General features: G+C 36.7%; 3 protein-coding genes and 1 long non-coding RNA gene across 5 annotated transcripts; 3 read left to right on the top strand and 1 right to left on the bottom strand.

Annotated features, from left to right (window-relative positions):
- Nucleotides 1-630: 630 nt before the first annotated feature.
- On the top strand, nt 631-3,634 carry LOC126823655 (toll-like receptor 13). The gene is made up of 2 exons (XM_050552619.2): nt 631-688; nt 792-3,634. The coding sequence occupies exon 2, from the start codon at nt 798-800 to the stop codon at nt 2,988-2,990; it is 2,193 nt and encodes a 730-aa protein (XP_050408576.1). The 5' UTR covers nt 631-688; nt 792-797; the 3' UTR covers nt 2,991-3,634.
- A 16,640-nt stretch (nt 3,635-20,274) lies between these two features.
- On the top strand, nt 20,275-32,208 carry LOC126823661 (sodium-dependent glucose transporter 1A). Of its 2 annotated transcripts, none has more exons than XM_050552627.1 (4): nt 20,275-20,360; nt 21,847-22,042; nt 22,361-22,646; nt 30,369-32,208. In XM_050552627.1, the coding sequence occupies exons 2-4, from the start codon at nt 21,860-21,862 to the stop codon at nt 31,478-31,480; spliced, it is 1,581 nt and encodes a 526-aa protein (XP_050408584.1). In that variant the 5' UTR covers nt 20,275-20,360; nt 21,847-21,859; the 3' UTR covers nt 31,481-32,208. The 2 variants fall into 2 exon arrangements, with proteins under 2 accessions (XP_050408584.1, XP_050408583.1); XM_050552626.2 differs by lacking the exon at nt 20,275-20,360 and adding an exon at nt 20,614-20,850.
- An 8,422-nt stretch (nt 32,209-40,630) lies between these two features.
- LOC126823668 (uncharacterized) lies at nt 40,631-44,360 on the bottom strand. Its single transcript, XM_050552641.1, has 4 exons — nt 43,472-44,360; nt 42,997-43,140; nt 41,932-42,057; nt 40,631-40,707 (listed from the first exon to the last, which is right to left on the bottom strand). The coding sequence occupies exons 1-4, from the start codon at nt 44,331-44,333 to the stop codon at nt 40,658-40,660; spliced, it is 1,182 nt and encodes a 393-aa protein (XP_050408598.1). The 5' UTR covers nt 44,334-44,360; the 3' UTR covers nt 40,631-40,657.
- Nucleotides 44,361-61,190: 16,830 nt separating this feature from the next.
- LOC126823686 (uncharacterized) lies at nt 61,191-69,531 on the top strand. Its single transcript, XR_007681254.2, has 4 exons — nt 61,191-61,257; nt 63,908-63,976; nt 64,308-64,397; nt 68,885-69,531. It is a non-coding gene; the product is annotated as an uncharacterized LOC126823686 (long non-coding RNA).
- The last annotated feature ends 2,558 nt before the right edge of the window (nt 69,532-72,089 follow it).

Raw genomic sequence — 72,089 nt, 5'->3', positions numbered from 1 at the left:
AATATTTGAACGGAGTTTAAAATCGGATATAAACTTGTGACCTCTAGAGTGGCCACAAGCTAAAAATATGATTTTTTGTATAATCAGATAGTCCATGAGAAGTTACAATCCGATACATGCCCATATCGACACGAATCGAGATCTGTGGGAGATAAACCTATATTTCAAGTTTCGTCAAAATCGAATAGAAACTATGACCTGTAGATGGACAGGGGCGACGACAATATACGTCCACATGAAAATGCGGGCATATACAAAATCCCCTATCCTTAAGCTAGATAGACAATGTTAGAGTTCCATAGTGCTAGACATTAATGTTTTTTTAATCGATAAGTTATCATTTAGACTAATTTCGAACCACGTTTTGAACCCCCACACCACTATAAAATTACACGCCAATTTTCGGCATTGCATCATAAACGCAAAAGCGAAAAAGACGAATATTAATGTTTTACTAATGATCATCACTGATATCATCATAAACAAATATACCGCCAATCTTAAATCGAAAATAGTCACTTTGTTTTCCGTAGTATTTGTGTATGATTAATTTTATGTTTCCTGATCTTTATTAATCACTTTTCAACTAAATATCTGCTAATTAAATGTGGCCAGCTTGTTCAACGCTATTGTAGCCAGAAAGCTCAAGTATTCCCGTGTTCGTAAACAGATTGGCGATTTCTACTGGGTTAGAACTTTAGTATAGCCAGAAAGCTCAAGTATCCGCTTGTTCGTAAAACCATTCATAATATTTCTAGAATACTATTATATTTATATTTCTGTCTTTACAGATACTGATGGCAACTTTTAAGTGGATGTTTCTGTTACTGGTCGTATGTCCTGTTCATACCATCACATTAAACCATGATAAGGAAATGGATATCAACTTGAAGGAGACGTCAGAAGATGGATTGGGGGATTTTATTCTATCCCCGAAGAAACAGAATTGGACGAGATGTGGAGACAATATGTGCCAGTGTAAAGGATACCAAGCACGATGTGTAAATCATGGTCACCAACTGAATTATATTCCCAGATTTGAACAAAACATAACAAAGCTTAATTTTACTAGTAATTATCTACCATATATAGACAATGAAACTTTTACTAACGTTACCGAGTTTCAGTTGATATTTTTGGTTTTAAGGAATAGCTCAATACATAACTGCACACGAAATGCATTTAATGGTCTGAAATCTTTACGATCTTTATTTATAAGAAATAATACCATTTCAAGTATGGAATTAATGGATTGTTTGTCTGGCATAACAAAAGATTTAAAAGATCTGGATTTAGAATTTATAGACTTAGAGAAGTCTTGGGATCTAGATTTAGACAGGATTATGACACATTCAAAGATCACCAATTTACACTTACGGAATATTAAAATAACACATTATAATCAGAGTAAATTGTCAACTTTAAAACATCTGAAGGTAATCCAAATTTTCAAATCTTCTATGAATACGGCTACTTTTGATAATTCGTCAACATTAAAGACGTTAGAATTTCCTCATAACCAATTTTTCGAATTCCCAACATTTTGTGTAAATGGCTATGCGTATTTTCCACATCTTACTTATTTGGATTTAGGCCATAACAACATAAAGTCTATAAAGCCAGAACTGTTTACTTGTATGAAATTCCTTACACAGTTTTATATTGATAATAATCATATACATTTGATAGAGAGTAACACGTTTTCAAACTTACCAAAGCTTTATCTTGTATCAATTTCATACAATGGACCAGATATGGCTTTACAAGAATTTGCTTTTAATAGTTCATCCCTGAAAAAACTCTATCTATATGACAACGACATGTATTTTGTTAATAAACTAAAGTACGTCAGTAAGGATGCTTTCAAAAACTGCACACATTTGGAAGCTTTAATGTTATCATCGAACCACTTCGAGTTTACTACACATCAAATGTTCGAAGAAATGTTCAGTACTCTGGCCAATTTAAAAAATCTGTCACTAGCCCACGGCGGAGTTCAGTTACTTCCACGTTTTATTCCAAAATATCTTGATAAATTAGTGGAGTTATTGCTTGGCCATAATAACATTATATATATACCGGAGGGCTATTTCAATAATCTCAATTCTCTACAAAAAATAGAAATATATTCAAATAAAATCACCACAGTTAAACCAAATACATTTTCACTTCAATTTCTTAAACAAGTGAAAGGCATTGATCTTTCTAACAATCCGTTTTCTTGCTCCTGTGAATTACTTTGGTTCATCAATTTTCTAAAAACAAGCCCCATCAGAAAACGTTTTATTCGTTTTCCAAAAGAATACATCTGTGGTTCTCCCACAGTTTACAGTGGGAAGCAACTCTTACAGGTCAGGCTTTCTGAACGCACATGCGCAATAACGTATCAGGCCCGTTTAATTATTATATCTGTATCGGCAGGAATTCTTCTCTTACTTTTTACTATTTCTGTTGTTTACCGTTATCGATGGTATTTACGATATATATTATACATGGCACGATTTCAACACGTTCGCTACCAAAGACTTTTAAATGGTGGCGGGAATTATAATTATGATGTATATCTTAGTTCTTGTGATGCAGATTTTGATGACGTAATATATGATGTCCTTGTACCTAGATTACAAGAGGATATGGGTCTGCGACTTTATATCCCTCAAAGAGATGGGCAGGGAAATAAAATTGATCAAATAATATCCAATATGGATGCCAGTCGTAAAGTCATATTATTTATATCTGATAAATATGTTGAAGACGGTTATTGTGAATTTGAAGCTAGTTTTGCCTATGATAAGTATATCAATGAAAAGCGAGATTTAATGATTGTAGTAGTGTTTAAGGAGCTTGGTGCCTTGAATGTAACAAAAACCATACATAAAATACTGGCTGTTGATAATTATATTAAATGGGGCTGGGATGAAGAAAGTGTGGAATTATTCTGGTTAAAGATAACTACTGCTATTAATAATATGGATGATCTAATGCCTTAAAAGTAAAGCCTCTGATAGAAAACTTATCAGAATATGGTCAGATATAAAATTTAACTTAGTATGTCCTTTACAGTATACAGTATTCCATTGTGTGTGTGGTTTTTTTTTTTTTTTTGCTTTTTTGTTGGTTTTTTTTTTGTTTTTTTTTAAATAGGATTATTTTCTAGCTATGTTATATTTTGTATGCTAAAGGGATATTCACTGTGTATATAGTTTCCCGAGGCATCATAATTCATTTAATTATGAATGGGTTAAGATTGTCGCTTTCTTTGCTTGCCATTTACTATATTTTATAACATTATCTTAATAGACTATCGTTAGCTGTATAAATTTTGTTTATTCGTAAAACACTGAATGAATTAAATGGGGGATTAACATCCTATTGTTCTGCCCCAACCAGACTATCGAAGAAGGGCATACGCCATGCAGTATGCTCTAAAGGAAATTCTGCCTGGACAGTTATTGCAATCCAAGTGCCAAATTGTAATTAAGTGCAAATTGTATTTATGATCAAAGTATTAATAATTTGTTTTCGATATTTAATGATTTGGTTTGATATTTTTATTTAATATATACCTATTATTAAGATTTGGTTTAATTTTCATTTTTACGCTATATCTATTGTTATCTTAATTAATTTCTAAATAAAGCAATCTTAATTAATCAAAATGTATGTTTTTATTTCTTTAGGTAGTTTTAAGGCCATTAATTAATCAAAATATATGATCTTATTTCTTTAGTTAGTTTTACGGCCATGATACGATTAATAGTAGATTATAAATACATAAAAAAAAGATTACGACAGTCTTATTTATTATCCAGAAAAACCCACCCGCCAGCAAGATGTCCGATAAACGTTGTAAAACAATATTAACTGACAGATGTCTGTATGACGGCTGGATTACAATTATAAAAAATGATTCACCGAAACTGAAGCCGACGGAAACACCAAGTTAGATCATACTACCTCAATTAGAAATGACTGTCAGCTATAAGGGAAATCTTCCCGGACAGCAGCGCTACGGCCTACTCCTATTTCAAATTGCAACTCTCAGGGGATCGTGTACGTTCACGCCGACGTGTACACGAGTTTTCATTCCATCCAAACTTACAAGGGAGAATCGTTCTGGAAAATCCTGAGGTACTTTCTCGGCCAACACCGGTTGCAAACCGGAGATCTGGATAGTGAGCCAACGTCTTAATCGCTGAACCACCGCGGCTCACAACGCATTTGGAAGAAAAGTTAATTATTGTTTTTAAATCAAGTACATATAGTACATGGTTGGTCCCTGGGATCAATCTCAGATTCCATTGTACCAATTATGACGATATCTTGGCGATTCCCCCTAGTGCCGCCTCTCGTTATAAGCTGAGATAGGCAACATGCGGCGTTTCAGAAGTTAGGTTTGTGTTCATAGAAAGACATCATTCAGGGTTCTTAGATGCATGTTACATATCAACACAGGATCAAAAGGACATTTACTGCTTAGGTTAAGCAAAGATACAGGGTCGTCGTAACTGGGCATTTGCCTTTGGTATCACACGAACATATTAGCCTCTTGCTAATCTATACTGTACCATCTTTACCTGTATGGTTTACCGACTGCATATTACTTATTTGTTGAAATTTTTGTGTCATTCAAGGCTCATGTGATATTGACCAAACATTTGATTTTATTAATCTTTGCTTTACAGCATGATTTTCAATGTGTATACACGAATTTTGATGAAAGTACCAGTATAATAAATATAATGTTTAATCTTATCGACCATTTACATTTGTAGGCGCCCACATTTCTGTTGTCACCCTCTCCATCGGTTCGACCGTCAACAATTGTCAACGCGATAAAAACTACAGGTTTTGTCGGATTTTTTTTTCAAATTCAGAGTGAAGCATTGTGGTCATAAGAGGACGAATCAAAGCGATATTCAGCTTCCCACGACGTTTCATACTAGAGATTTAGCTATTTAAAACGTTGTGAATGCGATAGTTCTTAGCGGGATGTTTTTTTTAATTTGGTGAAGAGTATTCGGGATAACCCGCATTGATTTTCAGCGTTCCGTGACTATTTGCCCCAGATTTATCCCCCTTTTCTAATTGAGTGGGAAGTATCAGGGTCATGAGAATCTGAACCCTAATAATTTGCAACGTTCCGCGACTTTAATTTCTGGAGTTATCCCCCTTTGCTGAAAACCTCGTGAACTTGATAGGGGCTACAGCTTTAACTGATTATTTTCAAATTTGGTGGAAAGCCGTGGAGTTATGCGAAAACAAACCCTACCGATATTCAGTGTTCTTCGATTTTATGTTCAAGAGTTAAACCATTATTGGTGTACAGCATTGCCACCATAAGAGGAAAAATCCTATGGATATTCTGCTATCTGTGACTTTCCGTTCCAGAGTTTACCCTCATCCTAGCCGATATATCAAATTCACCCAACACCCAACTTTTCCTTTCTAATAAGCTGCTGTCGAGACATTGCTGCTGTGTGGGCATATTTACTGGGTTTTGTGTGGCTATCTTTATTCCTGTGAGTGGTTGTGTAGGTATAGGGCCCACTACCTCAAATCCGAAGCAGATGTTCACTAAAATATCAAATTACAGTAAGTTCGTAAATATAGCTATCTGATGGAGGGGTCGTGTTATTAGTTTGATGATAACACTTTTCATGTTTAAACCGATTTGTCATACAATGCGTTTTGTAATACGCCCAGATATTAATGTGAACGTATATTGTAATCACCCCTTTCCACCCGTCGATCCGTTTATATGTGTTTTCAACGTTAAATAGGCTACAGTTTACATATTTCACCGAACTCGCCATACTTCTTGTAATTGTAATAGTTTTTATTGGATTTTTATAAAACTTTAAGGAAACAAAAAATGGCCACACTACTGGTAATGATTGTCGGTACACGTGAGGTTAAAGTTGGCCCCGAATATGTCTGTCAGCACGATAGGGGCCGCAGTTTTCATCAAATTGTTATGACACGACAGGGATCTATATGTCTTTTCGGTGAAATCAGATTAGTATTTGTAGAGCTTTTGGCGAAAACTATCAAACCCACATTTTGTGTCTTGAATGTTTCTCCGAATTTTTTTAAACGTGTTTGAACACCTTGTGAACGCCATAGCGGCTACAGAGATTCTAACGTTGTGGAGCATTGTGGTGATGAGATGATGAACCCTATCTATATTCTGGAAGCACCGCTCCCTTTTTCCGAAAACGTTGTGACCGAGAGTCTAGTTGGTAAATGATTCTTTTCAAATTTTAGGACGAACTCTATCGATATTCATAGTTTAAGTTGATGACTTTCCGCGTTTCCTGCTATTTTAGCACCCGAAAGCGGAAAATGTATGTATTTATATCGTTTTTCAACCTTAATCCCAAGCAATGCTCATTTGAACTCAAATCAATCAGACAGAATGTTGCATTCACAAAATTTCACTTTCCCAAAACTAATGAGCCGAATAATAACGAATTCAGATAACAGATAAAAAAAATGTCTCGCTTAAAGCAGAGTGACTACGTTAAAGTGGCGCTAGACTCTTTATTACATTGATTTTTATCCTTTTATCAAATAAAAATAATTTCCGATTCACAAACAATGTGACCGGCCGCAGCTAAATGAGTCGGAATGCGCGTGAATCAATAATGAGATAAAGACAAAATAAGTGAAAATATTGATTTTGATCGAAATTGAGATTTTCACAAAAATGAGTCTATAAATATACTATCTATCGACACAAAAGATCAAAATAGCAATAAAACATTTTAAAACACCTGTATTTGAACGTTTTGTAAGAGTATTTTTAAAATTCTCGGCGAAATTTTTTATTTTTCTTCGCTCTGAGCGGGACGACCGGCCATTCCTCTTGCATAATGATTGGCATCGTTGTAAAGCGGAGCATCTCTAGTTTACAAATATGATCAAAATATTGTCGATGAATTGATTTTGATACAATCGAATTTTACCCCCACCCCCCAAAAAAATAATAAAATATAAATAAACTCTGCCTGTTGCCATGCTGTCTACACAACTCGTTTGCTGATTGGCCCAGACACCGCGTGCAAGACATTATCGATAAATATTTGGTTTTGACGATAACGTTTTTGGGTAACTTCATGTGATTCACTCTGATAAGTGGCAGAAAAAAAATTAATTCTGATCGTATATAGAGTGTTAATCGAAACCACGTGGCTGATGATGTAAATTAATCGACAAGCGGGGTGTGTCATTGAGTAATACTATTACTAATCAATTGTCACGGGTCAATGATAAAGCCGTCGACAACTCATTATTTACCATATTAAACGACAAAATAGCAACTCATTATTTCACATATTAAACGACAAAATAGCAAATAAATTGCGGAAATAGTTGGATCAAATTTTTACTACGATTTTCGTCTTCAGCACCCCTGAAAACCCATGGAAAGATATATTCAACGACAAAACAGCAGATAAATGGCCTGGTTGCTATGGGATTTTGTTTTGGAACATACCAAATCTTCGATTTGATTTTTCTCAATACTTACTTTTGTGAGTTGGGTAGCTTCTAATGGACACAGCTCAGTCAATTTTTGCCCAATTCAAGCAAACTATACATCAAATTGAAGGTAATGAGTTGGAGAATGTGAAAATAACAATAACTCAATTTTCAAAATTTCCTCATTGTGACTCAGTATGCTATGGGGGTCACAATTTATGACACAAATAATGATCGATGTCCGGAAACTGACGCACACTGCACGGTGGTTAAATCCCAAAATGTCATGTCATTTCGGGCACTTAATTTTATCGAAGACAAAGATTTATTTTTTATTTTCAATTGCAGCTTGTATTTGTAAGTCACTGTCCATTTGCCATAAAATATCGAAGTATGAGTATATTCTTGGATTATCCTTTGTCAACTTATTCCAACTAGTCTACCAAACGTTTATGCCTAAATGTCCTCGCAACCGTTTGCTATTGGACTTGCTTTTTACGTCACTCGATCCCGGAATTTTTCTCCTGTTAAATGTTTAAACTTTTCAAATATACTACAGAATATATCCAATATAATAATAATAACTTAATTTGGAAATAATTATCCAATAAATAATTTCGTGGCAATGTAACTTAATATAGTCTATTGTAAGATAGCCATACTACTAAGTTGTATATAAACTAGAGGAATCACGCTGGCTAAGTCGGTAAGACGCTGGCTCGCTAGCCTGGAGGTCGGGTGTTCGATCCCTGCAATGGCCGAAAAAGTTCACCCAGATTTTCCGGCGTAGTTCCCACTTGTCAGTGATGCAGGACTGAGGGCCTGCCAAGGACGGCTGTATAGTCGTTTGGATGGGACAAAAAACCGAGGTCCCGTGTACACATTGGCGTGCACGTAAAAGACCCCTTGACAGTTGGAATTCGATGTAAGAGTAGGCCGTAGTGCCGCTGTCCGGGCAAAATTTTCCTCATAGCACACTGTATAGAGTATGCCCGTCTTCATTAGCACAATATAGGAGCAGAACAATTTGATTTGATTTCATTTCACGTGGTTTATAATCCGTGGTTTATAATGCTCGAGAAATATAATGCAGAACCCCAACCGTATCTTTAAGGCGCAAAATTCTCAAGCTTCCTACTATGGGTCATAACAGTGATGATATTGTAAAATTATCCATGACAATGTCACATACCTAATTAAAGAGAAAAGATCATATAATTTGATTAATTAAGTTCCGTTATTTAGAACGTAAACAAGTTGCATATTATGAGATAAGCATATATAAACAAATATCCAGGTCGACAACCACCAAGCAACAGCATATCAAGATTGCCTATACAATGGTCACAGCTTCATACATGATAAAGGAAGTTGGCATAGACAGATGGTGTTATTAAAATAAACAATTGTAATATACATTTAATAATTATTCTATAAAAAAAAACAATACAAAAAATATAACGTCAAAGACTACCAAATAAAAAAAAATGAAATATTAATCTAAAAAAAATAATAAATATAATAATGCAATCAAATAAAGGAAACGAAATAAAACAAAAAGATAACAAAAAACGGGAGAGAGAGATAATCATATGATCATGAATTACAATATATTTGAAAAATATATACATTCTTACGGTTATTTACATATAGTTAGATTTAATATATCATATCATATTTTGATGGCTTTAATTCACAAGATCATCCATATTATTAATAGCAGTCGTTACTGTAAAGGACATGCTCAGTTAAATTTCATATTCTGATAATTTTTCTTACAGGTTTTTTTTTAAGGTATTAGATCATCCATATTATTAATAGTAGTCGTTATCGTTAACCAGAATAATTCCACACGTTCTTCATCCAAGCCCCATTTAATATAATTATCAACAGCCAGTATTTTATGTATGGTTTTTGTTACATTCAAGGCACCAAGCTCTTTAAATACTACTACAATCATTAAATCTCGCTTTTCATTGATAGTTTTATTATAGGCAAAACTAGCTTCAAATTCACAATAACCATCTTCAACATATTTATCAGATATAAATAATATGACTTTACGACTGGCATCCATATTGGATATTATTTGGTCAATTTTATTTCCCTGTCCATCTCTTTGAGGGATATAAAGTCGCAGACCCATATCCTCCTCTAATCTAGGTACAAGTCCATCACATATTATATCATCAAAATCTGCACCACAAGAACTCAGATATACATCAAAATTATAATTCCCACCACCATTTAAAAGTCTTTGGTAGCGAACGTGTTGAAATCGTACCATGTATAATATATATCGTAAATACCATCGATAACGGTAAACAACAGAAATAGTTAAAACTAAGAGAAGAATTCCTTTCGATACAGATATAATAATTACACGAACCTGTTTCGTTACTGCGCATGGGCGTTCAGAAAGTCTGACCTGTAAGAGTTGCTTTCCATTGAAAACTGTGGGAGAACCACAGATGTATTCTTTTGGAAAACGAATAAAACGTTTTCTGATGGGGCTTGTTTTTAGAAAATTGATGAACCAAAGTAATTCACAGGAGCAAGAAAACGGATTGTTAGAAAGATCAATGCCTTTCACTTGTTTCAGAAATTGAAGTGAAAATGTATTTGGTTTAACTGTGGTTATTTTATTTTAATTTAATTGTACTTTCTGTAAGGAATGGAGACTACTGAAATAGCCTTCCGGTATATATATAATGTTATTATGGCTAAGCCATAGTTTCTCCAATTTGTCAAGATATTTTGGAATAAAACTTGGAAGAATCTCAAGTTCGCCGTGAGCTATTGAAAACAATCTGAAATTAACCAGAGTACCGAAGGTTTCTTCGAACATTTGGTTTGTAGTAAACCCAAAATGATTCGTTGATACTCTTAAAACTTCCAATTGTGAGCAGTATTAAAAAGCATCCTTACTGACGTGATTTTGTCCATCTTCAAAATACATGTCGTTGTCATATAGAAAGAGTTTTTTCAGGGATGAACTGTTAAAAGCAAATTTTTGTAAAGCCATATCTGGTCCATTGTATGAAATTGATACAAGTGAAAGCTTTGGTAAGTTTGAAAACGTGTTACTCTCTATCAAATGAATAAGGTTATTATCAATCTCAAACTGTTTAAGTAATTTCATACAAGCGAGTCGTTCTGGCTTTATAGACTTTATGTAATTATGGTCTAAATGCAACGTAACAAGATGGGAAAAATACGCATTACCATTTGCACAAAATTTTGGGAATTCGGAAAGTTTGTTACAAGTAAAGTCTAACTCCTGTAATGTTGACGAATAATCAAAAGTAACCGTATTGATAGAAGATTTTAAAATTCTGATTACCTTCAGATGTTTTAAAGTTGACAATTTACTCTGATTATAATGTGTTACTTCAATATTCCCTAAGTATAAAAAGGCGATCTTTGAATCTGTCAAAAACCTTGTCTAAATCTAGATCCAAAGGTTTGTCTAAGTATATAAATTCTAAATCAAGATAATGTAAATCTTTTGTTACGCCGGACAAACATTCCATTAGTTCATTACTTGAAATGGTATTATTTTTTATAAATACAACTCGTAAAAATTGCAGACCATTAAATGTATTTCGTGTGCAGTTTTGTATTGAGCTATTCATCAAAATCAAATATTTCGTTTAAACTCGGTAACGTTAGTAAAAGTTTCATTATCTATAAATGGTAGATAATTACTAGTAAAATTAAGCTTTGTTATGTTTTGCTCAAATCTGGGAATATAATTCAGTTGGTGACCATGATTTAAACAGGGTTTTGTATTGAGGTATTCATCAAAATCAAATATTTCGTTTAAACTCGGTAACGTTAGTAAAAGTTTCATTATCTATAAATGGTAGATAATTACTAGTAAAACAAGCCAACAGTGAGGCTGATGTCCCCCGCCGAAATCCCCAAATAAATAGATGACACATATTAATTAATCGCACATCTATTTTTTTTCAAAAGTATCCAGCAATCAACTGATTATAAACTATACACTAAGTTTCATCACTCTCTATCAGATAGAATCAAAGTTATCTTGTTCCAAAGCATCGACCAAGGAAATTGCTTATCTCTTCTTAGCTTTAGCACGATATGTTAATCATTGAACTAAGTCAAGATGAACATCTACATCAAGTTTTAACATTCTACCTCAATTAGAAGAAGAGTTGTTATGTTCCAAAGTCTTAACCAATCAAAATGCTTATTGCTCCTTAGCCTAAGCTGAAAATTCTCATCATCGAACTTAGTCAGGGTATTGATGTAATGAAACTATACACCAAGTTTCATCACTCTCACTTAATTAGAACTAAAGTTATCGTGTCCCAAAGTATCAACCAATCAAATTGCTTATCTCTGCTTACCCTAAGCAGAAAATGCTCATCTTCACACCCCATCAAGGCATTGACCTAATAAACACCTACACCAAGTTTGAACATTCTAGCTCAAATAGAAGGAGAGTTATTGTGTTCCAAAGTCTCGTCCAATCAAATTGCTTATCGCTCTGCTTACTCTGAGCAGAAAATGCTCATTGTCGAACTTAGTCAAGGTATTGATGTAATGAAACTATACACCAAGTTTCATCACTCTCACGTAATTAGAACTAAAGTCATCGTGTCCCATAGCATCAACCAATCAAATTGCTTATCTCGGCTTACCCTAAGCCGAAAATGCTCATCTTCGAACTCCATCAAGGCATTGACCTAATAGACACCTACACCAAGTTTGAACATTCTAGGTCAATTAGAAGGAGAGTTATTGTGTCCCAAAAAGTGTGACGGACAGACAGGCGGACGGACGGACGGACAGACAGACAGACAGACGGACGAACCCATTTTAATAGTCCCCTGCTTTCTTCGAAAGGCGGGGGACATTATCAAACTTAGTCAAGGTATTACTGTAATGAAACTATATATCGTGTCCCAAAGCATCAACCAATCAAATTGCTTATCTCTGCTTACCCTAAGCGGAAAATGCTCATCTTCGAACTCCATCAAGGCATTGACCTAATCAACACATACACCAAGTTTGAACATTCTAGCTCAATTAGGAAGAGAGTTATCGTGCCCCAAAGTATCAACCAATCAAATTGCTTATCTCTACTTACCCTAAGCGGAAAATGCTCATCTTCGAACTCCATCAAGGCATTGACCTAATAAACACATACACCAAGTTTGAACATTCTAGCTCAATTAAAAGTTATCGTGTCCCAAAGCATCAACCAATCAAATTGCTTATCTCTGCTTACCCTAAGCGGAAAATGCTCATCTTCGAACTCCATCAAGGCATTGACCTAATCAACACATACACCAAGTTTGAACATTCTAGCCCAATTAGGAAGAGAGTTATCGTGTCCCAAAGCATCAACCAATCAAATTGCTTATCTCTGCTTACCCTAAGCGGAAAATGCTCATCTTCGAACTCCATCAAGGCAATGACCTAATAAACACATACACCAAGTTTGAACATTCTAGCTCAATTAGGAAGAGAGTTATTGTGTCCCAAAAAGTGTGACGGACAGACAGACGGACAGACAGACGGACAGACAGACAGACGGACGAACCCATTTTAATAGTCCCCTGCTTTCTTCGAAAGGCGGGGGACAATTAAGCTTTGTTATGTTTTGCTCAAATCTGGGAATATAATTCAGTTGGTGACCATGATTTAAACAGAGTGCTTGGTATACTTTACACTGGCACATATTGTCTCCACATCTAGTCCAATTCTGTTTCTTTGGGGATACAATAAAATCCCCCAATCCATCTTCTGACGTCTCGTTCAAATTGATATCCCTTTCCGTATCACAGTTGAATGTAATGGTATTAACAGGACATACGACCAGTAACAGAAACATCCACTTTAAAGTTGCCATCAGTATCTGTAAAGACATAAATACAAATATAATAGAATTCTGGAAATATCATCAATGGTTTTACGAACAAGCGGATACTTGAGCTTTCTGTCTTTACTAGAGTCCTAACTCAATAGAAAGTGTCAGCCCTTTTAAGCTACAAGCGGATACTTGAGCTTTCTGGCTACACTAGAGTTCTAATTCAATATATATTTGTATAAGATTTGAAGTAAACTTTAAGTAAGTAAATTATGTTGTTAGTTCAAATATATCATCAAATTTCGCAGTTTATACACGGGGAGGAATTTTATAATAAAAATATTATCACCCAAATAAGGAACCTTTATCACTCCCGTGTATAAGTCAATATATATTGCTACAGCGGTGTTGTTTGAACTGCTTGGAAACTAATATATAACTTTTACAAACAATTCGTAAATACTTCCTGTATGGCGTCAAGAATCACACATCACATTTCGCAGTTTCTACACGGAAGGGCCTTTTTTGATAATAAGCATAATACTCACCTAAGCAAGGAAGACTATATCACTCACATGTGTATATAAAGCAACATATTTTGCAACAGTGTTGGTTGAACTGCTTTGAAACTAATAAATAGAACGACGAATCATATAATACTATAAAAGAAAAATGATTGTGAATCTACCGTCATACAGGAAACTGTCTGTTAATATTATCTTACAACGTATCGCGGGCATCCTGTTGATGTTCCTCTTGATAAGAAATAAGACTATTGTGATCGTTTTAACATTTATCAACTACAATTATTCGTATCATAGTCGTAAAACTAGCGAGAGAAGGAGAGAGAGAGAGAAATGGGGTTTAACGTCCACTCGACACAAACTAGTTCATTTCGGGACTAACATATGGTTCAATTTTATTTCCATATTTCGGTTGCGCGTAGGGGTCTTTAGCAGTGGGAGGAAACCGGAGGACCCGGAGAAAACCCACGAGGTTGGACAGGCGACCCTACTCCTTGTCACGTACAACCGGGGAATCGAAACCACGCCAGTTGACTCAATGACAGACTTTATGATACAGCGCGCGCGTACTATCCATTCAGCCATCCACCCCACCCCCCAACCAGCTAAAGAAATAAGGTCATATATTTTGATTACATAAGTTGTTTTATTTAGAAATAATTAAGATAACAATAGATATACAGTAAAAATTACAATCAAACCAAATCTTAATAATAGGTATATATTGAATACAAATATATGACCAAATCATTAAATATCTAAAACAAATTAATAATACTTTAATCATAATCTAGTAATTATATAAAATACAGGAAATGACAAACAAAGAAAGCGATAAAAAGGGACAGATAATCTTAAACGAATCGAAATTAAATGGATTATAATGACATTTACACAGTGAATATCCCTTTAACATACAAAATATAACATAGCAAGTAAATAGTCATATTTAAAAAAAAACACAATAGAATACTGTAAAGGACACTCGACGAAAAATACCTTATAAAAAGACCTTACATACTAAGTTAAATTTTATATCTGACCATATTCTGATAATTTTTCTTACAGGTTTTTTTTTAAGGTATTAGATCATCCATATTATTAATGGCAGTCGTTATCTTTAACCAGAATAATTCCACACTTTCTTCATCCCAGCCTCATTTAATATAATTATCAACAGCCAGTATTTTATGTATGGTTTTTGTTACATTCGGGATACCAAGTTCATTTAATACTACTACAATCATTAAATCACGCTTTTCATTGATATACTTATTATAGGCAAAACTAGCTTCAGATTCACAATAACCATCTTCAACATATTTATCAGATATAAATAACATGACTTTACGACTGGCATCCATATTGGATATTATTTGGTCAATTTTATATCCCTGTCCATCTCTTTGAGGGATATAAAGTCGCAGACCCATATCCTCCTCTAATCTAGGTACAAGGTCATCATATATTACGTCATCAAAATCTGCATCACAAGAACTCAGATATACATCAAAATTATAATTCCCACCACCATTTAAAAGTCTTTGGTAGCGAACGTGTTGAAATCGTACCATGTATAATATATATCGTAAATACCATCGATAACGGTAAACAACAGAAATGGTTAAAACTAAGAGAAGAAATCCTGTCGATACAGATATAATAATTACACGAACCTGTTTCGTTACTGCGCATGTGCGTTCAGAAAGTCTGACCTGTAAGAGTTGCTTCCCATCGTAAACTGCGGGAAAACCGCAAATGTAATCTTTTGGAAAACGAATGAAACGTTTTCTGATGGGGCTTGTTTTTAGAAAATTGATGAACCAAAGTAATTCACAGGAGCAAGAAAACGGATTGTTAGAAAGATCAATGCCTTTCACCTGTTTAAGAAATTGAAGTGAAAATGTATTTGGTTTAACTGTGGTTATTTTATTTGAATTTATTTCTATATTGTTTAGAGATTTGAGATTATTGAAGTAGCCTTCCTTTATATGTATAATGTTATTACTGCCAAGAAAAAACGCCACTAATTTATCAAGATATTTTGGAATAAAACTTGGAAGAAACGAACTCCGCCGTGAGCTAATGACAGATTTTTTAAATTACGCAGAGTACTGAACATTTCTTCGAACATTTGATGTGTAGTAAACACGAAGTGGTTCGATGATAACATTAAAACTTCCAATTGTGTGCAGTATTTAAAAGCATCCTCATTGACGTGCTTTTGTCCATTGACAAAATATATGTCGTTGTCATATAGAAAGAGTTTTTTCAGGGATGAACTGTTAAAAGCAAATTCTTGTAAAGCCATATCTGGTCCATTGTATGAAATTGATACAAGATAAAGCTTTGGTAAGTTTGAAAACGTGTTACTCTCTATCAAATGTATACGGTTATTATCAATATAAAACTGTTCGAGGAATTTCATACAAGCGAGTAGTTCTGGCTTTATAGACTCTATGTAATTATGGTCTAAACGCAAATACTTAAGATGTGGAAAATACGCCTTATCATTTACACAAAATGTTGGCAATTCAAAAAGTTGGTTATAATTTAATTGTAATGACGTTAAAGTAGACGAACAGTCACATGTAACCATTCTTAAAGAGGCGCTGAAGATTTCGATATGGTTCAGATGTTTTAAAGTTGACAATTTACTCTGATTATAATGTGTTATTTCAATATTCCGTAAGTGTAAATAGGAGATCTTTGAATGTGTCATAATCTTGTCCAAATCTAGATCCCAAGACTTTTCTAAGTCTATAAATTCTAAATCCAGATTTTTTAAATCTTTTGTTATGCCAGACAAACAATCCATTAGTTCTATACTTGAAATGGTATTATTTCTTATTTTTAAAGATCGTAAAGATTTCAGACCATTAAATGCATTTCGTGTGCAGTTATGTATTGAGCTATTCCTTAAAACCAAAACTATCAACTGAAACTCGGTAACGTTAGTAAAAGTTTCATTGTCTATATATGGTAGATAATTACTAGTAAAATTAAGCTTTGTTATGTTTTGTTCAAATCTGGGAATATAATTCAGTTGGTGATCATGATTTACACATCGTGCTTGGTATCCTTTACACTGGCACATATTGTTATATTTTGTATGTTAAAGGGATATTCACTGTGTAAATGTCATTATAATCCATTTAATTTCGATTCGTTTAAGATTATCTGTCCCTTTTTATCGCTTTCTTTGTTTGTCATTTCCTGTATTTTATATAATTACTAGATTATGATTAAAGTATTATTAATTTGTTTTAGATATTTAATGATTTGGTCATATATTTGTATTCAATATATACCTATTATTAAGATTTGGTTTGATTGTAATTTTTACTGTATATCTATTGTTATCTTAATTATTTCTAAATAAAACAACTTATGTAATCAAAATATATGACCTTATTTCTTTAGCTGGTTGGGGGGTGGGGTGGATGGCTGAATGGATAGTACGCGCGCGCTGTATCATAAAGTCTGTCATTGAGTCAACTGGCGTGGTTTCGATTCCCCGGTTGTACGTGACAAGGAGTAGGGTCGCCTGTCCAACCTCGTGGGTTTTCTCCGGGTCCTCCGGTTTCCTCCCACTGCTAAAGACCCCTACGCGCAACCGAAATATGGAAATAAAATTGAACCATTGTTCGGGTGCTTTTTGATGAAACGTGGGCGTACCCCTTGTTTATTGTACCCACGAACCCCGCCTCGAATCCGGTGCTGGGAACTTTTCGGTTGTATAACTCGATACCCCAACATAGAAAGTTAATGAAATTTGGCATGTTCACACCTTATGCATATGTCGATTTAGTGAAATAAAGATCTTGGAGCCACCAGAGCTAGTTTAGAAGTCATTGCGTGCGCAGTGAGCCTACCCTAACCCGATTCCCCCACATATTCAGTACGTTTACGGTAATATATCTCGAAAAGCCAACATAGGAGGCTTCTGAAATTGTGCAATCTAGAGTTTATTCATCCCCTGAATCTGTGAAACAAAAAACATTTTGCCACTAAAGCTGGTTTGGGTGCTTTTTGATGCAGCGTGGGCGTACCCCTTGTTTATTGTACCCACGAAGCTCGCCTCGAATCCTGATGCTAGGAACTTTTCGGTGGTATAACTCGATGCGCCAACATAGAAATTTAATGAAATTTGGCATGTTCACACCTTATGCATCTGTCGATTTGGCGAAATAAAGATCTTAGAACCACCAAAGCTAATTTAGAAGTTATTGTGTGCGCAGTGAGCCTACCCTATCCCGATTCCCTCACATATTTAGTACGTTTACGGTAATATATCTCTAAAAGCCTTTTGCACCTGTCAATTGGGTGAAATAAAGATCCTGGAGCCACCAAAGCTAGTTTAGAAGTTAGTGCGTGCGCAGTGAGTCTACCCTAACACGATTCCCCCATATCTTTAGTATGTTTACGGTAATATATCTCCAAAAGCCAGCATGGGAGGCTTCTGGATTTTTGTATTCTAGTAGTTTATTCAACCCTTGACTCTGTGAAATACAAAACAGTTTGCCACCAAAGCTGGTTTGGGTGCTTTTTGATGCAGTGTGGACGTACCCCTCATTTATTGAACCCACGAACCCCGTCTCGAATCCGGGTGCTAGGTACTTTGCGGTGGTATATCTCGATACGCCAACATAGAAATTTAATGAAATTTGGCATGTTCACACCTTATGCATCTGTCGATTTGGCGAAATAAAGATCTTGGAACCACCAAAGCTAATTTAGAAGTTATTGTGTGCGCAGTGAGCCTACCCTATCCCGATTCCCTCACATATTTAGTACGTTTACGGTAATATATCTCTAAAAGCCAGCATAGGAGGCTTCTGGATTTTTGTATATATATATACATATATATATATATATAGTAGTTATTCATCCCTTGACTCTGTGAAATACCAGTTTGGAGTGCTTTTTGGTGCAGTGTGGACGTACCCCTTGTTTATTGCACCCGCGATATTTTTTTTTCATGAGGAGCGAGAGAGAGAGAAATGGGATTTAACGCCCACTCGACACAAACTAGGTCATTTCGGGACTAACATATGGTTATATTTTATTTCAATAATTCGCTTGCGCGTAGGGGTCTTTAGCAGTGGGAGGAAACCGGAGGACCCGGAGAAAACCCACGAGTTTTTCATGAGGGGAGGGGGGGGGCTATTACATATATACTTTGCATTAATATGTCGTTTTCTAATATAAAGGTAACAATTATTTTCGTGATAATTATATCTAGGTTTTTATTGGCGCTAGGAATATGTGTGCTAACTTCATTTCGTATCCAGGTGACCTTATGGCTTTATCGCGTAAATCATTAATTTCCGTCATAGTCCGGACTTTTTTCCGTATGCAAATGACGTTCGTCATTGGTATTGTTGAGCAATGGAAATTGCAAATTGTAAAACTAAAATACGTATTTTGAACTACTGACATTTGCAGTTTGCACCGTGAACAATGAAATAATATTGGCAACGTTATACTTCCATACTTATTTACTATAAAGCATTGAACCAATAATCGTTAGATTAATTGTCTGCTGTAAGTTATGTTGATAACTTGTTAACCAAAGAATAGAAAAATATTAATAGAAAAATATTAACAACCAACAAAAGACTTGTCTTCATTGATTCAACCACGAGAATTCTAGAAAGTACACAAGATTTTCCCTTGTAAAATTGTTTAAACGTTGTTTTAAATATTTTTAAATTTGGGAACATAACCATTTATTTCATTGGGTAGAACGTGACTTGTGGCAACCTATACATCAACCTTTTTCAATCACTATAGATATCGGGCCAACATGACATACTGTTAATGAGAGAACCTGTCGTTAACATTTTTGAATGCGCTTTACTATTAATGATGGAGAAATGAAGACATGAAATATTGAACACGTAAACAGGTCCCGGTTTCACAAGGCATTCTCAGACTTAAGAATTTACTCAACTTTCAGTCACTGTTTTTGATCCAGAAACACAAAAAAATTCATATAGTTTCTTATTGATGAATCCGATACATTAAAGTAACAAACGTTTTATAAAGGGTTATATTTTAGTTAAAATAAGGCCAAGAATTATGTGTAAATTCTTTACTCAAGTCTAAGAATGCTTTGTGAACCCGGGGCCAGGCCTTTGTTGTAATGTCTTCGGTATTCGCTACAGACACATGCAATCAAAATAAATCTGAAGGTGATATGCCTAGGGACACTTTCAGTTACGTAACACCACTTGTCTGGGATTTTTTTTTTTTAGAGATTCGTCTTTGCTAATTTTATATACACAAATAGTGCACTAAATGTCATTAACACAAATTTTAGACACGTTGTAAAATGGGATGTAAAACATGCGACAAGCTCTGTGATGTTGTAACATTTATTGTTGATTTAAGAAAGCAAAATACGTGATCGACTTAAATATAGACCATCGTTTGCCAAATAACACATATTTGGTTATCGGTTGTGTTGACCCGTTTTGTTATCTCAAAATTGAACAAAAATTGAAAAGGTAGGTGGATTATTTTGGTAACTGACACAAAGTGTGAAATGCAAAATATGGATTTTTAGTATATCGTCATGACAATAATATATTTATTACTTGGACCTAGTATATATTTATAATACTGCTTTATTACCTGCAGTATGGGGCATATGGATGCAAGGTTATCACTGTTCGAATAGAAACTGAGTGTGGAAATCCATAGCTCGCGTCACCGATGTGTACAGAACATCTCGGGCATTATAAATGAAACACGAGTCTACGAGGCACGATACACTGTAAATATTGCCAATATTACCCGTTTTGTATTCAAACGTATAAAGCTAAACCAGTCTATTTGCTCAACTGTGAATGAATGTGGGGCATGTCAAATATAAACCATACACTGTTACACGTTTCCTAGAGACGGCCATTTTACACAGCTATTTGAGAACCCATTGGACGACTGTTGGTGGCTAGAAACGCATCCAGTGAACTATATAGTTACCATACAATATAGGTAAGAACGTTGAAGACTTGATATATCGATCGATGTGTAAGCCGTTATTGACGAGTTGGTAATTACATTGTTTCAACAACGTGACTAAATAATCTGTTTTAAAGGACAGAAATCACACAATAGTGATTGGAGAACAGGCACCTGTTTGTCTGACGAACGATTAATACTACACTATTATGCACCATTCATTCTAAACGATGCCTCGATTAATAAATAGATGATAGCTAAAGCCAAATTGCCAAATAAGTAACAATACTATGAAATGGCTCGAGGAGAAAGGACACAGCTCACCAATTATTCCTACCTCCAAACAAGGGCGAAAGTTATTTTTAGACTTTCTCTCCCTCCCCCCTTTTCCTGCTATTGCATAGCGATCGTTGTTGACTTTTTGTTGTAGAATCGGAGAAAAGGTGTGAATATTGGTGAATCGGTGAATAGTCGTGATTTTGAGGTGGAAGATTACGAAAGTTAAGAGGTTGGTTAGGTTGAAATGTAGGGCGGAAAGTTGCTCGTTTTTGCCTCTGCTTCCAGTTTGTGTATCTTAAGTTTTCCATTATGAATATCATACGTGCTTTTGAGCAAGAGGTTGCCAGATGTTGCTCCGTTTGTGGTACAAAGCGCTCTACTCAACGACAATTTAAGTTAAGAGCCTGTTCTATCACATACGTGATAATGACTGACATCAATATTGTCCCTAAACATTAAAGTCAATGCAGAAATCAATAGTGATCTGGCCTTTTCTTCGATTCTACACCAAAAGGTCAACAAAAATCGCCATGCAAAAGGAGGAAAAAGGGAAAGGGAGAGAAAGAATAAAAATAACTTTTGCCCTACGGGTGACGGCGTAGAAATATTTGGTGACCTGTGTCCATCTGTGTGCAAACCATTAATATTTGTAAATTGGAGTTGTGTCCCTTTGACCACAGCTGAATTCAGATACACTGATTTGAATATATTTCTTAAATTTGTGTAAATGGTTGTTGTTAATCATTTAAGGTAATACGTTAAGATGGAAGACGGCAATGACCCCGTACAGAATGACACCTCGGGTAAAGATAATCCCATGGAACAGTTAAATGAGGAGTATGAAGAAGCTGAACAGTCTCAAAGTTTCCTTCAACGTATGGAGAATGGCCATTACAGAATCAAGTTCTTTCGAACAGTTGCCATACTGTTTGGCTTCGTTACTCATGTAAGGACACGCCGTACGTAATTTAAAGGAGAGGTGGTGGGGATAGATTATCTTCCAATCTACACACACTTCAGTTTTTTTAGTACCAACATTATTGTATACCTTTGTTGCAATGTTTGGCGTTTGCCCCTTTCCACACCCGTCAAATCAACTTGACATATTCGATGGGTGGGGTAGGTGTATCCGATATAGTTACAATGACATATGGTATCACTATCACACAGTTTTTGTCGAATGCACGTGTTCATAAACTGATAAGCTTTGTAGTCCATTTTGTTTAATTCTTCACCAAATTCCACAACTTTATATTATTTACAGGGTATTGTTTTTAGTCAAAGGGGACCATCATTTCTAGACTTACAACTTATCACCGATACAGATGTCGAGAAAGCCTCTACATATTTCACGGCTACTGCAGTTGGTTATATGTCTGGTTCCTTTGCTGGTGGAGTCCTTTTCGACAGATTCAACAGCGTGATTCTGCTTTTCTTACCAATGTTCGGGTTATCTTTGTCAGTAATCGTTATACCCCTTTGCTCATATTATGGTCTGATGTTGACGATGATGTTTGTCAGTGCAGTTTTTATGGGTTGGTATGATACGGGTGAGTTGTTTGTTTTATTTGGTTGTATGGAATCAGTCTGTGTTACATGAACGGATCCAGGAAGTGTGGAGAGGCCACATATATATTTTGGCTTTTTTGATGTTTTCATTTAGATCATGCATTATTTCTAACCTACATCTAATTTCATTGTGTTGGTGGAGGGGGTTTAGGTGCCTCAACACCCAGACACCACACGATCCCATTTATGCTGTATTCGTTACCGCTTGGAAATACGAGGGGTGATTGATAAGTAGTGAACCTCGATTGGAAAACCGTGCAACACAATGATACCACGTTTTGCACGTGCACTATTATGTTCCTCGGGCTCTGTCACAAACTTTCATCACATTCGGTTAAATTGTTTGGTTGTGACAGGTCATAACAATCAAGTAGGGTCTGTTGTTATCAGAAAATGGACCATATCATGGCGAGAGCTGTGATTAAATATCTGAATAAAAAAGGGCCTAACACCGAAAGCCATACATGATGATATGGTTGAGACATTAGGAGATGATGCTCCTTCATATGCCACAATTTAAAGGTGGTCAGCTGAATTCACGCGTGGTCGAGACAGCATTGAAGACGAACCACGCCCTGGTCGACCAAAAACTGTGTCAACACCTGAAATGGTACCAAAAATCCATGATCTGATAATGAATGACCGGCGAGTTACTGAACGATTCATAGCTGGGGTAGTTGGTATTAGCCAGGAGAGAGTTCATTCTATTATCACTGACACTTTGGAAATGACAAAGGTTTCAGCACGATGGGTGCCAAAGCTTTTAACGCCTGATCAAAAGCGTTCAAGACACATGTCAGAAGAGAATCTGGCCTTATTTGAAACCGATCCTGACCGCTTCCTAAAACAAATTGTTACTATGGATGAAACTTGGGTCCACCACTTTCAGCCAGAAACAAAAGAGCAGTCAAAACAGTGGAAACATTTGACGTCGCCGACTCCAAAGAAGGCAAATCCTGTTTCATCGGCAGGAAAGGTGATGGCCTCAGTATTCTGGGATTCTGATGGTGTTCTCATGGTGGATTACCTCCAAAAGGGTCAAACAATTAACGGTAGATACTATGCAGCACTTATAAGGCAGTTGAGGCAAGAAATTAAGACCACAAGACGAGGAAAGCTGACCAAAGGTGTGATTTTCCACCAGGACAATGCACCAGTGCACAAATCAGCTGTTGCCATGTCAGCAATTCATGACTGTGGTTTTCAACTTCTTCAGCATTCACCCTACTCTCCTAATTTAGCTCCCTCAGACCTCTATCTGTTTCCAGCTCTGAAGAAATGTCTTTCCGGTAGGTATTTCCCGTCTGACGATGACGCCATTACCGCTGTGGATGATTTTCTACACACCCAAGACAGAACTGGAATAAAGGCTCTGCAACACCGATGGCAGAAGTGTATTACATTGAAGGGGGAGTATGTTGAAAAATAAATGCATTTGATTTGAATTTCTTGTTTCTTTCTGTGTTAGAGTCACGATTTATCAATCACCCCTGGTATGGTGTTTCTCACTAGGAAATAGTAAATACCATACTTGTCTTGTTCTGGTACACAAGTTGGAAAATCAACATGACTGCCATTATCCCTTCAAGGATTATAAAGACCGTTAATTTGTGAAATTTAAATCGCTTAAGGAATATCAATCCAAGGATATGATGAATTGGAAATTTATCAACGTTCGACATCCAATGGAAACGATACAGACAAACCAGTGTAATCTTTAAGTATTGGTAAATCTTTTGATGAGCCTCTTTTAAATCCATTTCAATCCAGGAAAATGTCTACATATACCGGTGATGGCCTATATTGGTTTAGTATTCTTAATTAAATGTGTAATAATCAATCTGAGAACATTTGGTCGTACATTAAGCCGCGAATATTTAGATATATAGGGCCTAATGTCCCAAAAATGGAAATGTCGATGAGCGGCACGGTCAATTAGCTTAGCATAGGTCTACCGGTAATATCTAATTATTTGTATCGGTATGTAGACATTTTAAATTCAAAGAAATGTACGTTAGTCCCGAAAAGACCTAGTTTGTGCAGAGTTTTCTTTCACGTTACAGGAACATTTTTATTGATATTGACCGTACGCCCTAAAACCTGAACTGCCGTACAATAACATGTTAGAACAAAATAGAAAGCCGGGTATTTTTCTAGTTTACTGTTTAATGTGTTTCTTGTCATTGTTTAAAAAATGTATCCCAATATGTAAAATCCTATAAATCACGTATTCAGATCTATAAGCACGTCCACAACAAGCATTTTACTACAAAAATAGTATAACCGTTCAAAACGTTCAACTGTGTAACTGGGGCTGCCATCTTGTTATGTCATATGTCGTGAACTCGATACAAATTTAGCTACCCGAGTTCTTCAGTAGAAATCACGACTTACGAGCCGATTTTTGTAGTTACGAACGCTATACTTACCATTTCGTTAGTCGTTTTTCCCATAAAACTTAGGAGTAACGAATACAGCATAAGTCCGACTTTGGTCAGGTCGTTCAAAGATGTTTGGTTTTGGGAAGATTTATTTTTTAGTGATGAGAGGCATGTTGTTATTCTACACCACCCTCATTGAATCCCGTCCCTCTTTCCTTTATATACTATTCAAAAAAAGTAGGGGATATTTGATTTTTAAGTGTTATTAAAGTCACCTAATGAAACTGACGAAGAAACAAATGACAAAATGAAATGAAGTTCACATTCATCGATTTATTCCAAATGATCGTTAGACTAAGTAAGGCACAGACTGACCATTATAAGGGTAAAATGATACCCGGGGTCAAACAGCAAAGTTACCACAGCATCACAACCAAGTCAGTAACGGGTAAATCCTCCTCTGTTTGCCAAACAAGCATTGATCCGACGTGGCATACTCCTAATGAGACGTCTAAGGTCATTTTGGTCCAGATTGTCCCATTCCTGTTGCAACGCAGCAGCAAGTTCTTGGACATTGGCAGGACGTTGTTGACGTTGACGTAACCTCTGTCCAAGCATGTCCCAGACATGCTCGATGGGGGAGAGGTCGGGACTTAGTGCTGGCCAAGGTAATGTGGTGATGTTCTGTTGTTGGAGGTAACCTGTAACGATCCTGACCCTGTGACATCTTGCGTTGTCATCCTGGAAGATGAAACGGCGGCCATGACGTCGTGCGAACGGCACAACATGGACTGCCAAGATGTTGTCCCGGTAGTACTGGCCTGTAACACGCCCTGCAACAACATGTAAAGCCGTTCTTCCAGCAACAGTGATGCCTCCCCACACCATAACAGAACCACCCCCAAATCGATCATGTCTGATGACGTTAACGTCTTGGAAGCGCTCGTTTCGACGACGCCACACCCTCCTACGTCTGTCCAAAAAATCAACAGTGAACCTTGACTCATCTGAAAACATCACATTGCTCCAGCGTCGATTATCCCAGTGTTGACGATCCCTACACCAACGACGTCTTGCCTGAATGTGATGATCTCTCAAACCAGGGATCACGCGAGGACGTCGGGCGCGAAGGTGACCCCCTATGCAGTCGATTCCGAATCGTCTGGCCACCCACTCTCACACCAGTGTCTGTTTGAAGACGAGCGCTGATCTGATTTGCTGTGATGACACGATTTCTCAAGGCCAAGGTACGGATAAATCGATCCTGGGCTTGAGTTGTCGCCCTTGGTCGACCTGAGCGTGGTCTGTCCTGTACAGATTGTGTATCACGGTATCTGGACCATAGCCTGCTTATGACAGACTGAGAAACATTCATCGTCCGCGCCACAACCGCCTGTGTTGTGCCGATCTGTAGCATGCCAAGGGCACGTAACCTTTCATTTTGGTTAAGCCGACGCATATCAAAATTTGTTTTCTGGTCACTAAAACAATTAAACTGATGTTTCCACCCTGGAATTCAATGCCACAATGACTGTAACATTCAAAGTCAGAGTCGTGCAAATCTTGGGTTGGACCCCCATGATGATCCCAAGCATCAACTGCATTCCATGCGGTAGCTATTGGTGCGTTTGGGCGTCACATGTAACTGGAAATGTTTCTTCTGTTAGGTTCTATAGTGACTTTTTTCGTAGTCATTTGCATATTTTAGTATTATGCCCCCAAAATCAAATATCCCCTACTTTTTTTGAATAGTATATCTCACAATCAACAATCCACCAGTACATGTCTGATGGTGCATTCGTCTGGTGTTACTTGTGGAAATTTTATAATCTAACTGATATTCCTGATTCCCCAAATGAATTCTTGAGTCTGAAATGTCAATGAAATCAGACTGCTCAGTGAGTCACTCGGTATGACAACACGTACACTTTATCGTCTTCTGGTGGAAGATCGTCGATATAGCATCACGGATGGATACGAACAGTAGGGTGTTTCACTTTTCACTTTTTTGGAATTTCTAAGGTTTCTACCCGTCACCGAAGTCCACTCGGGGTCAAACTTACACCGTAATATTTTCAGAATTTTCTTGCCAAAAATGGCTGCCGACGGCCATTTTTTCCAAAATTGCGACTATTTTCTGGATTTTCGGACGTTTTGAGCTTGACAGATCACTTAGAAAGGTCAGGTATGGCTTGTAATGTGTCTATTTTAAGCTTTTCAGGTATGTAGAGTCCATTCCCGCTATCTTAAATGAGAGTGTCAGAATCCAAGATGGTGGAAATCCAAGATGGCGCCCCAAATCATCTATTTTCGTGACATGGAAAAGCATTTTTCAAAGACTATGTCATTCTGAACATCATTTTGTCCCTGATAATAAAATTTTCACTCATAAAATTCATTATCAGGGCCAAAATGATGTTCAGACTGACACTGATCTACCTTTGGTTGAAAATGGCGAAAGGTAATGACTGAAGGTGAAGTTCCGATGGAGTATATTCACCACACTATTAATCTGGCAGAACTATGACTGAACCTGGAAATTGTTTACAAAGTTGTTTTTTTATGATTGATTTTAGTAGCCTAAGGTGTCATCTTTCAGAATGTGACGGGTGAACCTCGGTAACCCTCGAGCGTTTTGAGAAATTCAAGATGACATCCAAGACAGCCGACATTTCACTAAATACACTGAGATCGTTCATTATGTTGTGGGGTGATTAGATGATAGTAAAATCCAAAATGCCAGATAATATGGCCCTTTAACTCGTTAGCGGCGGTTGGGAGCGATTATTTCAGCAAACCAAACTATATCTAGAGACAAATTATATATTTCTGGATATATGAGCATATGAGTGATACAATAACACTACATACATGCCTATCAGGAGCACCCTAGCACAAGCTGTTTTTTGAATATTTAAAAAAAACCCAACAAATTCTATCCGCAAAACACTAAAATAACTAGGTAATATTCCGTTTAATCCTCTAGTCGTGTTTCTGGCTGCAACCTGCGACAGCACAAGCGCAAAATACTGTATAATCTAAGCCATCCCTAGTGTAGCTACAAGAACGCGTACTACATGTCACTCTTGCATCCACATCTGATGAGTCACGTAACAGACTCCGGAGCACGTTGACCGGTTGTAATGTTCTCAATTTAGTGTCCTTAGCCCAGCAATATAGTTCCTGCGGATTACGATCTTCCAGTCAACGCCACACAATGGCTTGGTGATGACATCTTTTTACGTTCCCTACACATGCATCATTCTTTGGAGCAAGACTACATGGTTTAGGTGGGGATGATGACGACACATTTCCCGTTTTGGATGCCTATACCCTCCAACATCTTTCAGGCAGCGATTTAAAAGAGCTCTGTCTATAACAAGCTTCTTACAATTGAATCACCAATCGAGGAAAGAACAACCGTTGACATTGGTTCAACTTCTGAGAAACGTAATCCAGTACCATTGAAATCCTGCCAGCTCATGCTCTTACTGGATGTGACACGGTTACGTGCTGTTACGTCGTGGGGAAAGAAACAGCTTTGAAAGTGGTGAGAGCTTAATTGTATTCTCTCTTTAGACGCTCCAATAGAATCTATGCTTGCACAGGCCACTGTACATGTCTGCTGGTTATGGACAAAGTTCTAGCAAATCGATGTCTGAAACACGTTGGAGGGTATGGACAATTGGACATCCAAAACTGAAATGTATGGTCAGCATCCCCCCACCCAAACCAGGTAGTCTTGCTCAACGAATGATGCATTTGCAGGGAACTTGATCCGGAACTCTTGCTGGGTGAAGGTTACTAAATTGAGAACATTACAACCTGCCAACTTGCTCCAGAGTCTGTCGTGTGGCCCTGGAGCTCCTGATAGGTATGTATGTGGTGTTATCATATCACTCATATGCTCCTATGTCCAGAAATATACTTTGTCTCTAGATGTAATTTGGTTTGCTGAAATATTCGCTCCCAACCGCCGCTAACGAGTTAAAGGGCAATATTATCTGGCATTTTGGATTTTACTATCATCTAATCACCCCACAACATAATGAACGATTTTAGTGTATTTAGTGAAATGCCGGCCGTCTTGGATGCCATCTTGAATTTCTCAAAACGCCCAAGGGTTACCGAGATTCACCCGGCACATTCTGAAAGAGGACACCTTAGGCTACTAAAATCAATCATAAAAAAAACTTTGTAAACAATTTCCAGGTTCAGTCATAGTTCTACCAGATTAATAGTATGGTGAATATACTCCATCGGAACTTCACCTTCAGTCATTACCTTTCGCCATTTTCAACCAAAGGTAGATCAGTGTCATTCTGACATCATTTTGGCCCTGATAATGAATTTTATGAGTGCAAAATTTATTATCAGGGCCAAAATGATATTCAGAATGACATAGTCTTTAAAAAATGCTTTTCCATGTCACGAAAATAGATGATTTGGGGCGCCATCTTGGATTTCCACCATCTTGGATTCTGACAATCTCATTTAAGATAGTGGGAATGGACTCTACATACCTGAAAAGCATATAATAGACACATTACAAGCCATACCTGACCTTTCTAAGTGATCTGTCAAGCTCAAAATGTCCGAAAATCCAGAAAATAGTCGCAATTTTGGAAAAAAATGGCCGTCGGCAGACATTTTTGACAAGAAAATTCTGAAAATATTACGGTGTAAGTTTGACCCCGAGTGGACTTCGGTGACGGGTAGAAACCTTAGAAATTCCAAAAAAAGTGAAAAGTGAAACACCCTAACGAACAGTTATTAAGTAGTTTCCCCGCGTATTCCTTGCTACACAATACCCGATACATTCCATATGTGCTGATACTCCTTTAGGGAATGTGTGATTCATCTTAGAAAACGTATCCCTTTTCACCTGACTGTCAGTTGTCTTGCATTTGCGCTAGAGAAAAAGCACGGGTATAGATAATGTCTATGGGTCAATGGCGGGTTTCCGTTAATCTCGATCTTAGATGCCGTTAGGAGCAATGTCAAATTGTATGTGGACTGCTACGCCCATCCACCACCTTGCCGATCATAATATCACCACAAGGGTCTGTTACTTATTTTGTTTAACACGTATCCAAAACTCACTAATCTTTATGGTATTTACACCGTTCTATTGCTGATTACCTGTTGCAGAATTAATAGTCAATTATACAATTCTCATAATAGTATTGCTTTCCGAAAAGTACTTTTATTATTCTACAGTAAATTCAGGTGAACACCCCTTAGAGTAAATTTTAGTTGCAATAAACCTTTGGCAGAAATAATGTATTTTCTGTAATGTACTATTTTAAATATTTGTTTCAGCTGGGAATGCTGATGTGGTTGCGACGTGGGGCGCAGAAGGCCATTCCTACATACAAATTATGAATTTTATGTTTGCCGTTGGAGGTTTAATTGCACCATTAATAACAGAACCTTTTCTGTCATACCCGGCAGACGACTCCATGGATAGCTCATCGGTAATACCACCAACCGAATCATCCAACACCAGCTTCACATTCCCCGTATTGACAAACACGTCATCGTTTCCTGAAGGGTTCAATAACTATTCTGATGTTAAACACGTGGACTCATCTGGTGAAACACGTTTAATTTATGCTTATATCATATCAGGACTATTGACATTCCATGCTTCACTACCATTCTTCGTCTTGTTTTTAAATGACAAAATGCATAAGAAAATGAACAAAAAGCTTAAATCAAAGGACACAGAAAGGCCAAGGAAACGGGACCTGCCATTGACATACTTTATTCTGACCATAGTTTTCATTAATGCTATATATTTTTTTGACTGTGCTGTTGAGGATACTTTTTCTGGTTACTTGTTAACGTTTGTTGTTATGCAGCTAAAATGGAACAAATCGCAGGGCAGTCTAGTAACGTCTGTTTACTGGGGATCATTTGCAGTCTTGCGGTTTATTGGAATATTTCTGATTCGGTGCTTGACGCCAGTTAAATGGCTTTTCATTTTCACAAGTGCGTTAACCGTATCATTGTTCGGATTTTTCTTATGTGCCAAATACGAACTCCATATTGGTGTGTGGTTATTCACAGCTTTGGTTGGTGCGTCTATTTCCATTATTTTTGCCACAGGACTAAACTGGATTGAACAATCGGTTCTAAGATTAACTGGTAAAGTTCTATCATCAATTATCATTGCTGGAGCGTGTGGCTCCATGTTAAATCCGTTAATAATAGGGCACCTCATGCAAGAATTAACTCCGATGTGGTTTTGCTATTTATTTTTAATAGAAATAGTTCTCTACTTTTTATTTTTCGGAATTTTATTTTACTTTTCCCGTACAGTTTTGATAAAAGTGAGATATGTAACTCCGACCGAGCAAGAAATAGGCGAAGAAAGTTCATCCATTCAAAAAGCATTTCTTGAAAATGGAGGAAGAGAAGTCTCGGAATAATAATTGGGCCAGTTCCAAAATTAATGCATTAATCACTGTTTGGTTCGGTTCATTAAAATATATAGTTTGTGGAGAAATGAAAAATTGTGCCATAAACTAAAACGATGTGATAATTCTGAACAAGTAATCAAACTCTGCCGGACTAAGAATGTAGTGTGTGTATTTACAATGAAATGATACTTACGGACTAAAATTTATTGAAGGAGACTATGTTTGCTTTATATTTTCTACTGTATTTTGGTGAATATCCATGCTTTTAGGGCCATGAAGGATCAGAAAGCTAGTAAACAAATATCAATTAAAGAAATCACCTACTAAAATGACGTCAGACTAATAGATTCCTTTAACCAAGGGTATACATAATAGAAATTGTCAACCCCCTTCAACATTATTGAGACCACTGTGCTCTCTGTGGTTATAAACATAACGATGATGAAAATGTTTAAACCGGTGTTTCAGGCCCAACATGTCATGGATTTAAGGTTCAAGTCAATGGAGAGAGAATTACTAGTCTTAATCCTGATGTATTTTTTATTAAACGATACGCTTTTAGACGCTATGATTCAGTATGATGAAGTAAAAGAAATATTGGGGGGGGGGGGGGGGCAGAGATCCAATATTACTAAACAAACATGTATACGCGACTTCTTTGAATTCACAACTAGATAAAAAGTACATGTATTGTTATTGTTATACTACATGAATAAAAAAAATATATGCAATCTATATCTGTATTTTTTGTGATAGGGGTTGGGGCAATATTGGATACCTCTAGTCAAAGAGCACCTCCATTAAGCAAGCATTTTTAAATTTTCCTTGGGTGCTTGCTTAATACAAGTTCTACTGTAGTATCTGTTGTGACAGAGATTATTTTTCTCGACATCCCGTTTTTCGCGTTTGAAAATGATTGTCATCTGTTAAAACAATATTACAACCTAAATCATTTTTTCTTTATTTGAAAATTGAAGTCTCTTCTAAAATTGGATTTTATCTTTAGTTAAGATTTCGAGAAACAGGGCCCAGATCTCTACTTTAGGCTCTAAGTTAAAATCTGTGAAATTATATCACACCTGCTGTGACAAATTATAGGGAAATAAGAGGGCAGTAGTACAATGCGATATAAAGCCGATGTGATTTCTAATTTATTGCTTGGGGTGAACCAGCAGCGTAACTAGAGTCTGGCGCGGAGTCCGGGTGGTTCTGCCAATAAAGTCCACCAAGTTTGCCGTAACTCCCACCCCCCCACCATACATAACCCCAATAGTTATGCCACTGTTCAGATACCTACTGGCCCAGCTTCCATGGGATCGTCCTCTGTCATTCTGAACAGTAGACGCACTTCTCTTCTCTGATAAGTGAGAACTTGCCTGTTGCAATCCCAAACTCAATTTGGTTACGATAAGTGTTCCGATCCCACAATTGCATCAAAATGGCCTATTCTTAATCAAAGATCAAACAACTATGGAACAATGTTAAGCAATGCAAAATTTAGTGGGGTTTAAAGCTAGGTGGGGGTTGGATGGCTGAATGGTTAGCGTGCGCGCGCTGTATCATAAAGTCTGTCATTGAGTCGACTGGCGTGGTTTCGAATCCCCGGTTGTACGTGACAAGGAGTAGGGTCGCCTGTCCAACCTCGTGGGTTTTCTCCGGGTCCTCCGGTTTCCTCCCACTGCTAAAGACCCCTACGCGCAAGCGAATTATTGAAATAAAATAAAACCATGTTAGTCCCAAAATGACCTAGTTTGTGTCGGGTGGACGTTAAACCCCATTTCTCTCTCTCTCTCTCTCTCTCTCTCTCTTAAAGCTAGGTCGACACAAGTAACGCGCAGGACAATTTCGTAAACTGTAGATCATATTGTTCATTTGAGCCCGAGGAAAATCCCCGTAACTTTCCAATTTAGCGATCTCGTTAACCCGTTACTAGTCAGTATTCTCGATAGATGGGCTAATAAAGACGGGCATATGCCATACAGTGTGTTGTAAGTGAAATTCCAACTGCCAAGGGATCTTTTACGTGCATGCCAATGTATACATGGGACCTTGGTTTTTCGTATCATCCGAAGGAAAAGACAGCTGTCCTTCTTAGGCCCTCCCTTCTGCACCCCTGACAAGGGTAAACCACGTTGGAAAATCCCGATGAACTTTCTCGGCCAATGCAGGGATCGAACACCCGACCTCCAGGCTATCGAGCCAGCGTCTTACCCACCTAGCCACCGTGGTTCCCAATTCGCAATACAATATACAGTACGTGTAAAATGAAGAATTGATGAACAGTGGATATCACCATACACTGTGCAATAATTACACACATCCAGATGGCAATTGCTTAAAATTGCCTCTCTGTAATACCTAACTAAGAGAGAGAGAGAGCGTTGGGTTTAACGTCCACAAACTAGGACATTTCAGGACTTAATACCGGAGGACCCAGAGAAAACCCACGAGGTTGTCACGTACAATCCACTTGGCTCAACCTATTTTATTTGCTCTCATTCTGATCTATAATTCGTTTCTGTTTTTATATATTTTCGATGGCCTCTACTACAAGATCTGACCAGTTGTAGTGGGAGGTCGCGTCAGGAGTCATACATTTGATTAACCAATCCGTGTTGATGTTTTTATTAGGATACCCGCGGTTCCGTGCATCACACGCCAAGAACTCGCTGCAATAGAGCGTTACATTGGCCTATTCCTGATATCAAAACGCGGGTTATATAACAGATCTTCCAGATCCTAGTGTTGGGATGGCCTAGTGGTCTAAAGTGTCGCGCTTCGACCTCTAGCTGGCCGGTCACCTCTGGCTTACGGTTGTGGTTTCGATCCCTGGTGTGAACGTATGTGGCTTGAAGATAGGGGGCGCCTTGTCAACCTCGTGGGTTAACTCCGGGTACTCCGGTTTTCTTCCACAGGAAAGACCCTCGCGCGTGCGTTAAGATAATAAAAATAAAAATAAGACTTGTATGCGATATCACCTTCGGTGGAAGCAGACGTTAAACACTACGAAGAAGAACAACAACATCCTAATGTAGTAAACACAAGTAAAACGACTATAAAAAAACGAAACTAAATAGGATCTGTGTTTTAATCAGTTTGAGGTACTCTGCAACTCTCTGACAAATACTTAAGACAAAGCTGAGTTTTGTAGGCTTCGAAGAAAAATCTTTATGTATGTTTCTCCACCATCATAACTCACTTTGACTTATAAGCTAGATGTAATAAGTTATTGCGTGTCATGTCCTCATTTTCTAAATATAAAAACAGTTTAAACCTCTGTTAATTGTTTATTGTCAAAGACATTCCATGGACCTATTTAAAGGCAATGTGGGTAGTACCATCTTCCACGTGGTGTCCTAGATCGGTCTCGGAATTTCAATTTCATGGTAGCATCACAGAACGTTTCAGGACAACAGTCATATTGTTGTTCGTGGACTTCTGATGAATGTTCCACTATCTGCCATCTCCAACCACCTTGGTATTCAGACAGGTCAATCATATCATCAACTCGGGTAATATTCATATCATGGCAATTGTGTGCCCAAGATCCGAATTTTAGGGAACATACATACGTGTCAGCTGTAGGATCGGCGTTAGGACAGTAAACTTTCATATTTGTTATGGGTATGTATGTTACTTCGCCAGTATACGCAATAACGCAGTTGACATCCCCATCAACGATCATACCTGATTTGACACTGAAATAGACGGAATACGAAACTGCGGCATACAGACGTAAAATAAAATTGAATATTTAGTTACTCAAGTTTTATGTATTTTGAACTGAAGGCTTTTGGGAAAAGCAAGCAAGTACTTTTCGTTTTTTAAATTAGTTATATCCCAAAGAAATAAGAAGCAAAATTTGAATATGGTGTGGCCCTAGCCACGTGAACGCGTGTGTTACCTAGCTAAATAGAGCGATATTTGTTAGTGGATTTCAGATACCAAAGTATGCTACAGGGTTCAGGATACCTCTGAGTCAGAGACCATCAACATAGTCACTGGCCAGGTACTCACAATACAAAAGTACACAAAAGTGTTTTTAAACTATAAAATAAACTTTCCTGATAAGATGTTATGGTTTTCCAAAAGAATGAAAGAGTGCACTATATTGTACGAATAGGTTGTGCATTACATACTTGAATAAATGGAATATTGAATTCGAATCCATACTTCGCTTAACTATTACGTCTTTTAAGAGTGTACGTTTGAAATCATTTTAACCATTGCTCGATATGCCTCTTTATGCGACATCTGACCATGTAAATATTCGACAAAAACAAGAACTAAACAAGGAAAACGGCCCATCTGTTCAGATAAAAAATATAATCTATTAAATTTGATTTATACCACGGTCGGCACACTAACTTCAATTAATCCCCATGTCTCGATAGTTCAACAATATTTATCTGGAATTATAACTTACCTGTTGTAGAGTTTAATATCTGGTTTGGTAACACCGGAACAAGGAATACTTATTTTAGTTATATTACCATAATCAGATGGTTTCCATGCAAATCTACCATCAGTCCATTGTATCAGTAACCAGGCTGTGATTTCAAAAATTTGGCTCTTTGGATCCTTGATAAAATAGTAAACACAGTATAACAGGTAATCATTACAGGGCTGTGAAGTGTTTGTGGTCAATATTTAGCTACTATATGACCGAGTTTTGTGACGATATATTTAATAACTACATGTGTTTTCTGATAATATTCAGTGATTATACATGTTTTTGACGTTTATTGCAATGTTATGTCAATTTTGCATGTTATATGTCAACATTACATGTTTCGTAGCAGCTTTATATGTTATATGACAACATTATAATATGTTATATCACATCACGTTGTAATATATGGTTTATGACAACATACGATGGCAATAATTACTTGTTTGCAACGAAACGTTATGGTATATAGTGTCCAAGTACGTTTATTTCAGTACAATTATTGCCCAGTGTCTGGTTAAAATACCACAGAACAACAATGTTGCCAAATATAAGCGGTTTAGTATTTGTTTCATTGTAAAGGCTGAGAGAGAGAAATAAATGGGGTTTAACGTCCACTCGACACAAACTAGGTCATTTCGGGACTAAAACATGGTTCAATTTTATTTCAATAATTCGCTTGCGCGTAGGGGTCTTTAGCAGTGGGAGGAAACCGGAGGACCCGGAGAAAACCCACGAGGTTGGACAGGCGACCCTACTCCTTGTCACGTACAACCGGGGATTCGAAACCACGCCAGTTGACTCAATGACAGGCTTTATGATACAGCACGCACGTGCTAACCATTCGGCCACCCCCCCCCCCCCCCCGCCGCCCCATTGTAAAGGGTACTACTTACATAATCAATAATGTTTTGGAGCGTGAGCTCTATTTTAACGAAGGTCGTTTCATCTGGGTTATCTGGAATTACTCCTGTGGCTGCGCTAGCTATTGCCTTTATATCAACTTCCAGTTCACGTCTTTGAGAAGAGGCTGAAATCGTTAAACATTGAATTATCTTGAAACTACAGATGTCGATTACCACCTGTTATATTTTAGTGAAATACGAAATACGAAAACAGATTGAAGAAATAAGAATTAAGAACAATGAAAAAAGAGCTGTTTGGTCTTAAATAGTCTGGGCATGCTCCTAAACTTTCCGGCAATCAGGTTTTTCGGGCAGATTGTTAAAGTGAAAAGAAATAATATAGTATTTTGGGGTGAATTTACGAGATAACAAACTTGTTTCTTAAATTTGTCGGAAATCGAAATTTCTTTAAATTGACTATGGTTTTTGGGAAGTAAAATTTCTGATGCCCTTTGGATGGACCAAGTTCTAGTCGTTGTAGACCTCTTGCGCCTTTCCAATCGTCTAAATTTCAGAATTTGATGGGGGAGGCCCCGTATACCCCAAGGAGGCACACTTCGCACCTTCACAGTGTCGATCGATTGGGAATTTCAATTGCAAAACTATATTATTAAGGTTATATAGGACCAATCTCTAGTTGCAGTACTCACATGCGGGAAAATGCGTTTGCGGTCGTGTAGTTTTCAAAATTTACGGTGCTAGCTGGCGATCGACTAACGTGAACTTTTTCGAGCATTTCATTTCATCGGCCATTTACGCCTGTGAACGCAAATTACAAACATCATCTACTCACAGTTGTTAATTATTGCCTTATTGCATCGTTTTTGCCAACTGTTGTCATTTTATTTTCACTATAGTTTGTCGATAACATAAATCAAGTGGATCGCACTGGGATAAACATGATACTTGTGCAGCAGCGATATTAGGCTTCCAGAATGTAATCAGACGATAAGCTTATCATCCCGATGCGTGATTTGAATCAATTAGAATAACTTTCATACTACAATAGGAACACATTATCCAATAATGTTTCTGTTCCGTTCAGTGTTGTCCACGAAATTTTAATGAGAGGCCGGTTTTAAACTCGATAAAATCTTTAACCACTGTGCTTGTCCAATATAAGATATGCGAGTGGTGGACATATTCCAGTATCATGCCTCAAAGATTCTTACCTTGGGCTGCTAACATAAGCAGTACACAGAAAAGTATCTCCGTCTTCATTTTGTGATCAGCACTTCTCCTATTCTTCCGTTAATAACATTGAAATCCCTAGATCGCTACAATTTATACTTACTATTTACATACAGATTACCATATAATCGTTAATTTTTGTTTCACGGATAATTACAAAATTATCTACGCAAAAGGTCAATTTCACATTTGTTGGCCTTGACATTAAGTCATGTGTTACTTACAGAACACGTGTTTATGAATTGTGATTCGTCAACAATTTAATTTAGAATTCATTTTAAAAATCTCTTATGCTATCGGACAACCGTTTTGTTAATGTGTTCTATGTTAAAGGGGGTGAGGGTGGATGGCCGAATGGTGAGCACGTGCGCGCTGTATCATAAAGCCTGTCATTAAGTCAACTGGTGTGGTTTCGAATCCCCGGTTGTACGTGACAAGGAGTAGGGTCGCCTGTCCAACCTCGTGTGTTTTCTTCGGGTCCCCCGGTTTCCTCCCACTGCTAAAGACCCCTACGCGCAAGCGAATTATTGAAATAAAATTAAACCATATGTTAGTCCCGAAATGACCTATTTGTGTCGAGTGTACATTAAACCCCATTTCTCTCTCTCTCTTTGTTAAAGTTCCACGGTAGGAATATTAACACATAATTGATACAGAACTTCCAGATTAGCCCCCAATTTTTGATTTTAAAAATGTTACGAAATTTGAGAATTAGGCATTTAGCTTGATTTCTGTCTCGAATATTCCACAGTATTGTAACACAGTATTATTCGTCATTATAGATCTGTTTGAAACTTTGAAAGTCGCTGTGGCTTAATGAGTTAGACGCTGGGTCGCTAACCAGGAGGTCTCTGGTTCACTCCCGTTTTGGCCGAGACAGTTCCCCAGGGCTTTCGGGCGTGGTTCCCCATGGTCAGTGGTGCAGGACAGAGGGCCTGGCAAGCACAGTATAGTCGTTCGGATAGGACAAAAAACGATTTGTCGTGTGCACTATGGCGTACACGTAAAAGAATCGTTGATAGTTATAATTCTAAAAAGAGTAGGCCGTAGCGCCGCCGCCCGGGCAAAAGTTCCCTCATAGCACAGTCGGTGCAGACATGAAGGACATCCCCATTTTTATTTCCATTCGAACTTCAGACAGTTTAGCAGTTCATAGGGGCCCATTCCATAACCGTATTTTTGGGGGGAGGATTTCTATAGAATATTTGGTGACGGCCTTGTTTTTTTTTCGTCAGCCTTGAGCAAAAACAAAAATCCACTTCCAGTTCGTACCCAAATTACCAAATCGACCGGAAAGACAGAAATGGATATAGCGAATGCCCCACAATAAAACAGAAAAAAAGTATTTATGGATCCCCTTCAGTAAGGGGCGTGTCCCATGTGTCCAGTTATAAGATGCACGAGGCATGGCTCATGTGGTATCACACCAAATGCTCTTTAAAAATCCACTTCTATATCTTGAAGTTGTAAATGTTGTGTGGTGGCGATTATTCAGATGTATTTAATGGACGTTACTGTGACAAAACGAGGAGGACTTTCGAAAATTTGACAGGTATCTCATTGGATTGATGAATCTTGATCAAGTTAGTAGGCGTGTGTTAATAATTATTCAAAGGACGTAGCTTTCTCACTTGGGACAACATGAAGGGTAAATATGATATTCTGAACTATACTCGGTGAATTGCAAGCAAATCGAAAGCCAGGATTTTACTTGTTGGTTCGGTATACATTATTTCTTGCTCAATTCATAAAAATTACTTGCTTCTATATTGGAAGTGTTTGGACGTGGTTGTCCGAATCTTAAAAGAACAAGGGGATCACGTGGCTAAGTGGGTAAGACGCTGGCTCGCTAGTCCGAAGGTGGGGTGTTCGATCCTTGCATTGGCCGAGAAAGTTCATACAGATTTTCCGGCGTGGTTTCCCCTTGTCAGTGATGCAGGATGGATGGCCTGACAAGGACAGCTGTCTAGTCGTTCGGATGGGACGAAAAACCGAGGTCCCGTGTACACATTGGCGTACACGTAAAAGATCCCTTGGCAGTTGGAATTCGATATAAGAGTAGGCCGTAGCGCCGCTGCGCGGACAAAATTTCCCTCATAGCACACTGTATGGCGTATGCCCGTCTTCATTAGCCCAGGTTAGGAGCAGAACGGTAGGACGTTAAACCCCATTTCATTTCATATCTTAAAAGAACAAATTAATGTAGAAATGTTTCCTAATACACATGGATGCTTTCAACATTGGGGAAATTAAAAAAAACTGAAGGGGCATAACCTTTATTACTTTGATAAAAGCAACCTTTTGATTTCGGTCGACTTGGGATTTCCAGTGTCTTGTCGGGAAGGGTATGCGAATCTTGCTTTATATACTAATTATAGTATCGCATTTTCTCATTTGGTCTGTCGACTGTTGAACAAACAATTACTCAACGCACTGATGTCAAATGTTAAATGTACATATGGTCAGTTTCATTTTTGTTGACTATATGACCAATATTTAAGTGGACCGCAAATAATAACCCCAATCAAGATCATTAGGTCGAAACAAATATGCAGTTTTTCTAAATATTTAATATCACTGTTTAGATTTAAGAGAAACATATAATAATAATAAGTTCTGTCAGCAACCATTCATTATTTCTTATCTTCGTTTAAAGTTGAAGAGGTTGTTGAAGAATGAGCCTTTGTTACCTGAAAGTATAGCAACATATTACTGATGACTAAAAACGAAGTATTATATAGAATATGAGAGAGAGAGAGAGAGAGAGAGAGAGAGAGGGAGAGAGATTCGGGCTGGATTAAGGGATCTGTATTAAATACGCCTCTCAAACTCAATTACCGATCCTTCACACTAAGAATTTCTCTAGTTTATGCTCTTGAAATACCACATGGAAAGACGATTGTTTTGCTGGTTTTTGGGGGGGGGGGGGGTTTCGCGGGCGGGGGGGGGGGGGTCGTTAAATACCTCCAATGAACCCAACCAAAAAAACAGGAAAAGTGTTTAATGTTTCCGGCATTATACTTTGCTAACATGACATGACTCGGGGGAAACGTTCGTGGTGGGGCATGCGAAACTACTCCTTGTCAAACATACAGTGCAATTAAACGCTTGACCTTATACCCTTAAGCCACTAAACTAACCTAAATAGCAGGACTGTGTATCACTAAACAACAAAATATCGGATTCCTACTTAAACAGATGGTGCTAACTGGTTAAATCAAACCATTAATAACTTTAGGATTGGGTAATTACATTATATTAGTATAATAATTGTGCATCCATAATGTTTTGAACGAATAAAATCCAAAATTCAAGTCACCGATCTACAATCGGTCACATATGAAAGGTTCGTGATCAATTTATTAAGTGAGTGTAGCTCAGGACAATAACATACTTATCAAGTTCATTTAGAATTAAACAAAGTTTTTCCAGTCGGTAGAAAGGTCGAGAATTGTCTAACGTTTTCGAGGAGTTATTGACCTATCAGATGTTAGTGTGCAGTGATTATGTTTACTGCAGAGATATAGCTGGTCCGCGGGGTCATTACGGGGATGCTTTATAAAACAAGCTTTTGGTGGTGTCCTTCATTGTCAAGGGTTTAGACGACACATTATCGGGATTACCGATGGACGAATTGTCCGTGCGGAAACAGGTCTGACGCTCCTAGCACAGACTATGTTGAATTAACCTTACAGCCCATCTAGCCGAAGAAGTTGGCAAAGTGTAAAATAGTGGTTTGAACCAATCACAATTTCTTAACTCAAACTCCAAAAGGAATTTATGAAGAAGAAGGTGGGCCTAAAATATTTTAAGAGAAATCAAGCAAATATTAATTTTAATTCTACTGAATAATTGTCAATAACAGAATATATTTATATCGATCCGTCGGGCCATTTCCAGTGATAACTACTTACGCGTGTCGCTGGATGGTGATTTCCTACCGATGTTACTAGAAAACCCATGGAAACCATTGTTAAAATCATCAAAACCACCCATAAAGTTGTGGATATTTTTGGTAGCTTTGCTAGCCGAGTCTTGAACTGCAAAATAAAATGTCCAATTCAGTTAAACAGGGGCAAACATATAAGCAAAACCGTTTAAAATCTCTAAACCGATTGGTTATAGAAAGCCTGAAAAATTTGGTCGATGCACGCTACTACCCGAAGGTTTCTCTTTAAGCTAACTGTCTATTCGTTCGGATGGGACGATAAACCGAGGTCCCGTGTACACATTGGCGTGCACGTAAAAGATCCCTTGACAGTTGGAATTCGATATAAGAGTAGGCCGTAGTGCCACTGTCCGGGCAAAATTTCCCTCATAGCACACTGTATGGCGTATGCCCGTCTTCATTAGCCCAGTTCGCAGCAGAACAGTAGGAAGTTAAACCCCATTTCATTTCTTTAAGCTAGCATGCTCTTAGAAATAATAAAGTAATTGTCTGTCAACTACTTCTTCCGCCGTTTAATCACAGGGTCTATGGTTGTTTAATTCTTTCAGTGTTATCAAAATCGTTAACCATTAGTCAACACATAAGAACCGCCCCTTACATCACTCAGACAGACCGCTAAACCGAGAGTAGGGTCGCCTGTCCAACCTCGTGGGTGTTCTTCGGTTTCCTCCCACTGCTAAAGACCCCTACGCGCAAGCGAATTATTGAAATAAAATTGAACCATGTGTTATTCTCGAAATGACCTAGTTTGTGTCGAGTGGGCGTTAAACCTCCCTCTCTCTCTCTCTCTCTCTCTCTCTCTCTCGCTAAACCGAGGGCCTGACGTTTAGGGATACGAGCCTCGTGTTTTTTCCTGGAAATCCAGTATTTTTCTAGTACAATAAGATGTCTCTACTTTCCAAATATACTAAAACTGTCTTACTTTTATTGGAAATAAAAACCGATAAATACTCTTTTAGCATATATCTTTAAGCCAATGACTGGCTTTGAGTGTTATCTACATCTTACGAAACAATAAAACTAAAATTACCTGGCTTATTCATAAATCCGCTTGGTCCAAAATTATGGAGCGGTTGCATTGGAGGATGGAGGAAATTATTTTGTTGTGAGAACGTATCATGTGGATGACTGCCAAACGGTCCAAATGCTCTCATATGGTTCATTGGTTGCTGAGCTGTTAAAATAAACCATATAATGATTACTTCATAGACCAGGAATTGGCGTTATCGCAGCCATGTTGGGATTGTGAATCAACCCCTTGTAGTAAGACGTCATCATGTATTACGGAAAGATATGCATACTATAAATCCATGATTGTGAAATATCACACGTTACGTTTTCAATGCCGATTAGTTGCGAGACGTTCTGTCAAATATTCTGAAAGTGCATTTTATTTCGCCTTAGATTTCTTATGTTGCGATTGTCCCCTGACTTATAAAATCAAGAGACTACATTTGTTATCCTGTCTCAACAACTAACCGTGTTTCCCTTTTAAAACAACTTACCAAGAGGTCCACGATTATGGTTGATTTCAAACCCTGCATTGCGAGAATCTTGACTAGGAGCAGATGGGTTGGTAGGATTAGCAGCAAGGGAAGGATGATTTATTTGTGCAGTAGTAGCAGGAGGAGGGTGATCTGGCTGTGCAGTAGCAGCATGGGCTTGGTGATTTGGTTGTACTACAATAGCAGCAGGGGCAGGGTTGTTTGGCTGTACAGTAGCAGCGGGAGCAAGGTTGGTTTGATGTGAAACCGGTATTCCCGACGTGGCAAAGTCTTGTGTAAATGAAGGTACATTGGTAGGGTTTTGAAATGCAATACCAGCTGGCTTGTTGGGCATTGCAGAAGGGTTTGAAGTTGGGGGCTGTTGGACTATAGCCGGTGGCGATGGTGGAGAGGGCATGTAAGTCTTAGGAGATGGTTGAGGTGGTGGACTTTCCCGAAATCCTGTGCTTAAACGAGGATTCACATCCTGATTAAAACCCGGCAAACCACCGAACACGTGATGATGAGGTTGTGGGGGCGTATTAAACTGACTTCCCGGAAATCCTACAAAATGGTTTGGCTGAACACCGAAACTATTTTCATTTTGCACAAATGACGGGTTGGCACCAGGATATCTATTATGAGGACCAGCAAATGCATCATGTGGTGCTCTGAAGTGGTTGGTTGGTGGATTCTGGAATTGTACAGGATTGAAATGATTCTGTGTGGGTTGCGGATGCATGGGAGAGTGTCCAGCGGGCATCTGATGCTGAACAGGGTGGAAGAGGTTCCCCATACTATTGAAGAGGTTGAGCTCTTGTGGACCACCGTGTGAACTGTCCTTGTTGTTGAATCCTAGTCCTGACAACAAGCCATTTGGCATGCCTGTAATATCAGCATCTAGAAGACCTTTACCAACATCTTCAACCTGTACACCACAAGATGCTTTACAAGTATAGCTTGAACCATCTCGAGGACACTGGAAGAAATAACCTTTAGGGTATCTTTTACATAATCTGTCAACTGAAAAATCAAAAGAATTCGCCATAAATATCTACATTTATCTAAAACATCGTTTATAGAGTGTCTACTTGTTCGATGATCAGAGGCACAGAAAACTTGTGGGTCATTAATATTAGTCCTACTGTTTGGGTGGAAGACTCTTTGCTCAGCTGCATCATTGTTATGGAATACGCTTTGGAAAATATAAAATCTTGGTTATTTGGACGATATACCAATTGACAACATTGAGAACAATGTGTGAAGAATGTGGCATATAATTATCAACGTCATTATTGTTATTATCATAATCATTCCATCAAAAATAAATGGACATTGGACAGCCAACTAATTAAGTTTGACCTAATAATGACACGATATGGTTAACAGTCCAATTGGACGATATTTTTTTAAAAAATTAATGCTTACCTTGAGATTTGTCGGCGTTGATTGCATTGCACATGTCTGCAGAAACTTCAAAAGATTTACTCAGCAAAAATGGATCAATGCATTTATGATGATCACTTTCAAATGGACAGGCGGTACAGTGGTGGTATTTGTCCTCTGTAAAAAATATTTTTATTAGAAAGAATGATAATGTCGTCTAGTAAAGATATATAATCGTTCGCTGTGCAGATAAACGCCTTAAACGAGAAGCGGTGTCAAGTGTTCCAGGAAATGGAAGTGTAAGCATCCAGCTTCGCGCCCGAAACATGTCACTAGCTATTGAGCAATGGTTTAGAATTTACTCGTATTAGACGATGTAGCTATTGGCGTTTTAGGAAAAATATTTGTAACAGTAGCTATGTTACCCGGTTTGCACAGTATAGTTCCATTTTTGTAACTTATAAAGTAACGAATTATTCATTAATTGTCAATTTCATCATTAAATAATGCACTAAATCACGGAAACCGTGTCGTGTCAGTTAGATACTACGACAAATACAAAATAAATAGCGCCATTACATTTCTACTAAAATGCTGGTTTCCTGTCTTGGTCAATTCTAGTTTTAATTTTACTATTATATATATGAGTACATATACTGGAATTTCTAGTGTATGTATATCATTTCGTGGATATGAACCGTGTTTTGAAACATGCGTTTCCTAAAAGTAAACCATCTGGTACTGCACCAGGTTAGAGACATACAGAGAACCTCGTATGAGTTTTTTTCGATAAAAAGAGATATCAAAAAATATCAACACAAGTTGATAAAGTAACAAATAACGAGGCTCGCCCAATCCCTTCTTACATGCACAAATAGATAAATATAATTCTTTGCTGCAGATTTCACGTTTACTGAACATTACGGCGTAGTGATACATAATTTTTTGACAGCAATTCAACCAATTGATAAGTTCTTTCTATTGGCCCTGTGTTTCCATCAAGGTCAATTGAATAACACTAGTTCATTTTTAATTTTAAAAAAAATTACTTTTAATAAGAAATGAACTGTTCTTTGAAAATAAAAAAGTAGTTCCTTTTCAACTGATCAATCAAATTCATGTAAAGCGATATCTCCTAAGAAGATATCGCAGTAGATTATAAAATATATCACACAAGCGATATCTACTGTAGAATGTATTATTGGGTGATAACAAATCCATAATATAAAAACGAGTGAGGCTTTGCCGAGGTTTTTTTTTTTTTGTTTTTTTTACTTTATCGACGATATAAAACAGAGGGGTTTTAATTTCAAACTGAATCAAATTCTACAGAAACACAAAGCTGTCTTTCTCTCGACCTACTCTTTGCCAGGTTTATTGACAAGAAGCAATTCCGAAATATGAACTCCAACAACCTGCTATTGTTATTCGCATAAATCTACTACTGTCTTCCGCATACGCATAAACATCTAGCAGCTGTATTCGGTAGCTGTCTTCGGTATACGCATTATTCAACCGGCTGAATTTGTAACACGCGTAAATCTACTAGCTGTATTCAGCATAGCATAAATCTGTCAAGCGGCTTCCTTTTACGAATACACAAGACAATTAGCATTTGGATTATAATATTTAAGAAAACCCACCTTTGGCCATGGTTTCCACTGGTTTACCACTAACATCGATAGGAAGCGTTACACCTGTTGGTAAGATAGTATTGGTAGAAGATGTTGGAACTTGTATAGTTGGTGTTGTTATATCTGATGATGTTGGTGTCACTGTTTGACATGTCGTGTATACAATTATACCTATCAGTATAACAAGCGTCTTCATCCTGCTGATAAAATAAAATCAAATGGAATAGTCATTTAACAGGTCCTTATTTTCTACACGAAAACGTGGTCATCCCCCGTGTTATGTAATTTGCTGTATGAAATTGACATGTGCTTCTAGAATCAATGGAGGGCCAATTTATTCCAACCAAAATATCCCACACTACGGAGAATAACGTAACAGTGGAAGTATGGTAGTCATTCGAATGTTGCTTTAATTTTAATCTGTTTTAAAATGCACACTTATGTTTTTTAGGCTGGACCAACAAATGACCTTTAATACGTATCATTTGCGCTGGTAGCTTTAATGCGCGTTTTGGTTTTAAGTTCGCCCAACTTAATGACCTTTAATAAGTGTCATATGTCATAAAATGAAATTACTTATGGCTTTCTCTATAAAAATATATCAATAAATGTATATCAAAAGTTTTACAAGCAAATTGTGAATATTTTATGATCAAATAAAATGCTGCAGAAAGCATATTTCGTTCTTGCCTTTAAAGAACCATTATTGTTCATTTTATTTAAAGCCGCTAATTTTAAATCCCTTGCAAACTAAACTGTTTTGAAAGTCGATTCTCTAAAAAGGAATATTGGTCCGAAAATGTTTAATTCTGTTCAGTTTTTTCACAGATATGATGAATTGAAATTTCCACTACAATCGGCACTCCCTCTGTAGACGATAGAAAGAAGCCAGCGCCGCCTATATGTGTGGAGTACAAAATTTGATGGGCCTCTATATTCCGATTAAATCCTATTTTTTACAGTTTTGTAACCATTGATACTTGGTTATTCCATTAAATGTTAAATAATAAATTTGTGTACATTTACGATGAACTGAACCCTACAAAATTAGATACTGTCAGAACAAATGTCCGATTGGGATCGGTGGGTGTAAATGTTTCGGTATTGTTGATTCCAAAGATTATTTTTGGACATACCGGCAAAAATGTACTGAAATTAAACTTAGTTGTCTCCACTGTCACTATCTTCAGGAAAATAGTACGCATTATATTATTACACTATGAATTATATTGTCCAATCGATGGTTTCTCATTGGCCGTTCAGAACGCAGGGTTCACCCTCAACATCGTCACAAAGCTAATCAACTACGCATTACTCTACCACCCAACCCCGTCAACCACCCCTTAACAATTACATTTTGTTTTCATTCCAAAAATGTAAAGACTTGTTTTTGAAATCTTTAAAGATTTAAAAGATTAATATGTACAAACATTAAAATAACAAATCACTTCTGTGAAAATTGCGATACATTTGACAATAACTGAGGTTATTTAAAATTGAATTCACTCTGCACAACGGCAATGTCCATTAAGATGTAATAATTCTACTTGTGAGAACACCTTTATGTCAAACCCAGATAGGTATCCTTACTGTTTACTAATGACTATTTAATTAGCACTTAATGTAGCGACTCGTCAATTTAATTTTATTTAACTTTTTACTAAGATTAATTTTTTCTTTGTTTTATTACTGAGTAACTTCTCTCTATGAGTAATTATTAGGAACTATTATTGCTATGTACTAAACTGTTTTAGCATTCACTATTTTTTGTTATTATTATAATCAAAAACATATAACTGCTGTAGTTACTTTGAAAGTGCGTGATTAGTAATATTGCTCGCGTGATATACTCTTTTAAGACCAAATATTATGTATATTTCGGATATGTTAACTCCTCAAATTTACCGTAGTCACACTAAACAGTTTGCGTACAGTTTTATCTTTCTTTATTTAATTTCTGAAATGAGGAGTGGTACTAGGTGTTCTAGAAATATTAAGGGTGTGTATTGTTAATGAATGAAGTTAATAAATAAACGAACATTGTAAGTAATACACTAACACTATTTATCGAATAACAATTATTGGTTTATTAACATGCAACGTTTCGACGATGGTACTCTCGTCGTTATCAAGCAATTCAATGATAAACTAGTAATTGTTATTCCATAAATAGCGTCAGTGTGTTACTGTTCAATTACTAAATGCCACTTAAAGAAGAAGGTATTGTAAGTAATAAATAATAAAAGTAATATCGAATCAAAGAAGAAGGTATTGTAAGTAATAAATAATAAAAGTAATATCGAATCAAAGAAGAAGGTATTGTTAGTAATAAATAATAAAAGTAATATCGAATCAAATGAATGGATCCAGGGTCGACAGTAAGCCTCTACTGCAAGCGAAATTAAATCGAAATTAAAAAAAAAACGGTCACAATGCAATCCAAGGACTCGATAAGGCTGAATATTTTACAAGAAATCTCGGATTTTCGTTCCATCGAAACGTCTAGACGCCCTTCTATGGGCCCGTCCTGAACCACTGTCCAGGGAAAACAAGCTGAAAAATACCGAGGTATTTCCCCAACCAACACTGAGTAAGCCAGGATCATACTCACCGTGCCACCATCGCGCCAATAAAAAAACAACAGGTTAAAACAATCCAACGGTTTCTATTTGAGCCCTTACTATTAAATGACAATAGGTGTATTTATTTATTGCCAGTGGAGAAAAGATTATCTGGTTTAACAACATCTTGATCAGGTTCATTTAGTGCACCATTTAACACTGTTAAAATTAGTCAACCGATTAATAGTCCATTTAGATAAGGTAGAACTCAGGGTGATAGAAATGAATGGGTTGGGTTTAGCGTACTACCTTTCTACAGTCTGATTAAAATACATATCTATGTTTCGTTTCGTTTTTTTTTATACTTTCGATGGCGCATACCTACTGTAGTGAAGACAAGTAAAAAAATGGAACTATAAAAAACGAAACGAAATAAGATCTGACTTTTCTACACCAACCGGGATAATGAAGATTATTTCGATTTTTATCTGTCAGAAAGAAATGGGGCTTATCGTCCTTCTTTTCGGCTCCAACCGGGCTAATATGAACGGACACACGACGTGTATTATTCTGCTATAAGAGGAATTTCGTCCTGTCAGCTGCGCTACAGTTTACTCTTATTTTGAATTCCAACTGTCACCGGTTCTTTTACTGAACATTTACTGTCAGAAAGGCTATGAGCGAAGTTGTACCCAGACAGGAACTGTCGGGGGTTATTTTACGTGTACGCCAAGGTGCACATTAGACCTGAGTTTTTACCGTATCCGAACGACTAGAACTTGCTGGAAACTCCCGGCTAACTTTTTCGGCCAAACACCGGGATCGATTCCCATGTGGCTCCCGTGTGAAAGTAAGAAAATTAACATAAAATGTGCATATATTTTACGAGGCAATTTTCATAAATAAAAAAATAAATAAATAAATAAATAAATAAATAAATAAATAAATAAAAAAATAAATAGATAAATAAATAAATAAATAAATAAAAGTTCAGGAAAAACAAGTAGTAGATGAAGAGCAAAATTTATCTACCTGACCTGGTGTTGTCCTTTCCAATTTGTCTATTCAACTAAAAATATTAACTTTTGTTGCAGTATTTTAGGAGAAAACTTTGAGACATGATTGGTTTCTTTCGCTCCATGAATACAGTTCGACCAATCATAATCCAGAAAATCAGTTTCTAGTAATACTCTTGAAATTTAACCTTATGATTGACCTCTCGGTAGTATGCTTGTTACGGTGCATCGTAAATCTCAATAACATTGAAAAGATTAATGCGTGCAGCTCTCACCTGCCTGTAAGTCCTCTTCATCGCATTTCCATTAATTAAAGGAAGTAAACGCACGTAGTTAATGGTGTCAGTTTTATTCATTGAAAGATCCAAGTCATAACAATTAAAGGGACATAATTCTAGGGATAATGGCCGAGTTCCCCTATCCTTTAATCTTTATATGTTGATTTAAATGTTCAACTTAAACTTTAATTGTATCGATTCAAACTGAACAATAGATTAAACTGCTGATTTTATGAGATAAGGAAATTGTCGTAACACCTCTTTTCGATTCTACAATCGATTTAGTTGCAATAAACCGGTTGATGTCAACAAATTTATCTATATTTTTGTTACATTTCGGTGAGATTTAATTAGATTTAGCATGTAAGGAATGCTTGAAATGACATATTGCTTTTCTTAATGCACAGGGTGTTACTAGGCTTTTTCACACCCTAACATGGACGTGTTTGCAATACATGCTGGGCACATAGAACTATTTTGTAATATTTTGGCCCGTTCGTCAATTTAAACATGTTTATTGATTTTCTTTTTCAAAACTACTACAAATATAATTAGTACCCCAGATATCAGCATTATTTTCCGAGAGCGAAGAATAATTGAAAGTTGTGGAGATGTACAAAGGAGGGGGGTAGGGGCTTTAGAAACATTTTGTAATATTTTGGCCCGATCGGCAATTTAAACATATTTGGTGTGTTTATTAATTTTCTTTTTCAAAACTACCGCAAAGAAAAGCAATATAATTAGTACTACAGATATCTGCATTATTTTCCGAGAGCGGCGAATAATTGAAAGTAGTGTATATGTACAAAGGCGAGGTGGAGCTTTAGAACTGGAAGGAGCCCAGAATAACAACTGTCAAGAAGTACTAATAATCACCCTCCCCACCCCACCCCAAATATGATACTTGGAACGGCCAAGAAAAGTACAATAACAGATCTAGCACGTGCTATAAACCCACGGTAAATCCAGTAACAAAACGTTTTTTTGTTTTTTTTGTATTTTAATAATCTGAGTAGGACGTTAAACTCCATTTCATTTCATTTCTATTAATACTCTGACAGTCATTTAACTACAGTAGCGACATCAGTGACATCAGTGCAAATATAAAAAAAAACTGTATGAACCAACGTGTGACGTGGTGACTGCACACTACACGAATTAATTTAAAACGATGTTTTGAAATTGATGACAAAGATTTGTTTCATCGTAGTTTATATATTATTGAACACACTTTTATAGTTTCGATTCTCAAAGGAATATACATGTAATATTTAAATACATAGCGACCACTTAACAGGAATTTACGCTAATATCTAAAAAATCCGACGGTCTTTTTCACCTTAGTCATCATATATCGACAATAAAAACATCTACAAAATAAAACAGTGCTTTTATTGATATTTACATATGTAAACATAAGTAAAACGACAATAAAATGTCCCTTGTCAAATAATTTTATTGGAAATGTGACAACATAATACATCACTGATCCCTGCATGTATCCAAGTTGACAATAAATGTATGATTAAAAGCAATTAACTGAATATTTATTCTGGAATCTTAAAATCTACCTTTTCATGTTCAAACAATGGAAACAATTTCAATGCATCGACCATTGGTGTTTTATTATTTTATACCACAAAAGCGTCAAAGAAAATGTATATTCTATATTAAAGAAATGACATTGGGTTTAACGGCCTGCTTCTGAACTGGGCTTATGAAGACAGGAATGAAATGGAATGGGGTTTAACGTCCTACTCCGACTGGGCTAATGAAGACAGGCATACGCCATACAGTGTGCTATGAGGACAATTTGACCGGACAGTGGCGCTACGGCCTACTCTTATATCGAATTCCAACTCAGGGGATTTTTTACGTGCACGCGAGATCTCGGTTTTTCCTCCCATCCGAACGACTGCACCACTGACTAGGGGAAACTACGCCGGAAAATCCCGAGGAACTTTCTCGGCCAACACCGGGAGCGATCCCGCGAACTCCAGGCTAGCGAGCCAGCGTCTTGCCCACTGAGCTACCGTGGCTCACTTTTGAAGACGGACAAAGGGAAACAAATACAGAGGAACCTTTCATCCGACACCGTGATCGAACCCGCTCGGCTGGTTAATGAGCCGTTATGACTTTCCAATACAGTACAATTGACTTTATACACAGGGATTCCCACACAGAAGAAAGAGTGCAAAGGGAGAATTTCTCAATATATTAGGCAGATAGTTCACAACTGTCGATATCAATCATTTTTCCATCAGATATATTTCCCATTTTTTAATTAAAAACTACTTTAGATTAATTTTACGATTCGAATTTGGGACGAGTTTTAATGACACGGCAAATATTTTGGAGAATTTATTTCAATTATTTGAAAGCAAAGATATCAAATAGTAATATGAGAGGAATGCAAACACAATACGCGACACCTTAGAACATCAATCAAAGAACATCAATTACTAAACACAGCGACAGTGTATAAGCTTTATTACCTGTTAAACCGTCAGTATCAAGTTATTATACATATTAGTCAATATTAAAGGAGCTAAGTCGCGAATATTTGGGACCTAGAAATTGACACAAATGGGTCGCAACGCATGCAATAATGTAATATGAATGTCTATAAATTGATTTACATTCAATCGTTTCTGTTTTACTGTAATTTCTAATCAGTTAGGTTCGGCGACATACGCCAGTATTCTCAATCGAATTTCAATCTCTAGCTTCTGGTTATTCCAGTCTACGCCGATAGTAATTATTGGGCATGTTCTCCAGATAAGAATATAACGTTACCGTTTGACATGACTTGTGGAATATGCCTAGCCTCGTTTTCCGAGTCCCTTATTACACACAGCGCTTAAAAAGGCATTATGGTACACGATTCGTGTACCAATTGTAAAATGTTGTCTTAAATATTGGATATCAGAAGGGCACCTTTTCCCGGTAAGAACACAACATCAGTATTGATTTAAATTGACAAATAATTCATGTTTTCAATGTTGAAGATTTTGGGTGATATTGAGTTAGAGACTTAGCTACTTTAAATAATGTTTTGTTGATTCTGGTATAATATGTACAATGAAACATTACTAGACAGTTTTTAGTTAATTAGACTACATGTCGCCGTGTGTGGGCACTGCTATAGATTAAAAATGTAGGCAGTTTATTAACGAAAACACTCCCACTGCTACCGAACAAAATGGCATAGCAACCATGGTGTTGAATGTGAATCAATAAATATATCTACACCAAACATTTAAGAGCCTTTGCTGAAGCGGGGAGGGTGGTGCAGAAACCACCAACAAAACCTCTGTCCTTTACGAGTTTGAGAAGTCAACATGAAGATGGCGCATTCAAAAGAGCCCAATTAAGATCAAGTGTATAGCACACTGCATGACCTATGCTCAGGCGGTGCAGAACAGTCGAGCGTGAAACCCCATTTCACTTTATTGTTTTATTTAGGTAAAAGTAAGATCATACTGATTTTTTACTATAACATTTCAGTTCATGTTAGACGCCGGTTCGCTAGCCTAGAGGTCGCGGTAAGCGGGTTCGCTCCGGGTGTTGTCCGAGAAAGTTCATCCAGATTTTCCGGCGTGGTTCTCCCTTGTCAGTGATGCAGGGCGGAGGGCTTGACAAGGACAGCTGTCTAGTTATTCGGATGAGACGAAAAACCGAGGTTAAGGGTACATATTGGCGTGCACGTAAAAGATCCGTTTACAGTTAGAATTCGATATAAGAGTAGGCCGTAGCGCCGCTGTCCGAGCAAAATTTCCCCCGTAGAACATTGTATGGCGTATACCCGTCTTCATTATCCAAGTTGGAGCAGAACAGTAGGACGTTAAATCCCCATTTGATTTATGTTGTTTTACAAATCGATAGTATTGTACATCAAGCTGTTATAGGAATATCGGTGTTTTAATTTATAAAAGTGCATATGGTAGGTAGCTTGATCCCCACAATAGAGTACGCGTGCTGTATTTCATTGATTTTATCTGACTTGTGAATAAGTAGGTATATTTACATAGACATGTTTAATTGGTTCTATTCATTTTTAACATAAAGCGATATTATGACCAAATTTTGTATTAAAGAATTGATCATTGTCTAATAGCTTTTAATATGGAATGAAGGGATTTGTGGATAACAGGCTGTTTCCGAAAATGAAGCTTGAAAGTGAAACAGATATCTGGCAGAAAGGCACATCAAAAACATATCAATCTATTAAACCATTTCTACATTTCATGGAAATATTTGGCCTATATGGTGTCTGTAAAGAAACTCGTTGTTACACCTTTTTACAGATATGTGTGATGGTTCTTCAAATGTCTGTTTGTCTTTGCTTCACTGCTAAAGCGCTTTGGTGTTTTATCGGTGCTGATGTTGCATTTGAGAAGTCGTTAATCGTGTTATATATTTCCGTTATGATGTCGATTGGCGGGTCCATTTTTCCGTTAATATTAGGACTGACATTCATACCAGTTAGGATCAACCAGTTCCTGAAAATGCGTGACAGACTTACGCTAAATCCTTTATTTGAAGTATCTATTGGACATTACAGAAAAAAGGCAATGGTTTTCAGCATTCTAGCCATGAGTTCTATTCTGGCCATCAGTATAATCTTTATATTTTTAAGCCCTCCATTTATATCTGATTATGTGTGCCTGCAGTCGCCTGTTAGAGAAAACAGATCTACCATTTTCTCGCTAAATACAATAATGTCATCGTTTTTATTGACGTTTTGTCTTGGTAATAAAATTTCAGTTCATGGATGTTTGGTTATCCTCATCGCTATCATTAAACTTGAGTTTTCGAGATGTACTGATGAATTTAAAAAACTACTGGATTCCACTGCAACTGAAAAGAAAGTGCAAGAAATCAGAAAGCGATATTTTCTAGTTTGCCAACTTTGTGAGCAACTGGACTCATTATTCTGTCCAATGATTACATTGATTATCGCCTTGGATTTTTCGTTAATTTGTGCACATATATATACCCTAGTCAACAGTCCATTATCATTTACTGTGCTGTTTTCAAGTTGTACTTCCTTAACAGTTGGTCTGATGGAAGTATCGTTGTTGATTGGACAAGGAAGTTCAATGAACGAGAAGGTAAGTATATTAATAGAGACTTTTGGCAAGTGGAAATTTTCCTATCCGTATCACGTATCCGTATCGTCACGTGACACGTTGTGTCAATGTAGTTTTAGAGTTTTGGCAGATTTTCGCGCCGCGTACGTACATGTATGTAGGCTATGGGTAGCTTGAGATGAACTTAGTTCTATTACAGCATATGATGGCAGTTATCTACCAATATCAACATCAGTACTAGTCAAGCGCCTAGCCTACAAATTCCTGAAGGGAGTAAAGTCGCTCGACAATCGCTGAGCTATTTAAAAAAAAAAAACAATAGTGTCGAATCTTATTAAAAAATCTTCGACTTGGACGTGACAGCCTTTTTTGGTTTCACTAATGTATCATTTCAGAAAGTATATACCTCTTTTACAGATTTGCATGGTCCCACCTCCCTAAATGTAGCACGTAGATCAGCCAGCATGCAGACGGACAGGAAAAAATGATCATAAAAAAATGATTAAATTCCAGTCTTTATCATGGTTAAAATCACATGAAATATACACCTTCGTGTTCTAGGATACACATAGATTCATAAAAACGCTATGGCACAACATTTCAACGTCTAAAAGTAGCAAACAATACGGTAAAAAGACAACGATGTCATACGGATCCTTTCCGTATGAAAGCTGTTCGATACGTGCTGCCGTATCCGTGTGCCGTATCACGTATGAGAAATACACACGCATTGATGACGTCACGCGCAAAATCGATACGGATACGCGATACGGACCAGGAATTTACGCTTGGCAAAAGTCTCTAATGTTTATAAGCGTGCCAATTCGTACATTCACATAATCTAGAGTATTTCATAGATTATTTCAAAAACCGCAGGCATTTGCTTTGTTGTCATGTTATTATTGCTTAGGTTCAACATTATGGCACCTTCTGAATGCTAGTCCCGGGTCAGCTGTATTCGAAAAAACGCCATCGAACTTTAAATGAAAGCTTGTTAACGCGATACGTAAATGATAAATGATATTATTGAACAATCCCTACCAATTTGATAAAATGATCAGACAAGAACTTTATCTTGTATAGCCTTTGCGAGAAGAATATCTGATTCTGCTTGATTAGTTTGTAAATGAGTATCAGTGGATTACTAATCTCATGACTTGAAACAGCTGAATCATTACCGGCCTCACGAAAAACATTGCAAGGTGAACTTGTATTGACTAACGACTAGATTCTGTCTATGCGCAATCGGCAATTAGACACGTATTTAGAAATATCGACCGATTTGATTACCGGAAAATATATCTTCCTTTCTTTCAATTAAATGAATTAACGTTTTATTAGTTGTGTGTTTAAATTAATATGTGGGGTAATTTTCAATTATCTTAAAAAGCATTCTATCACCATGGTTTAAACATAACTTATTAATCATGTATCATCGTCATTCACCAGGTAATTTTTGTAACCGAACAATGAACTGATATTTAACGGACTACTTAACTCCACCAATCGAGCTGGTAAAGACGGGCATACGTCATACAGCGTGCTTTAAGTAAAATTTTGACCGGGCAGCGGCACGGCTGACACTGGTTCGTTTACGTGCACGCCTACGAGTACACTACTGGGGCCCAATGACCAGACACCTTTCCATAGCCAAACCCGCCGTCCAACATTTTTGACAGGGAAACCAGTTTGGTAAATCCCGAGAAACTTTCTCGGCCAAAATCCCATGTAACCAAGCGTTTTGAATCTGTCAGGTGACTTGTCAAAGTTAGTCGGAGCTTACCTTCCACCGAGTAGCACCAACTTTGAAATCTGATGCGGCATTACATTCGTCGTTTACGGTACTTATACGCCATATCATTTTCTTCCTTTACACGCAAGTTCTGTCTGTCATTGAAGCAAGTAGCGATGGTTAATTTGGATAAATATGTGACTCCTATTATTCCCTTTCCGATTATTACAGTTTATACACCATACAGTGTAATCTATCATGGTGAAGTGCATATCAAACAGTGGTATTCTAACTGTTTGCAACCCCAAAAACCACTCCGAATCATTCCCATGCTCACTTTCCCAGAATTCCCCACATAATACGCAGCCCAGTAAAGCAAGACAGACAATTTGATTCGTCAAGAACTTCGAACGATCTGAACTACAAAACACATCAGATTTTAAAACCAAACATAATTAATACCTGAAGTTCTGGTTTCGCATGCAAATCATTTGAAATATCGGTATCACTACGATGCAGAGGAGGTATATTGCTTTCAGTCAATTTCTGGTTAAGAGATGATGTTCTAGGTAAACAATTCAGTATTTATCATCTTTGTTTATTATCGAATACTTGTTAACAACAAATAAATATACATTGATGAAAATCAACAGGGCAATTATATTCAACACGTGCCATAAGAAAGCAGTTATAAGCATTTATACACGACCAAATGAAGGAAAAATCTCTCTCACACACAAATGTGTTTAATTACAACCAAAATAGATAATTTAATAATTACAAGTGTCATAATCCTTTTAAGTTTGAAAAACAATTGTTCAGGGGGTCATTGATTTATATCTCTTATTTATAATTCCCATGTAATTGGTCATGGAAAGAAAACAATGAAAACACATCATTAGAACGTATGTGGGCATGATTTATACATAATGTAAAACTAGTTACTCGTTTCAAGAATTTTCATTTCGATTCAGCAAAGCTATTGACAAACATCGGTTACCAAAATGAAGCCTAAATGGGAAACAGATATCTGGCAGAAGAACACATCGAAAACATACCAATCTATTAAACCATTGCTATATTTCATGAAAGTATTTGGCTTATATGGTGTCCATAGAGGTAGCCGTTGTTCCACTGTTTTACAGACAGCTTTGATCATTCTACAGGTGATATTTTTGCTTTGGTGCATAGCTAAAGTCATATGGTGTTTTAATGGCGCGGATGTTGCACACGATTGGTCACTGACTGTGGCAGCTATTACAATTCTGACTCAGATTTTAATGTCGTTTTTTACGTTAATATTGGGTCTTCGATTTCTGCCAATAAGAATCAACAAGTTCCTGAAGATGTGTGACAATCTGATGTCAAATCCTCATATTCATAAGCCCACCTTTCGTATCTGATTATGAGTGTGTACAATCACCTGTTACACAGAACAGTACTACCATTTTCTGGGTAAACACGACAACTCTACCGCTTTTTGTGTTCTTTATTTTCGGGAATAAAATTTCAATGCATGGATGTCTGTTTATCCTCATCGCTATCGTAAAGAAAGAGTTTTCTAGATGTAATGATGAATTTAAAAAACTACTGGATTCCATTCCAACCGAAAAGAAAGTGCAAGAAATCAAGGAACGATATTTTCTTGTATGTCAACTTTGTGAAGATCTCGATGCTACATTTAAGCCTTTCGATGCCTGCACAATGTTTCTAAATATCTTGTGGATTTGCACACAAATCTATACCTTGGCCACCAATCCTTTGTCATTTGCTGTAATAGTGTCAAATAGTTTATATATAATCACAGAACTTGTAGAATTATCAGTTTTTATTTTGCAAGGATCTTCATTAAATGAGGAAGTAAGTATGCCAATTTTTATACCAACAAAAATTAATGATCGTGGATTGTCCAGATATTAGCTGCTTGTAATTCTGACAAATCTAGTGAAAGCCGCGATGGCTCATTGAGTAAGATGTTGGCTCGCTAACCTGGGGATCCCTGTGTTGGTCGAGAAAGTTCATCAGGACTTCCATATGTTAGTTGTGCATGACAGAAGGCCTTGCACGTAAAAGAACCCGAGCTCGGGTGTTCATCTAACTTGACCCCGAGGGTCGAAGGTCGATAACTCACTTACACACTGGATTCTTTGTTTTTGTAAGAAGATGAATGAGTGAATGAAAATGGACGGATACGAGAGAGATGAAAATCAGAGGCCCTTTATCACACAAAATAATTTTACCAATTCGTCTATAACAGGTATCAATATATTATTTTGACTGTCACGTATTGTCGTTTATTCAGCAGATTGAGGGGGGGGGGCATAACCTGAATATAGCCAGTGTATACCTGTTTATTTACGATGCATACAAATCAGATCATTCAAATGTCAGGTTTTTTAAATACAACTTTAAGGAATTTGGATTGGTATATGGATAAATGTATTTTAAGTCTATTTGCTGATTTCAGGTTTTCGGCACTTTTGATACGTCAACATGTCGTATATTTATGTCGCTCCCGTCCGGTGTCCACGCCCTGGAGGCTGAACAATTATAGTCATGAGACGAAGAATCCTATTGATTTTCAATGATTTCCGATAATGACTTCCAGACTTGTGGCCCTTGATATTTAATGTTTTGAGTACTCAACGTCAGTATAGGGCAGAATTAGAAGCCAAACAAGTATGACAATTACTTAATGGGTTTTAATTCGTACTTATATTTTAATGTGTTGTAAATGTTTTCCTTACCGACAAGGGGGGTTCGATGGCCGAATGGTTAGCGCGTGCGCGTTGTATCATAACGTCTGTCATTGAGTCAACTGGCGTGGTTTCGATTCCCCGGTAGTACGTGACAAGGCGTAGGGTAGCCTGTCCAACCTCGTGGGTTTTCTCGGGGTCCTCCGGTTTCCTCCCACTGCTAAAGACCCCTACGCCCAAACGAATTATTGAAATAAAATTGAACCATTTTAGTCCCGAAATTACCTCTTTTGTTTCGAGTGGACGTTAAACCCCATTTCTCTCTCCTTCCCCACAAAAGAAAAAATATGTGACACCCTTATTGACTGCTCGGACGACTTAGCTGCTGTGGGCGTATGTTTCGTTGTCTGGCAACCTATCTTTAAAATCCACAACAGGCCAATGAATAATATAATAATTATTTGGTGTGAATGGGGTATGCTGCATTGACTGGAATACGTTTTACATTCGCGATTTGTCAGCCACAGAAATAAATAACCATTTCCAAAAAAATATAGCATGTGCGATGATGTAGGAAAGGTATTTTACAAGATTACAAATTATCTAAAATATGGCCAAACAGAAATTTATCCCAGTTCGCTAGGTTTTGTGTATTTGTTCCTTATACTATTGGATGCGTTTTCTAGCTAATGATACTATTTCACAATCTACATTGAAAAAATATTTATTTATTGTTTTAACTGCATGTATTTATAATTTGTAACTAACACGGTGTTTCTTGTTATTTATAATACAGTGCACGCACGAAAATGCATGGTCTGTTTTGACAATCACCGGGTTAGTATGTTGGGGTGTTCAGTTTAGGATTAAGCACGAGACTGAGGTTATGCTGTGGAAAGAAAGACTGAAGAAAACAACCCGAGAAAAAGAAAACCCGAGGCCGATAGGCCGAGGTTTTTCTTTTGAGGGTTTTTTCTGAAGTCTTTCTTCCCCAGCATAACCGAAGTCGAGGACTTTATCTTGCTTATAAACCGTTTATGATTACATGTAAAATGAAAATATAAGTAAAATACGAGTATAATCTGGAAAATTAAATTACGTATGTTCGGGTATACTTCAACGCCAATATTATATTGGGTGTAAATATGTTGGCGGAATAAATATTTATTTTTGATTTTTTAATAAAATGTAATAAATATTTTGTTAGAAGGGCAATAATAACACTAAATCTAAATAGAATATTCCCTGTGTCATGTCGTCTGCAGTAATGTTAAATATACATCAAATTGTTGATTGGTTCAATTTTGCACGTGCAAATCACGGCCGACCTTTTCATTAGTTTGGCTGGCGTACGCACTGTTCACAATATTATTTGAATCGCGAATGGTTGCATAACGCCTGTTAATAATAGGTAATTCTTGATTTAAATTCAAAGTATTTGTTATGGTGTCAAATGTTTTCTGAAGAAGACAAAGACTTGTTGTTGCAGACTGTAATAGTTGGGTCTACCAAGAAAGACGTGCATGAAAATACCAAAACAAACAGATATGGAAACGTGGTGTTTTGGGGAGTGATACACCGGCTGTTTTGCTTGACACGATCTTCTATCTTACTGGTAAGATTATCTTCTAGAAACTAAAATTTAAAATAGAGGGTTAATACTCGAAACGAATGATAATTTTCCTTTCATGAATTTTACATACATGTATATTGATTGTTCTGTATTTTAGACGAATCGATTCAAAATGAATGTTTTGTGTGTGTGTGGAGGGGGGAGGGGTTTAAAGGAGAACTAACTTCAAATACAATATTTTGATAAATTTTTCAGGTCTGCATTTTTTACTAAGAGGGAGCAGGAACACGAATCATTAAGGCTATTTGATAATCCGCAGATAACCGGACCGCATATGGATAGTAATGCGAAGAGGTACTTGCTGTACAAAGAGGAGGGGTATCCAAGACGAATAGTGATGGGTTAAAGAGCCACAAAAGTGGACCAAAAATTGTGCGAGCATATAAGGAAAGGTGTTATGTCCATTTATTTGAAAAGTATAAATCACTTTGGTACGTAAACTGTATCATTAGACATGAAACACATTCAAAAACAAAGAAATAATTCGTTTGTACAGTAAGCAATTATATTAGCTAAAGTAAAATTGTCTTCAGGAAAAAATAAGTTCCATTCAAAGCTCGAATCAAGAGGATAACGAGGTCGAACGTCTGGCAAGTGGTAGGGTAGGACATTGTGTTAGAACATTGGCGGAGAAAGTTCATTGGGATTTTCCGACGTAGTTTCCCCTTGTCAGTGGTGCAGGATGGAGGAACGACGACCAACCACACAAGTCCACACTCGACGACCAACTACAGAGAAGCATACTCGACGACTTGTCGCAGAACGCCGCACTCGACGACCGACTTCAAGTGAAACTTGACCAACCCCTGGAAGTCCAAAATGCCAGAAATACAATAACCTTCAATATAAATATAAAATAAAGCATATAATTTGTGTTTATTTCACCTTGTTGCAACTGACTTTGTTTCGATTCCCCAGATGTACGTGACAAGGATTTAGGGTCGCCTGTCGAACCCCGTGGGTTTTCTCCGGGTTCCTCCCATGGCTAAAGACCCTACGCGCAAGTGAATTATTGAAATAAAATTGAACCATGTGTTAGTCCCGAAATGACCTGGTTGTGTCGATTGGTCGCTACGCCCCCCCCCCCCGCACACACGCGTTGATTAATTACCAATTTCTTGACAATTCTTCTCATCGCAAGTCCGTGTTCATTAGCCTAGTCGAGACAGAACAGTAGGACGTTAAACCCAGTATCATTTCTTGAAAGTTGGGTATCTTTAATGTCATACACGATAGTGCTTTTTGGCGAGCACATAAAGTCAACAGATTGTTTAAACTCAAATTTTACCTGCTATCAGGAGTACATCCCAGAATTCCCGTGAGAAAAACCCTATTTCATGTTTTCTTATGGGAAATAAAAACCTACAGTGGAAGAATAACCCGTAATGGGTTTAAAGAAAACCTTTCAGAAGAATAACCCAAAATTCCCCTATATATATTCAAAGCCGCCCCCGACTTTAAGATCGCAAGTTATTCCGGGCATAGAATTCATCCCAAAGATCAGAGATTTACCGTTACAGGTTTATAATTTATATGAACACCTACTTTTCCTCAAATGATCACCTGTGCACGTGCTGAAACAACACATTACAGGTTGATCAGTAACTTGAACACCTGAGTCAGAACAATGGGTCCAGTGTGTAAGGACATTTACTAAATAAAATCATATGGTTGCACAATTATATTTTATAATTTTTTATTGATAAGTGCTTTCAAGTGTTCTTGAGTGATGGGGTGGGGGGGGGGGGGGGGCGAGCGGGGTATTTAAAGAATATTATTTGAATGTAAAGTGCTAGAAATGTGTTATTACGAAGACGGACTACGCATCCTGCTAAACAAGTATGAAATAAAGGAACTAAACCTTAAACTCATTTCGAAATTAAAAACACGACTTAAATATCAAAAATATCGGTCCATTTCACTTAAAGTTGGTGCTATTACCTTGCCTTAATATCCTCCATTTGAGACGCAATGAACATTTTAAAATTAGAACACGACGATTCGTGTATTATGAACTTAATGGTTACGAACGAATTTTGTGATGAACAAAGAAAGCATAGCTCAGAAGAAGACAAACGACAAAATAATAAATTTATAAACAAAAGCAAAACGTGTAGAATGAACTAAGCAGACAGGCACGATGGTTCAATTGGACTATTCGCATATTTCACCGAACATAATTGATTTGACATTTGTCATAAAAACATTGACAATTGAATGTAAATCACGTTATATACATTCATTTATGTTAAAATTCCAGTGATAATTATAGCTATACGCCCTGTAAAGGGAGTTTAAGTCATTCATAATTTTAGTACATTTTTAATTTTCTAGCATCTCATGTTTTGTCAAATTTTAAACTGCAACCATCTTCTTCATCAAAATGCTGCTTTTAATGAAATGATCACTGTATTATGTTTCTATTCAGGCCAAACAGTGTCTAGAAACATTCAAATACCTGGATGGAACTAAAATGAGTCATAAAACCGTGGCAATGGTAAGTTGAGTTTTTGGCAGTTTTCGGGGACCTGGGGTGTGTATTGTTATACACAATGAACTGGACTGGACGATTGTTCTTGGGATAAATGAGAATAAAGGAAAATATGAAATATGATTCATAAAACTCTTTTGTAAAGTTTAATATATTTCGTCATATATAAACAATTAATTCTGTGTCAATAAAAAGTGTTTTTCTATGATTCGATATTATCAATTGGATATAATGATTGGTTAGTAGGTTATTCTAAGCATTTTAATTCCTGGTTGGTTAAGTACTTAGATAGTGTCCAGTAGGGGTTAAACACAAATGTTTTGTTAACTGTTTCAAGGTAACATTGTTTGTTGAGAATATGAGAAGCTCTGAAGTTGGTCTCAGCTTTATGAAATTATTCATCATAGATAAATCAACCATTGTCACGGTTAGTATTGTTTTTATCAACCATTATCAAGGTGAGTATTGTTTTTATCAACTATTATCACGGTAAGTATTGTTTTTATCAACTATTATCACGGTGAGTATTGTTTTTATTAACTATTATCACAGTGGATATTGTTTTTGTCGACCATTATCACAGTGAGTATTCTTTTTATCAAGCAATATCACGATGAGTATTTTTTTTATCATAGAAAAATCGACCATCATCATAGTGAGTATTGTTTATTTTCCAACATTGACTGTTATTATCCCGAATATATAAGCTTTAAAACAATCGATTTGATGTTACTGTTATATAACAGTTGTCGCCACTGCTCATGTTTCTGTCGGTGTGCATTTACTGCAGAGTTCGGAACCGATTATCACCAATTATTCAAACATAGTTAGTGCTTGTATCAAAGTGAAATTAACCATTTCATCATCTTTATTTTTACCCACATTGCGCCTCCTGTATACATGAAAAATTCAGATTGTCTGTGTGCACTTACTGTAGAGTTCGGAACCGAGTATCACCAATTATTCAAACATATAGTTAGTGCGTGTATCAAAGTGAAATTCGCCATTTCATCATCTTTATTGTTTACCCACATTGCGCCTCCTGTATACACGTAACTTTCAGATTGTCGGTAAACGTATATCCTATATCATCTTCGTAATCCAATTTAAACCGGGATAAGAAGTGCCTAGATGATACAGAAAAAATCTCTCTACAACTACATTTGGAAAAATAGAATTCATTTACACATGGTGGACAGTTAGAAGTCATACATTGGTAATAATTTAAAAGCTTGTACAACATAAAAGAACATAATATAATACATAATGGCTCAAATAACACCTCTCTGGACACTTTTTACAAATAATTATAACCATAATTCTTATAACGGCCTAGTGAAACCATTTGCCTTTAATTTATTTTTATCAGTCCTTGTAATTCATGTTACATTTTGGTCGCAGTTTTCTTTACCACAGTTGTCTTGATCTCTTCCAACTTTAGTCAGATTCTCCTGCATGCTTCATTGGAAACTAACTTTATTAAAAGGGACATCCGTTTGCTACTTAATATTTCACTTTTTATACGTCCGTCTTTGTGGGCGTATTTTTGTAAATCCGTCCATCTACAATTTCATCTGATCAAGAGTTCTTGGCTATTTTTGTATAGGCCCACCTGTTGATGTGGCCTCGTGTTCGGGATGATATAAGGAGGCATTTGGAACGGCTAGACATTGCTAAATCGCATTTGAAATACTTTTTCTGCGACATTTGTTTTTTTTTTTTTTTTTTTTTGGGGGGGGGGGGGGTGGGGATGTAAGCAATATTCACATTTTGAATCATTATGTTATAGTATTGGGTAGTATGTGGTGATATTGTGGTGGTGATATTGGGTAAATCGTCCAGCCGGTTATCTGCTGTGTTTTGTTATACGTTGATGAAAATCAGCCGGGCAATTATATTCAACTTATCACCCAATAATACATTCTACAGTAGATATCGTTTGTGTGATATATTTCATAATCTACTGCGATATCTCCTTAGGAGATATCGCTTTACATGAATTTGATTGGTCAGTTGAAAAGGAACTACTTTTTTTATTTTCAAAGAACAGTTCATCTCTTATTAAAAGTAACTTTTTTTAATATTAAAAATGAACTATTGTTATTCAATTGACCTTGATGGAAACACTGGGTCAATATAAAGGACTTTGCAATGGTTGAATTGCTGTCAAAAAATGATGTATCTCTACGCCATAATGTTCAGTAAAAGTTAAATCTACAGCAAAGAATTATATTTATCTATTTGTGCATGTAAGAAGGGATTGGGTGATAAATAAAATCTCCTACTCGTCTTTTTTGATATCAAAAAAGACTTGTAGGAGATTCTCTATTTATACCACAACAAAGCAGCTATAAGCAAACAATCTCTCTCACACACACAAAGAAAGTTTTTAATTAAAACCCAAATCGGTGATTTAAGAATTACAAATAGCATATAATCTTTTTAAGTTTTAAAAAAAATGTTCAGAGAGTCATTGATTTATATCTCTTATTGATAATTCCCATGAAATTGGTTATGGAAAGGAAATTGTGAAAACACATTAGAAATAATTTGGAGATGATTTATACATAATGTAATACTAATTGGTGGTACAAGGATATATTCCGTGGAAGTTTCAATGATTTTCATTTCCATTGAGCAAATCAATTATGGCCCGGGTAAGTTAATCAATGTCTAATTAATAATTTAGAAAACATTTCAGGTCTAAAGAAAGACCTGCAATAGACAGATTTAGCGCTTGCATAATGTATGTTTAACTGTGCAACCCGTAGGCTACATATGACACCGAACTCTGTTAAAATATGACCTGTACATTAATACACCAAATATTATCTGAACTTTATTTCACCAAACAGACATGGGTTCTGAAGAATATTAGAGGTGGGGTGGGGGGGGCATGTAAAGAATATTAGTTGAAGATAAAATGGTGAAAATTGTTTTAACAAGAATGTCTATGCATCATGTATAACAAGTTTGAAAGTTGAAACGTTAGTGAAGCAATGAATTGGCATTGGTGGGAAACTTTTTAATGTCGAGCTTTAATGGAGCTAAACCACTAACTCAATATTATTCTTACTCTATATAATTAAAATCAAAGACGCCTGTGTGTATGTTCGCCCATCACGATTCGTCGCCGCGATGCACCCCCACATATTAAACGGCATGGCCCCATGAATGTTTTAGGCCATGATATGGTTATATTTTGACCCCAGGCGAAGGCGGGTATCCCACCTAGTATTCTATAAATGCAAAAACTGAAATTCAATATTGGCCCATTTCAATCGATATTGATGTTATCTTGCCGTGAACATATGGTATCCTAATATTCAACAAGTAAAACACAATGAAATTTTAAAATCGATACACGGCGTCGTGTACTATATTGACATATTGGTCTCGATCACCTTTTGTAATGAACAAAGAAAAACATAGCACAGAAGACCTCGCGATTGAATAATGATATTTTTTTCTTTTTAAAAAAACCCATGTAGAATGGACTAAGCAGGGGCAATCGATCACCGTTCGATTTGAACTATTCGCGTTATTCACAAGCGACGAAATAACGATAGTTCTTTCTTTGAAAAAAAAACACGTGCACAAACAACCACAGTATTTAAACGAACATTATTGATTAGATATTTATTATTTAAAAGACTTAACAATTGAATGTAAATATACATTCCTTTTACATTATATCACTGTGTGCTTTTAGGTCCATATTCTGTGTTAACGTTATAAGGATGAGCTATATGATCTTTACAGAAACTTCAAGTCATCCATAATTTCAGTATATTTTTAATTTTCTATCATCAATCATTTCAGTATATTTTTAATTTTCTATCATCTCTTTTTAATGAAATGATCACTGTATTGTGTTTCTATTCAGGCCAAACAGTGTCTAGAAACATTCAAATACCTGGATGGAACTAAAATGACTCATAAAACCGTAGCAGTGGTACGTCCATTTTCTGACAATTTTGGGGGACTTAGTATGTGTATTGTATAGACAATGAATCGGACTGGGCGATTGTTCTTGGGATAAAAGAGAATAAAGGATAATTTGAATATGACATATGATTGATAGAACCCTTTTGTAAAGTATAATATATTTCGTCATATATAAACAATTAATTCTGTGTTGATAAAAAGGGTTTTTCTATGATTCGATGTTATCAATTGGTTATAATGATTGGTTAGTTGGTTAATCCAAACGATGGTTAACAGGGTGTTGCGGGTTGCGCGGGCCTCTAAAGTACTTAGATAGTGTCGAGTGTGGGTTAAACACAGGCAAAAAAAGATTGCAAATGTTTTGTTTACTGTTTCAAGGTAACATTGTTTGCTGAGAATATGAGATGCACTGACGTTGGTCTCAGCTTTATGAAACTATTTATCATAGATAAATCAACCCTCATCAAGGTGAGTATTTTATTTTTCAACAATTATCACTGTGAGTATTGTTTTTAATCAACTATTATCACGATGAGTTTTGTTTTTATCAGCTATAATCACGGTGAGTTAATATTGTTTTTATCAACCATTATCACGGTGAGTTAGTATTGTTTTTATCAGTTATTATCACGGTGAGTATTGTTTTTATCAGCTATTATCACTGTGAGTATTGTTTTTATCACGGTGAGTAATGTTTTTATCAACCATTATCACGGTGAGTATTGTTTTTATCATAGATAAATTAACCATTATCATAATGAGTAATGTTTTTTTTATCAACATTAACTGTCATTATCACGAAAATATAACCTTAAAAACAATCGATTGTGTGTTACTGCTGTATAACAGTTGTCGCCCCTACTCACGTGTCTGTCGGTTTACACTTACTACAGAGTTCAGAACCGATTTTGACCAATGATTCGAAAATAGTTTAAATTAACCATTGCACCTTCTGTATACTTTCAGATTGTCGGAACACTTATATCATATATCATCGTCGTAATCCAATTTAAACCGGGATAAGAAGTGACTAGTTCATGCAGAGAAAGAAAACCAGCCTGCTACTATATTTGGAAGAATGAACTCATTTACATATTATAAAAGAATGGAATTGTTTTTCCAACACTTATTGTTTTTATTTGCTTTGAAGCCAGTGTTTCTGTTGACATTATCGATGCAAAACTACGGACCCATACAGGACAGGATTTACCAATTTGTGGGCCCTGGGTAAAACTCAGTAGTGGAGTCCCGATACCTGTGGACCCTAGGCCAATGGTCTAATATGCCTATTTGATAAATCCGGCCCCGGACCGGTAGACTCTTTATTTTTGACATTTTTGAAGATGGAGCTTTATAGCCGTAATTGGTCTAAGAATAAGACAAACTTTGGATTCCAATTCTATGATTACACTAGCACAGGAACGACATACAGCATACAGGAACATAATGTAATACACAATGGCTCCAATATCACCTCTCTGGACGCTTTGTAAAAATAATTATAACCATAATTCTTTTAACGGCGTAGTGAACCATTTGCAATTATTCGTCGTGTAGCCATGTTCATATGTGTATATTACATGTATTTGTATGTGTGTTATTGTCTCTCTATATAATTGTTTTACTGTCTCTTTAATATATTGGTATCAGTCATTGCAGTTTTGGCCAGTGTTTTCTTTACCATAGCTACCTTGATGTCTGCCCAATTTAAACTCACTAAAACCAACCACTAGTTAGATTCTCTTGCATACTTCACTGGAAACTAACTTTATTCAAAGAGACATCCGTTTGTTACTTAATTTTACTTTTTATACGTCCGTCTTTGTGGGCGTATATTGATAAACTCGTCCATCTACAATTCTTCTGAACTATTTTTGTATAGGCCGACATGATGTCGATAATTTCTTGTTATGGCTGTGTCGGTCAGAGTTTTCAACAAATCATAGACGTGGATCCAGTCCAAGTGCAGAGTCACATATCAATTATTTACAAGGTTAATGCCCTTGCAACCATTATGCAGTTCAGTGTTTTGATGAACAATATCAGAATTCACTTACGTGCGGTCTTATTGTCCTTGCCATCGTAATCTGGTAAACACTATACATATCAGTATAATACAGCTTTTCATATCACTGATTACAATTACATACCAGCTGAAGGTGATTCAACAATTTAGGCATTATGTAGTCATTGTCTATTGACAATATCTATGCATTTGCCTCGTGTATGGTTCACTCAATTAATACTAATATTATCATTTATTGTTAACTAACTATAATTAACCATCTTTGAGTAAGATATTTTCCTAACATATTATTTCAATAACCACAGCAAATTAACGAACCAGTATACGTCAAACTAAATGGATTTTGCATTGAGTGTCCCGCTTTAGTTAGACTAGTCATATCAAATTCGAAGTCGGCCAATCCATGAGCAATTCGTCCAAAGAACAAGAATGTCAAGTCCCATGTAAATTGGTAAAAGGGTAACGGTACGGTCAATGTTGTTTTGGTGGACGTAAAATTACCACCCTGTGCCACAAGTCACTCAAAACACTATGACAACGAATACAGAGATGTGACACTATTTTGTGTCAAAGCTGCTGTGGTCGCAAATAATTCTACGTCTCTGAACTTCAAGTGCACTTTCTTAAACTAGTCAATAAGACCTATTAAACACCTATGGCACTAACGCGGCACCAGGTAGTTATTTTAAGTCTATATTCGGAACTAATTCATGGTTCAATTTTAATGCAATACCGGTAATTCGCTTGCGCATATCAGTTTGTGTACATTTAAAGCCTAGCTCAAAAACCCGCCATACCTGCTACTACGGGCAGTCTACGGGAAAGTTTTTAGTAAATCCGTGCGTGAGACTTACGCGTCACTTGCGTGTGTTCAGCACCGTAGAAGATAGCAGACTGGCCGTAGAGACTTTTGATCCTGCACATACAAAATTTCCACCCGGTTTCTTGCGGCTGGTCTGCGAGCATCCAAACTCTACGCCCTGTTCGTGTCAAAACACTTACGGCGGGTTTAGGGCTAGGCTTTACGTAGATTAAGTCGTGCACAATTAGATAGTGTAGGAAAAATGCAAATGGTGATCAGAGACATTAAAGGAGCTAACGCTCCGTGATTTAAGCCAGGATATAGTATTTCATTGATTTCAGGTCAAACGCGAGTACCTGCAGTTACGTTGACAACATATCAACATTCATTGGCATAATTATAAAGGTTTCAATTAGGAACCTGTCATTCTGTCGAAATATGTTGTATTGGCAGCAATGACTTTGTTACGATCTCCAATATCCAAACCCGATTTCCACGTATTAATGTCGAACCGTATATCCCTTGCGTGTACAACCCAGGTACGACGTTTCGGCACAAACGCATTTAACACTAAACAGTTAGCCCATATTAGCCCCTATTTAACCTTTGTGGTCTTCTCTGTGACCGACACGTCTGTAGAAATTGGTCTATTTAAAATAGTGAATTTACAAAAACTGTATATATTTAAAATAGTGAATTTACAAAAACTGTTTATTTTTAAAATAGTAAATTTACAAAAACTGTTTATCTTTAAAATAGTGAATTTACAAAAACATGAAATAATTTAATTGTTTTGAAATTAAAGATTAAAGGTTAATATATAAAGCATTTAAAAAGCATATAGGAATAATATAAATGATATATATATATATATATATATATATATATATAAAATATAATGCTTTGCGCGTGTAAATAATATAATATAAAAGGATATGCAGATAATATACATCAATTTATAAAGCAGGTAAAAAATCACAAACAAGTTTGATCAAACAAATATAAATTTCATACTTCAATGTAACCTTTTGATTAAACCCCCGTCAGGCCGGGATGGCGTCCTTACTGCGACCGTGCGACGACCAGAAAATGCACAAGGTCGCGAGAAAATGTCCCAAAAAATTACAGACTTTACATTTCATATATCGAAATATACTTGGATAGACTTAATAATTATCATACATTCATATACAACAACAAATTAGCTCCGTCTTCATTAACCCAGTCGGAGCCACCCGATTAAATTTCATTACATACTTCGAGAAGGTATTTGTTGAGTAATAAAACCTTCTAGTACTTTATCGAGGCTGGCCGTCCTTACCGCACGGTACAAATATTATCAC

This window comes from Patella vulgata, chromosome 6 (assembly GCF_932274485.2).
Source record: "Patella vulgata chromosome 6, xgPatVulg1.2, whole genome shotgun sequence".
NCBI classification, from domain to species: domain Eukaryota; kingdom Metazoa; phylum Mollusca; class Gastropoda; family Patellidae; genus Patella; species Patella vulgata.
This window is presented reverse-complemented; position numbering and strand designations above follow the sequence as displayed.

What these genes read in the sequence shown, in the direction of transcription:
- LOC126823655 (XM_050552619.2), top strand. Translation starts at nt 798, where the DNA reads ATGGCAACTTTTAAGTGGATGTTTCTGTTACTGGTCGTATGTCCTGTT.
- LOC126823661 (XM_050552627.1), top strand. Translation starts at nt 21,860, where the DNA reads ATGGAAGACGGCAATGACCCCGTACAGAATGACACCTCGGGTAAAGAT. An exon ending in TGTTTGGCTTCGTTACTCAT is followed by an intron (nt 22,043 to 22,360) that starts GTAAGGACACGC and finishes TATTATTTACAG; the next exon opens with GGTATTGTTTTTAGTCAAAG. An exon ending in TATGGGTTGGTATGATACGG is followed by an intron (nt 22,647 to 30,368) that starts GTGAGTTGTTTG and finishes TATTTGTTTCAG; the next exon opens with CTGGGAATGCTGATGTGGTT.
- LOC126823668 (XM_050552641.1), bottom strand. Translation starts at nt 44,333, where the DNA reads ATGCCAAATGGCTTGTTGTCAGGACTAGGATTCAACAACAAGGACAGT. An exon ending in CCATAATCGTGGACCTCTTG is followed by an intron (nt 43,141 to 43,471) that starts GTAAGTTGTTTT and finishes TTATTTTAACAG; the next exon opens with CTCAGCAACCAATGAACCAT. An exon ending in CGGATTTATGAATAAGCCAG is followed by an intron (nt 42,058 to 42,996) that starts GTAATTTTAGTT and finishes TTTATTTTGCAG; the next exon opens with TTCAAGACTCGGCTAGCAAA.